General features: G+C 39.4%; 1 protein-coding gene, 1 long non-coding RNA gene and 1 pseudogene across 2 annotated transcripts; 1 reads left to right on the top strand and 2 right to left on the bottom strand.

Annotated features, from left to right (window-relative positions):
* Nucleotides 1–29,088: 29,088 nt before the first annotated feature.
* On the bottom strand, nucleotides 29,089–29,246 carry LOC111444288. Its single transcript, XR_002710675.1, has 2 exons — nucleotides 29,201–29,246; nucleotides 29,089–29,137 (listed from the first exon to the last, which is right to left on the bottom strand). It is a non-coding gene; the product is annotated as an uncharacterized LOC111444288 (long non-coding RNA).
* Nucleotides 29,247–40,158: 10,912 nt separating this feature from the next.
* On the bottom strand, nucleotides 40,159–52,904 carry LOC111443841 (annotated as a pseudogene).
* Nucleotides 52,905–56,589: 3,685 nt separating this feature from the next.
* On the top strand, nucleotides 56,590–57,717 carry LOC111443840. The gene has a single exon (XM_023081666.1). The coding sequence runs from the start codon at nucleotides 56,590–56,592 to the stop codon at nucleotides 57,715–57,717; it is 1,128 nt and encodes a 375-aa protein (XP_022937434.1).
* Nucleotides 57,718–69,792: the final 12,075 nt, after the last annotated feature.

Raw genomic sequence — 69,792 nt, 5'->3', positions numbered from 1 at the left:
TTTCTTTCCCGGGTCGTTACATTATCTACCCCTAAAAAGAACTTTCGTCCTCGAAAGTCTCAAACTCTTGTACCAACTCGGGGTATTTCTCTCTTATCTCGTCCTCACGCTCCCACGTGGCTTCCTCACTGTGGTGATTCCGCCACAATACCTTAACGAACGCAATACTCCTGTTGCGTAAGGTTTTTACCTCTCTAGCTAAGATTCTTACTGGTTTTTCCTCGTAGCTCAGATCTTCATTGAGTTGGAGTGGTTCGTAGTCTATTACGTGGATAGGATCCGTAATGTACTTCCTCAGCATCGACACATGAAATACATCATGTACTCTCTTGAGAGGGCTGGAGGTAAGGCTAACTTATACGCTACCGGACCAACTCGCTCTAGGATCTCGAATGGTCCAATGAATTTAGGACTTAACTTGCCCTTATGTCCGAATCTTAACACACCTTTCATAGGTGCCACCTTGAGGAATACTGGGTCCCCTATCTCAAACTCCAGGCTTCTACGCATTACATCGGTATAGCTTTTCTGTCTACTTTGAGCGATACGCATCCTTGCGCGAATTTTCTGGACAGCCTCATTGGTGAGTTGAACCAGCTCGGGTCCTACTAACTCTCCTCTCGCCTACTTCGTCCCAGCATAGTGGGGACCTACACCGTTTTTCGTATCGGGCCTCAAACGGTGTCATTTCAATAGTTGCTTGAAAACTATTATTATACGAGAATTCCATGAGGTGGAGTTTGGAATCCCAACTTCCCTTAAAATCTAGTACGCAAGCGCGTAACATGTCCTCTAGAAGTTGGTTTAAACGCTTGGGGTGGAAAGCGATACTAAAGTCGAGGCGGGTACTCAGCGCTTTTTAAAGTCCGCGCCAAAATGCTACCGTAAAGCGTGAATCCCGATCCGACACTATAGACACTAGGACTCCACGTAGTCTTACTATTTCTTTCACATACAGTTGTGCCCATTTGTCAAGTGTATATGTAGCTTTCCCAGGTAGGAAGTGTGCTGATTTGGTCAACCTATCGACAACTACCCAGATCATTGTATATGCTTGTGCGTTTTGGGTAATCCTACTATGAAATCCATTGCTATGTTTTCCCACTTCCACTCTGGTATGCTTAGGGGCTACAACAACCCCACTGCCTTTTGTTTAGGAACTTTCACTTGTTGATAAACTAAGCACTCGCTCACAAACTCGGCCATGTCCCTCTTCATGCTCTTCTATCAGAAATGTTGTATAAAATCTTGGTAAATTTTTGTACCTCCTGGGTGCATGGCAAATGGCGAGTTGTGAGCTTCCGTTAGTATCTCCTTCCTTAACTTCTCTGGGACACATAGGCATCCCTGATACAATAGTCCTTATCTGAGGACTTCGAGAACCTGTCTACTAGACTTTTGTCTAGCTGGCCTAGGACTTTTGTCTAGCTTGCCTAGGACTTTCTGTAGGCTTGGATCCTCTCATTGGGAGGTAACCATTCTTTGCCTAAGTGTAGGTTGCACTGTAAGTCGGTCAGCTGTGCCATGACTCTCTCAGTCGCTACACTATGTTGGCTCCCTCGAGTTTTCTTTGTACCCTTACTTCCCTTGTAATGAGGGTCAAAGAGTGGGCCACCTTTCTACTCAAAGCGTCTGCGATCACGTTTGCTTTTCTAGGGTGGTACTGGATATGATATCTACATCGTAGTTCTTCACCAATTCTAACCACCTTCTCTGTCTCATATTTGACTCTTTCTGGGTGAAGAAATATTTAAAATCCTGTGGTCGGTTAAACTTTGAATTTTCTCTCCATACAGATAGTGTCACCAAATTTCAGCGTGAACACTACAGCGGCCAACTCCAGGTCGTGGGTAGGGTAATTATCTTCGTATTCTTTTGGTTGACGGGACGCGTATGCAACAACTTTACCGTGTTGCATTAACACACATCCTAGTCCATTCTTTAACGACGTCACTATAGATTACGTACTCTTCTGAGATCTCGGGTACCGTGAGTGCCGAGACGGTTACCAATCTCTCTTTTAGGTTTTGGAAGCTTGCCTCACAAACATCATTTCATATAAATGGTACCCCTTTTCTCGTTAGTTGTGTCAAAGGCGAGGCTATTTTAGCGAAGTGCTACACGAACCTTTGATAGTATCTCGCTAGTCCTAAGAAACTCTGTACTGGTGTTACAGAAGTTGGGCGTTCCTACTTCGTGACCGCTTTGATCTTAGTAGGATCTACGAATACTCCATCCTTTGTCGCCACGTATCCTAGGAAAGAGACTTATCATAACCAAAATTCACACTCTGTGAACTTGGCATACAACTTGTTCTTTCTTAGGGTGGCTAGGACTTTTCAGAGGTGTTCCTAGTGTTCCAAGTCTATTTTCGAGTTCACTAGGATGTCATCAATGAGCACGATCACAAAAGTGTCTAGACAGTCTTTGAACACTCGGATCATTAACTCCGTTAACACAGTTGGAGCATTGGTGAGGCTAAATGACATACCACGTACTTATAGCAATCATACTTTGTCCTAAATGTTGTCTTTGGTGCGTCTTTTTCTTTACTCTTTATTCAAGGATAACCTGACCGTAGATCTATCTTAGAAAATATCGTTGCTTCTCTTAGTTGATCGAATAAGTCTTCTATTCTAGGCAGAGGGTATTTGTTCGTTATGGTTCTCTTATTTAACTCTCTATAATCGATGCACAAACACATTGATCCATCTTTCTTCTGAACAAACAACACTGGCGCAACCTAGGGGAATATGCTAGGTCGAATGAACCTTTTATCCCGTAGGTCTTGTAATTGCGCCTTGAGTTCTTTCAACTCTGCTAGCGCCATGCGATAGGGTGCTTTAGGAATAGGCCCAGTTCCCGGCTCGAGTTCGATGACTAAGTCGACCGCTCGAGAAGGGGGTATTCCAGGTAGGTCATCCAGATACACATTTGGGAACTCATTTACAATGGACACGTTTTCTAAGGTCTTTTCTTTTCCTCTTACGTCTACGACACATGCTAATATAGTCCAACCGCATTGTTGGACTAATCTCTTTGCTTTCATCATCGAGACTACCTTTGGGGTTGCCTCGGTATTTGTGCCTTTAAATTTAAAGCTAGGTCCCACCGATGGTGAGAATAATCACTTTTTTTTGTGACATTCTATAATAGCATGATTTGCAGCTAGTCAATCCATGCCTAGTATTACGTCGAAGTCGGTCATCTTTACTACTATTAAGACTACGCTTAGAGTTTGGTCGGCTACTATTGCTTGGTCATTCTTTACTCTATCCTTAGTTACTATGTCTACCCTCTTAAGGCTGCTTGCCGACCATACATGCAACAAGGGTTCTTGATATGAACCAAGAGACATCAATCATACAATATGCTTCAATGAAGATGTGAAGAAAAGGTTGTCAAAATTATCAAAAGATGTTTCAACTCATGCTACATTGAAGAAGAATAAAGTTTGATTGTTGTAAATTTTGGGTGGGTTATAATTTAGAGTAATTTAGAGTTATTGTATTTTAAGACTTTTCATTTAATTTCGGTTACATTTACATAATGGCTAATTATGGCCATAAAGTGTGAATGTTACAACTTTTGGAATGCCTTTAATAGTTTCATTTTGAAGCTATATAAAGCCATCTATGTTGTATTTGTAAGGGAGACTTGGAAGATATATTAAAAGAAGCATTTGTGCTTTTTCTTAGCCAATGGCTGAGTTTGTTTGCAATTCTATGTAGTTTAGATTGCATGTAGAATCATTCAAGCTCGACATGATCAATCTTGCTTGTGGAGTGATTCGAATCTCAAACAAGTGTTTGAGATATTTGATCAACAAGAATCATTGAAGCTAGACATGATCGATCTTGCTTCTGGAGTGATTCGAATCTCAAACAAAGTGTTCTTGGCTTGAGATATTCGATCTACAAGGTAATCCGAATCTTACCCCCTTGTAGTTGATTCCTTATCGTATCAGTTCTAATTCAAACCCTGTCTCTGATCCCTCTCGAGGTGGGCTCTCTTCAGCCTCACCTCATCCTCTATCTCTAATAGGATGTAACGACCCGAAATTTTCCACTTAATTTAAGGTCGCTACTGTATACATAACATAAATATTGAATGCGGAAGACTTCATTTAAATTCCATAAAACATAACCTTTAACTTAAAAACACAGCCATGGACTTACGTGTTTCGAAAACATCTTTAAAACGGCACAACAAAAAACCCGAAATAAAATAAATAAGCGTTTAAGTTTAAAACATCCTATTCTATCCTAAGTTTAGGAAAATAAATACCACTAGCCTATGCATGTGCTATGATCTCGAGTTGCGATGCCGTCGTCAACCGTACAGGAATGCCTTGCCTTAACCTAAAAAATGTAGTAGCACATGGCCTGAGTATTTCTGAGTATTTAAAGAAATACTAAATAAGTGACCCCACTATCGGCATGGTTATATTTGATGTTGACACGTGTCCTGTGGTTCGGCACGCGTCATATATATTGATATGTGTGAATTGTCTGTGGATCGATATGCTTCCTATATGTTATGTTATGCTATATAATATGTGAATTGTATGATAATAATTATGGTACGATGTGCTCTAGGAGATGTTTGAGATAGGATACGAGAAGGATGCACAAAACAAAATGTAACGATAGGAGTAAGATACGTTCACGAAACGTTAGGTTAGGTTACATACCGGAGTGCTATGGATAGGAGAGATTGATGAAAGAATACGGTTAGGTTATGGGTAGAAAGGGATAGGTTTGTGATAGATTGATAGAACGATGGCGTTAGGATACGTTCTGGTTATGATATGATCTGTTGTATGCTAGATTATTGTGCTTAAGTACGAAATCATGTGAATGTGAATGTATGTTATTTATGCTGCTTAGTTGATGTGATATGAATGCATGTGACGATGTGTGGCCCTTGTACGATTATGGCTTGTTGTATGGGTATTGGAATGTAACTGAATGAATTGTATGACATGAAATACGGTAAATTGCACGATACATAACCCCGCTAGGAATATGTATGATATGTAACGAAATGAGAATGAGAATGACATGTAAGCATGAAAACGTGGCGCGGGGTTATGCTCATTAAATGATGACTGTAGGACTAGTGGGACCTCATGCATATTGTGTGTTCATGCATTTGGGGGGGATACCCCTATCCCATCACGAGGGTACGGACGCGTACATCCAAATGGCAGGACAACGATCGTTATGCTCCGCATAGCGCTGCCGTGACGGTTTTAGTTTTAACGGGTCCCGGTGGGCCCCCAGAGCATGCCCACCGGCTAGGGACAGTGGCCCAGCGGTGTGCAAACTAGCTGGTGAGCCCATACTCGCACGTATGGGCTGCGTGTAGAGTATATGGTACACGTCCACGATTACCTGTTAGGATTACACCGTTGGGAAAACGAAATGAAACGAAACGAAAAAGAAATGGAACGAAGGAAACGAAACGAAACGAAAGTTAGGTCCCATCATTTCATTGCATGTGATTGTTGCATTTAACCCCAATAGTGGGGTCACTTACTGAGTATTTCTTTAAATACTCAGGCCATGTGCTACTACATTTTTCAGGTTAAGGCAATGCATTCCTGTACGGCTGACGACGGCATCGCAACTCGAGATCATGGCACATGCATAGGCTAGTGGTATTTATTTTCCTAGACTTAGGATAGAATAGGATGTTTTAAACTTAAACGCTTATTTATTTTATTTCGGGTCTTTTGTTGTGTCGTTTTAAAGATGTTTTCGAAACACGTAAGTCCATGGCTGTGTTTTTAAGTTAAAGGTTATGTTTTATGGAATTTAAATGAAGTCTTCCGCATTCAATGTTTATGTTATGTATACAGTAGCGACCTTAAATTAAGTGGAAAATTTCGGGTCGTTACATAGGAGGTCGTCCCCTTCCTCGTCTTACTCTTTCGCATGGTCTAAGCAGCATGGTTCTAGAAACCAAGATAGCATCTCTTAAGTCTAAGGCTCATTACCTATGAAATTATGCTATGCATCACATCTACTAAGTTCACATCATATTGCAAAGAAAATCACTAAGTACGCAACACATCACATCATGCTCTTAAATAAATACGTGAAATATAGCAACAATTTCAGTAACATTAACATAAAAATGCATGCGAGTTTGAAAACGTTTTTCTTTTCTTATCTTGTGCAAGGCATACCTGACAGTGACGGAGAATCGACGTTGGGACCATGGAACGTGCCCAGCCTACATTGTAGGCTAGTCTACAGAATCTAAAACCTAGAGCCCTGATACCAACTGTAACGACCCTAAATTTCCACATACTCAGAGTCGCTACTAACGTCTCATGCTCATCTATAATGCGGAAATATAACTCTTACATGAACATAATTGATAATGAAAATTTTCAAAAAAAACGTTTAAAACAACTTCTCCTCTGAAAAACACTGCCATGGTCTTACGTGTTTAAATATGAAATACTGAAATTTAGAGAAACAAAAACAAATACAAAATAATTTAAAACAATGAAATGCAAAACAACCTATTCTAACTTAAGACTAGAAATTTAAATATGAGTCTACCCTATGCACGTGCCACAGTCTCTGCTCGCGATGCCGCCGTCCTCCGTACAAGTGCGCCTCGCCTTTACCTGAAAAATGATGTGGCACACGGCCTGAGTATTTCAAAGAATACTCAGTAAGTGGCCCCACTATAGGGGGCCATGCAAATGCAAACAATGCAATCATGATTTAGGGACCTATCTCTAATCATCTTAGGCTCAGACAAATTGGATGTGTACTACTTCCCTACACACGACTCACACGTGCGAGTGTGAATCCCCAGGGCGCTCGCACACCCCCTAGACCCTCTGGTCAAGCTAATCTGTAGCGACGTCCGGAGGTCAGCGGAACCCCATAGTGTCATGCACCTCATGAACACCCTCATCTGTGTGCTTTCGCACCTGTGCGCATACGCGCTCATCATACGGTGCGCGTCCGCACTCATCATCTCTAGGGGAAGTAGCCCTATGCTTATGAACATACAATATGCATGAGGTCCCTCTAAATCCATCATAATGTCTCTTCTAACACAACCCTCTAGTCTCATCTCTTTGTTACTCTAGGTAACACATACTCGTGGATATTTATATTAATATCATTTTCACGCTCTTAGGGTTGTGTCCTATGTCGATCTAACGACATGATGCAATATGGCACTCATCATCATATAGCATGCTCAATATGGAAAACATCATCATATTAAGGTAAACGTCACGCAATCATCATACTCATCATATTGCCACAAAGTGCATCAAACATATCAAGTACGACATTCATCAAAATATATAAATACTGAGCACATCATCAGGTATCATAACCCACACATCATCATAAGTCATACATCATCATAACTCATATACCGCATCGTACGACATAGTTCTTACAACATCGTAACTCATACAATTTTTAGCCTATCCTATAGTAAGGCCACTTACTTGGTTGGCCTCGGCCGAAGTACTCCCTAAATAGCTAAACGTAAGCTCCCGTTCCGTGAGAGCTGCTTCCTACTTCGCTGGGGTTTGTTTCCTATCACACCGTTCACCACTTTCCGTTAGTATTTCACAATTAATTTACCTATAATTTAATAAATGTGAAATACGGCTCTAAAACGCCTTGGATACCTTAATCAGGGCCGAAAACAGATTCAAGATGGTCGAAACAGTGGAAACCGGGCTGAAAATAGGTGAGCCGAGCCGAACAGCCGCCGGAGCGTCACCGGAGGGAGCCCGAGCCGTTTGCACCGAGCCGAGCCAAGGACTGCCGCGCCGCTGTGTGACACATGGCAGCAGCAGAGAAAGCCAAGTCGTGCGGTAGTGTCGGGTCGAAGCGCGGGTCGCAGTCCGGTTCGGGTCGTGGTTCAGGTCGCGGGCTGTGGAAGGCTACTGGGCCAAAATTATGTTATGTATACAGTATACTTCAATGAAGATGTGAAGAAAATGTTGTCAAAATTATCAAAAGAGGTTGCAATTCATGTCACATTGAAGAGGAATGAAGTTTGATGGTTATAAATTTTGGGTGGGTTACAATTTAGAGTAATTTAGAGTTATTGTATTTTAAGACATTTTATTTACTTTAGGTTACATTTACATAATGGCTAATTGTGGTCATTAAGTATGAATGTTACAACTTTTGGAATGCCTTTAATAGTTTCGTTTTGAGGCTATATAAAGCCATGTATGTTGTATTTGTAAGGTAGACTTGGAAAATATAGTAAAAGAAGCATTTGTGCTCTTCTTTAGCCAATGGCTATTTGCAATTCTATGTAGTTTAGGTTGCATGTAGAATCATTCAAGCTCGACATGATCAATCTTGCTTGTGGAGTGATTCGAATCTCAAACAAGTGTTTGAGATATTTGATCAACAAGAATCATTCAAGCTAGACATGATCGATCTTGCTTGTGGAGTGATTCGAATCTCAATCAAGTGTTCTTGCCTTGAGACAATCGATCAACAAGGTAATCCGAATCTTATTCCCCTTGTATTGATTCCTTATCTTATCACGATCTTTCTCTGATCTGAGTCCTACCCCTAATTGAACTCTGTAAACTGTATTCTGATTCTTGAACTCAGTCTTTGTCTTCTGACTCTCCCTGAACTATAAAAGATTAATACGAACTCCTTATTCATTCTAAACTAAGACTGAACGAAAGAAGAATGAGAGTGAACTACCTAACTTGTACCTGAACTCTTTTACTCGAGCTACTTACTCATGAACCTATTCCTGATTGAATGAGGTAAAGCGATTCCATTGCCTTTTTTTTTACTCTATTACCAGAAGTGATTGTGAACAGTCAGTCTCAACTCAACTCAAGATTAATAAGAGTGTAAGTCAATCCTCAACTGACGATTCATTCTCTCTCTTCTCCTTTCTTTCACTGATCTTGATTCTAGAGCTACTTGACTTACTCATTCAGCTTTTCCTCTCTGACCTTCAGTTCTTTCGAGTTCGTTATTCTTGAATAGTAAACTCCTGGACTATTTATTAGTTCTACTTCTGAACCTTACTTAACTCCCCTCTCTCTCCTTAACCTCGGCTTCGCCCCTTTCTTATTCATTATCCTCTATTCCTAAACTATTCTTTCACAAGGTAATGCAAAACATAAGTCAATCCTCAACTGAGGATTAATGAGAGTTCACTATCAAGAAAGACGAAAGAGTCATTCTTTAACTGATCTTTCTCCTTCACCTTTACACCTCGGTAAAGCAATTCCATTTCATTCACCTGTCGGTTGAACAATTCTATTTCCTTTTCCTTGGCTGAGCTACTGCTACTGAACCGGGCTCCTCTTTCTTGCTTGCTTTCACTCTTTTTCTGACTCTCTGGTAAAGCTGCTAATTAATTAATAGACTTTCCTGTAAGGGTTGAACTAACTATTTTCGAGTCTCTTCTCTGTTCTTTCCTGAACAAGATGGAAGTAGGTAAATGGGTCAAGCTATTTTACGGTCTCATTGCTTCGCTCCTCCCCTTGTCTCGTTGCTTTGCTCGCTCCTCTTTCTTTTTATTCTTGACCTCGGTAAATGTGTGTTTGTTTGGTTCTTGTTCACCTCTCGCTACTTACTCATTCAACTTTTCCTATTTCTTTCTTCATTTTATCCAGATCCTACTTATTCTTCTATCCTACTTGACTTGTCCCTGGATTCCCCTATTTCTTCATTCGAGTTAACTCCTTCCCCTTTTCCTATTTCTTTCTTCATTCTCTTTCTTGAACTCTGTAAAATCAAGTGTTTCAAGTCAAACAGTCGGCGTCAGCAAAGAAGTAGAACTCTTCCTTGGGACAAAAAGCCCATACTTCTTAGTCTATTTTGGGGCGTGAAAGTGAAGTAAGAAAGACTAAAGGTAAGAGCCCACTTAGAGTTAATTCGTTTCAGTATTTATTGACTATTGAATTAACTCGAGACGTAAGCCTGAGAATTTGGTCAAGGACTTCATTCCTCTCTGTCGAGACTTAGAGTTATATACCAGTGTGTCTGTGACTTCTTTTCTTTCTATTCTAGTGTACATAGTAGGGTTCAGTTAGCGCTAAGATCCTGACTAATTGAATTAGCAGTTAAAGAGTCAATCTTATATATCTTTACGATGTCATAGTCCTTCTATTCTAATATGAGGGACAACCAAGAGCAAATTGTACGCGCATAAGCCTGATTCATGTTGATCTGATGTGGCAAAGTAGTCAGGTACAACAAGTTCCTCATTTAGTTTTGGCGAATATCATTGAGCTTTTACAGTTCTTTCTGTAAGGCGTCCAATGGTCTGTCTCTGGCATCCTTTATCCTTGACGTAATCCAATGTATGTATATTTGTCATCTTTTGGCACCCCTTAAAGAGGTTCTTATTGCCTGAGTAAGTTCGAAATTCGGCTGTTCGTTCTTTCTTGCTTGATATCTAATAGCTTATAACCAATGAACCTTAACTCTGGTAACCCTGCTCTTGATTCTGCACAGCTTATTCTTTAGGTATTTCTTGCTGTTTCGTGTTTTCTTCAGCCATTAGACTTCTTCTCCTAAATTCAAGATTGATTCTATCTCCTCATTTGTAAGTTTGCTGTACGACTCTAAATTCTAAATAATATGGATCCAAACCTCTCTCCTGCCTTAAAAAAGAAAAAGGGCATGTGGGATGGGGATGGATCAAAACAGCTGTCATTCGCCGAAGCCAAATCCGCCAAATGGTAAAAGAAAAAGATTCTTCCATGTTCACTGGAAAAAAGAGAACGACACGCATCTCTTCGTTTGTAAACAAGCTCTTTTGACATAACCTTTTTGATTGGGGGGATAACCTGCCTCGCCAATCGGTTTCTGATTCAATCGGATTACTTAACGGAATAATTATAACGTCCTTTCTGCTCTCAACCCCGGCTTTAACCATAGAAGATGCCTTTCTTGCCCCATCTCTACGATTTGCATATTTTGTTCTATTGCCGCTCTGTTCTGCTGAATTGCGCTATTTCTTTCATCTGTTCTTAGGCAGTCTGGAGGCATGCCATCGACCGTAGCCAAATGCCGCGCAATTTTTTGGGATGTTCAATATATCAAGAGTTCAAGAAAGGGGTTCTATCCTGTGTTTCCGCTGTGGCTTTGGTAGGAAGAGCCATAACATTTAGAATGCTCGCACCTTCTTCACTTCAGCCATTTGGATGCGGTAAACATAAGAGTTGTATTCAATGTCTTTAACGATGATGTCCTTGATAAAAGAATGTGTGTTTTCCGAGATTTAACTAAACGAATGAAAATAGGAGCCAATATCCAGTTCGCAGGTTTGAAGAGGATGTAAAAGTGCTTTCTGTAACCTACCCATGATAGGCGAAATGAACATGTTCTTTTCACGTCTTTTTGCCTTTGTTTCCACAGTTGTGACATGGTTGGATCCGTGGTCTGAAAAATCTCAAGTTAAAATATTCTCAACAATGGATAGTTTTGCCTCTTCAAGATGATCAGCGCAGCCTTTCGGAAGACCAAGTTTAATGGGTTCTCAGGCTTTCGGAAGACCAAGTTTAATGGGTTCTCAGTTCCTTCTCTGCTCAATCCATTAGGAAGAGAACAAGATAACCTGGTTATAAAGGGAAAGATGATCAAAACCTTCTTTTGTTAAAGGGTTCGAAAGAGAATGTTTGATATCTTCCTCCTTGATCTTATTTATAAATAAGGAACTGGGAATAGCACGAAGAGCTGGAGAAGCCCCGTAAATAGTGTGACCCTCACTCCTAGAACTAGAATATCAGAATATAAGGAAACCCTACTATAAGACGCTTTTCATTTTCTTCAAAATCAAAAGCCTGAATCCATTTTTTTCACTCACTTCGAAGGGCGAAGTTCTTTCTTCTTCCTTAGGAAGATGAAGAAAGTCTAGTTCTCTTGCAGCTTTCTCTTCCAGAAGAGCTTGCGCATTCAGTGACAAGTTTTCCTTTCCCCATCTCTCCGAAGCCTGTGAACTCTAAGTGTCAATTTTAGAAAAAAGAAATACGGTATAATCACCTTAGCATTCTCTACCCAGTATAAACCTGCCAAGGGACCAGAGAGGTATAACCAAAGCCTTCCACATCTCTTTCTTCATTACGTCTTTCGGGAAATAGAAAAATGGAATCTATTCATCGTAGAAGCAAAACCCTCCTCAGCAGAATATGATATGATAAGGAATCAATACAAGAGGAATAAGATTCGGATTACCTTGTTGATCGATTGTCTCAAGGCAAGAACACTTGATTGAGATTCGAATCACTCCACAAGCAAGATCGATCATGTCTAGCTTGAATGATTCTTGTTGATCAAATATCTCAAACACTTGTTTGAGATTCGAATCACTCCACAAGCAAGATTGATCATGTTGAGCTTGAATGATTCTACATGCAACCTAAACTACATAGAATTGCAAATAGCCATTGGCTAAAGAAGAGCACAAATGCTTCTTTTACTATATTTTCCAAGTCTGCTTACAAATATTACATATATGGCTTTATATAGCCTCAAAATGAAACTATTAAAGGCATTACGTAACATTCATACTTAATGACCATAATTAGTCATTATGTAAATGTAACCTAAAGTAAATAAAATGTCTTAAAATACAATAACTCTAAATTACTCTAAATTGTAACCCACCCAAAATTTACAACAATCAAACTTTATTCTTCTTCAAGGTAGAATGAATTGAAACATCTTTTGATAATTTTGACAACCTTTTCTTCACATCTTCATTGAAGTATATTGTATGGTTGATGTCTCTTGGTTCATATCAGAATATCTTAAGGATAACAGGTAAAGATTCACTTTCTCAACCAACCCATGTCTCTATTGTTCTCTCTTTCTCATTTTATGAAAGGCACTTTGATAGTCCTTAAGTATTATTATAATTATTATAGTCTATGTTCACGGTTTTATACCATTCTACCATCTAGTGCTATGTGTAGGCAAAAGATTTGAAAGACTAGCTAAATATTATCACAAGACTCGGAAAGTGTCGTATCCATGACAGGTCTCAATATCTGGGGTATTAAACTACTATCTTTTACAAAAGGATCTTTCCACATGAGTAAAAGAGGAATGAATTACCTTCTGCCAGTTGTTTTCATGAGGGCTTGGCTCCTTCTTGGCCCTATCATACGGATCAAATATTTTATTGATATGATCTTCGTCCATGCTTATACATCATCCTTGTAAAAGAAATGATTTCATTAAAAGTTTTCTATCGTCCTGATAGCTGACTAATTCGTATTTCTGTGCACTGTGAAGGCTTTACACCTCAAAAAGATAGGAAAACTGGCAATATTCCATCCATGGGGAGATTGAAGCGAAGGTCAATTTTGTAAGTTGGTCTTCTGTGTTCACAGAGACAATTACAGATGAGCCCCATGATGTCACAAATACAAAGATTGGGAATCCACACAGCAACAAGTCTTACCCCCCGCACTGAAGCAACGGCAAGACGATAAAGATCTGTATCTTCCCTCATTAGAAAGTTTTTTCTATTGCTTATCGCGCTTTGTGAAACTAAACGAATAACAAATAACATCAAGTTGCCAGTAACGTAGACCTTCTACATGAGCTCTTCCCTCCTTCTTGCAGGGAAAGATCTGTCTTACAAAATCCTCTAATTAATTTTCCCGTATAAGAGGTTGAGAGACGAAAGCAGTTTCTTTTCTTGTTCAATATTTGTAAGTGGCTTATTCTGGCTTAAAAAAATCAGTCCCTTTTACTAATCCTGAGCCGAAAATGAAGGGATTATAGGGTAGACTTTCTGGACATATGTTGTGTTGGAAGAATACAGTTTGAATCACCTAGAATCTCCTGAACCTTTTCACAGGTGGGGAGCAATCCTCATAAATTCTTCCACACATATGATTACCTGTAAAATACTATATATTAACCTTCTTCAATCAAGTCTAAAATGGCTCAGATTTCACTTTTTTATGTTTTGGGTCTACCAACAACCAAAAAACCTTAACCCTAGGGCTTTTTACGGGAAATATACGAAAAGTGGGCTAGGGTCTTTAGAAAAATTAATCCAATTTGTCCACAGGGAAAGAAGGAATTCCTCTTATCTGAATTACCCAAAAAACACAGGAGCAATTCAGTCTGGCGTAGTCAAATCTTTCTAAATTCTTGAGAAAACTCAATAGTTTATCTGCCGAAGGTGAAGCATAGAATACCCCTCATTTGATCAGTCAGAAAAAGGGCTAGAATTCATTAAGTAAGGTAGTAAGGAAATGAACTATGTTTTAAGGATAATCTCTCATCGCTTTCTATCTAAACGACTTGACTTTTTTAAGCATTTCTTTCATATGCCAGCTGTGTACCTCTTCTCTCTCACTCAAAGGAGCATCCATGACCTCAATGAGATTCTCGGTGATGTTTTCGTAGTAGGTCTCTTTGGCCTGTGTCGATAACGTTCAGTCCGTCGTAGTTTTTCTTTTTCGATACCCATCCCTTAAAGAAAGGTGCTTGTAGGAACCCCCTCGGAAGCGAAAGAAAGATGCCCTGTTCCACTTTTGTTAGAATTAGATTGCTGTATTTCTTCCGGTCGTATTTTGCGTTCTTTCTCATGGGAAAATTGTAACATCTTCTTGATTTGATTATACAGCTTCACGCGCGTGATCGTATGCGGTGGGTTTGTATCCATCAACAACCCTGACGAGGACGACGCCACAACCCCACTCATCCCAACGACATCCTTCTACCCACTTCCACCAGACGATGACAAATCACGTACTCAAAATAGTCATTGTTCATCAGCTATAGTGTCTACGCAGTCTAGACTTCATAACAAACCTGTCCTTAGTCAAAATCAAAGTGTAATGTAACGCTTTGGGGCAAAGATGTGTCACCACCTATCCCAAAACCCCCTGAATCTGTGGGGAAAACTGCCTGTTTTCATAGCTGGACTCTATCCCCAATGGATGTAATGGCGATGCGTCTTATTTGATTCTTAGGGAGAGCGCTATGAGTGAAGATAAAAAGTCCGAAGATAACAAAACAAAGAGAAATTCTGGAAAAAAAGAAAATAGATATGTTGGGGGATCTTCTAAAGAAAACTACGCAGAGTACGTTATCAAATTGCGCTCTTTAGTATTTATCGCAGTAATTATATTGAGTGAGCTTACACAGTCTTCCTTATTATTACCTTATTATTATATAGTTTAGATAGTATATTAGGACAGATTCTTTGACCTATTCTCTAGGGGAAATTACTATTTTTCTTTGCAAGCTTTGTCCGTGGACGTTGCAACTAGTTATACTTGAATGAGAAATGATATCCGATAATGGGATTTCTTGGCTGCTCTATAAGGTTAACTATTTATTAGTAGATGAGAGAGAAATTCGAGGAGTTCACTAGTCAGACTAAAAAAGATATTAGTGGTGTTCGCTAAAAAGAATTGAAAAAAGAACACATGAGGTCAAATTCATTACGGATAAAATCAACTAAATTATTCATTCTAAAGAGTGGGAAAAGCAAATAAAAACTTTAGTCGACGCAAGAAAGAGAATTCATTAAAGAGGAAGAAAAAGACTTTTTTAATAAGCAAGGAATTTGAAAGAAGTTTAAGAGGTTTGTGCGCAAAAATGAAGATAGGTGAAATAGGAGAATTAAGGATGCTGTACTAAGAGTGAGATCGTGTGAATAATACCTCTCGTTAAGAAAATAGAATTCTTCCAAAAAGACGCACCTGTAGATGTTTTATCTATGGTTAATTACTTCGGTATAGATGTAGAAGAGAAAAAACTTGCTTGAATCTATCTAGAGCAGATAAATAAAAAGACTTGACAGGATAGTCATTAAGTAAGGTTCTCTTGGCAAATATGTAATTGACATTTGAACTCCTGAATGGAAAATGCTCACTATAGCTCATGAAATAGCACATTTTGATTACATATCAATCTCATAGAGATAGATAGTAAGATATAAGGGCTTTAATGAAGGTTTAGTTAGCGGAAGCTTTAACAGAAATCCTGAAATAGAGGATGACTTTCTCTGGCTTGGAAATTGGACCTGAAAAACTGATTCCAAAATCTCTCAAATGTGCTGCTTAAAGTTAGCCACCCTGTTAGCTATGTATCTCAAATTCGGAATGTTCCTTAAAAATCTCTTTCCAAGCATCTGCAACTTACTTGATATTTGCTCCCGCCCCTATAAAAAAAAAAGACAAAAGCGGGCTTTTCCGTGATCTCTCAGGAGTTCCTAATTCGGATTTAATGCATCCCTATAATAGTATTTAGAAAGATTCAATATATCCGATAAATGATACATACGGTCATTTACTTTTAGTTGTTCGCCTATCATAAGATATATGGAAATAAACTTGTCAGACATCAGTATATTTTCTGTAAGCCTCTTTGCCTCATTTTCCATTTTTATGGTAGTTTTTCTATTTCTTCCCTATCTTTACCGGGAAATTTATATACTTGAGCCAGACGAAGTGAATAAATACAATACCATCGACAGCATCGAGAACATCCCTATGTTCCAAATCGAATGTATAATGAATGAGCCAACTCATGGTCTATCGTGATAGTCTTTTCTTTATAGGAACCGCATGCCTTTTAGTGACTTAGATAATTCTAACTTCTATAATATAGCCTTATTCGCTTTCCTTCTTTCTTAATCCGTGTAACCAACCACTCATCAAGATCTTCTTCTTAGATTTATATATAAGCTTTAGCTAAACCATAAACATCAATTGGATCATCCTTCGGAAATCACGCTATTTATTTCTCTAATACCTCTAAATAAACTCAAAAAAGAAACTAAATAAAGAAAAGAAGTCCATTCTGTTATTCTTCTCCTCCCTCTTTTATTCACTCATTCCAGTTCACGACAGTAATTGCGCCCGGTATCAATGAAGCCATGTTTAAGGGGAAGGGGGCATCCCTACCACGAGCATACACACACGGGCTAGAAGCCTTTCGCTACTCTCAGGAATAGGAATATCAATGCCGTATTTATTGAGTTCTTCCAATAAAGCCATAAGGGAGACTACGTTATCATTTAGTATATTTATGTGGAGAGGTGATTTTGCAGATTCATGAATGGGAGGAGCTTCTGGCTTTTGTATATGTATCCTTATTTCTTCGATGGCATCCGATGTTCTTATCAGGAGATCACCCAAGTCCTGAAGTTCTCTAAAGAGCAATAGGGTTTCTTCCAGGGAGACTAAAGCTTCCTTCACTTTCTCATTTTATTCATCTTCCTATATGCCTAGTATAAGTGCGAGATAGATAGACACAATAAATAAGAAATAGTAGTGACGTGAACATAACATAAGCACCCCCAAAAATAGGAAGAGGATAGATAAAATAATTAATGGTCTTGGCAGTCGAATGAATAAAGAGGAGAAGAAAAAAGAAAGAAGAAGAAATGAGAGTGAAGACGAAAGACGAAAGAGGAATTCTTTAACTGATCTTGATCCTGAACCTTAGCAGCAGTTGAAAGAAAATCTTTTGTATCCTATATAGGGGTAAAACATTAAAAGAGCTTTTTCCCTAATAGCGGGAGCTTCAATAAATTCTTTTCTATCCACATATAACTGTAAAAGTTCGTGAGAGGTTTTTCACTAATAGTTGGAGCTTCAAGAAAATAAATTCTATCTCCATATAACTGTAAAACATTAAAAGACCTTTTTCCCTGATAGCGGGAGCTGAAAACAAAGATTTTCTATCCCCCCCCTCCCTCCCGTATTTTGAGGGATAAAACAGTCCATTTGACCTTATTTCCCTCGGTGTAAACACTCAAAAAACTAGAAAAAAAGCTATCCTCCCCCGTATTTTTAGGGATAAAAGTCTATCTTTACCCTATTTTGAGGGATAAAAGAGAGGTATTTTGGGGCGAGGTAATTAAGAAGTAGAAGGAAAGACTATCGAAGAATCAATGATCGTTCACTGGAAGTCAATCGTCAAGATTCGTTCTTGATCTTGATCTTCTCCGAAACTCTCTCTTCATTCTACTTAACTACTACCCCTCTCCCTACCGATCGAGCTGTTTGACCCCTCTCCCTATTTTTGCTTTCATTTATGAGGGCTAGGTAAGCTGGATGATCCTGTCTGTCTTCCCCTCTCCCTGATTGAACTCGGTAAAGCATATTCTGTAGCTCTTTTCTCCTTCACCTTCTGGAACTGTAAGAAAAAAAGGTCAAGCTCATTCATTCACTCGCGTATGAAATCCTTCTTTCACTCTTTTCCTCTCCTGTAACCACTCCTTATTCATTCTCACCTATTCATTGTTGGTCTCAGAATTCCATTGCCTGATTCATTATTTTCTTTCCAACGGAATCCAACAGAAAGAGTCCGGGACTTCCTTAAGGAACCACATCTTTCCTACCCAGTTCATCCGATTCATTCGGCCCAGCTTCTTTTTCTTCTTCTTTTCATATTGGGTTTCGGACTCAGCCACTGACTTCTCTTCCATTTTCTCAAAAGGCAGGGTCTGACAGCGAGGACTAAATAAGACCCCAACCAACCAAAACCAAATTCGAGCAAGGCCCCCTTATTCAATTCATTGTTTCTTTCATCATAAGACCGATCCTAATTCGATTGTGGCTGCTCAGCTCAAAAGGTCAGCCATTCATTCTTCTGCTTTGTGTGTCAGAAATAGGTGTGAGGAAACTACGTTCCCTTTCTTTGTTGCAATCAGACTGTTCGGATTTTTTTTCCTTCTTTCGAACCCCATAGAATTTTGTGTTCTTTCTTCTTTCTATTTATTCATCGTTCATTCTAATCAGTGCGATGGGCATTTATGGGCATTTTGGCTTGATCATTTTGTTCTAGGATTCTCTTCATCTCAATCTGTATTTGACTTTCTTTCATTGTTGTTTACTGGAGCAGAAGTAAAGAGAAGAATTTCTCGGGAATCCTACTTCAAACAAGACTAGATTTTAGCTTTTTGAAGTAGACCGACAATCAGAGCCCCTTCGCCCATAAATCAATGGGGTATACCTTTTTCGGGGGGCGGCGGTCAACCAGCCACATGCATTAAACTATGCGTCTCACTAAGACTTTCTGACCATCTCGTACTCAGACGTTTTTCTTCCCTTAAAGAGTCGACAGCGCGCCATAGATTGCGATTCTTCCTTTGTTTGATCTTCAGGGTAAGAGTGAGTCTTTGACAGATTTCGACCCCAACCTTTGAACAGGATCTGCTACTGCTGGTAGATAAAGGGCTTTCCCTTTTGTGGGCAGTGTGGGAGGCAACTTTCCAATAGGACGAGTGTCTAAAGCCCGGGTTATCTCTCTGAATCAGCTTATTCACTAGACTGTTAAGCCATCGAGTCCTCTAGCGTTGATCGACCCCTTTCAAGAACATTCATCCAAGACACTAACCGATAATTCTAAGGAGGAACACATTCCATAAGGAAGATCAGAGGAAGGCATACATACATAGTTGGCTAGTTATTTGTCTTTACCATTCCTGCTGCTACTGAAGGTGCTCGAAATTCATGGATTCTCTGGTAGAGGGGAGTCGAGGTTGAATTCTTTGGTGGGCTGGCTTAAAAGAAAGAAAAGGTTTGAGCTTGAGTCTTTGTTTACAGTGAAGGCATAGGCAAAGAGGGAAATTAGTCAAATGGAGGGGAAGGGTTTCTCTTTGATAAAGGTGTAGGAGTGAAAGAAGGGACAAGTGATTGATTGAGTGAAGGATCAAGACTAGAATGAATCTTTCGTGGAGTCTTAGTTTGAAGTGAAAGAAGGTTTGGTCAGTAGGTCAGGCAAGGCAATGGGTTCAACCAAGAGGTTCATTTGTTTACCCTGTGAAAGAATCATCCTCCAGTTTCCCGAGTTTACTATTCAATTCCATCCTCAGTTTACCTAGTGAAAGAAGAAATAGGAAAAGGAGAATGAGCTGATCCCCCAGTTTCCCTTCTAGACTGTGAAAGAATATCGGTTCATGTTCCAGAGAAAGAATCCATCCATAGAGAGTGAAGGAGCTTACCGTGAAAGAAGGGACAGGTGCAGGAGTAAGTAGCGAGACTGTCAAGGCCAAGGCAAAGGAGATTAGCATCCAGCCGCTTCACCAAGTTCAATAAAGGAATATCAATTCCAGAGAATGCTGCTTTAGAGTGTTTGAAGGAAAAGAAGGGTGTCGGTTCAGTCTTGACTTACAAATTACCGAGTTTAATAAGGTCAGGTCATAGAGGTTCTTGTTTCTTCTTCTTTTCTTACTGTGAAAGAAGGTCAGGTCATATCGGAAAAGAAAAGGTTCCGGAGAAAGAATATGCTTTACCTTGTTCAATCAGGGAGAGTCCATTCAATACGAAGTTGCTTTACCTCCGAGTAAGTGACAGAATCACATCCTCCCGTTTATCTCGTTCAATCAGAGTCCAATCCAGGGTTACTCTCAGAGCTTCTCTTTATCTCACTGTAAACTCTTCTCTTTCTTTCATTCTCTAATTCATTCATTCACTCTCATTAATGTTGAGTCTTGCTTTCGTCTTTCCTTTATTAACATTACCTCAGTCAATCAAAGATCTATTCTATTCATTCTATTTACCTCCTCGTAAACAAAGAAGGTGAATGAGCGAAGCAACTCGACCATAAAGAATAGGTTGATGAGCTTGAGCTTCTCTTTCTTGTTCTTAGTGCTTGCTTTACCGATCGAATAAATAGGTGGGTGGGAGTTCTGTCTGAATCTTCTTCTCGAACATCCTTTTATTTTCTTAGTTTACAGTTCAAGAAAGAAAAGAGACTGTAAAGTCCAGTGTTTGAAGGGAGAGGTTCATGAGCTTGACCTGATGATTGATCCTCCTATTTACCTCGTTTAAGAATAAGGAGGAAAGAGAGTAAATTCATTAGTGGCTTTACCGAGTTCCATCAGTCAAAGACAAAGCTGAATAAGTAGGGGGGAGAGGTTAATGAGTTTACCGTTCAAGAAAAGAGAAGAGACACTAAAATAGTTCAACTCGAGTAAAAGAGTGAAGTAGGATCAGTCTAATCAGTCTTCTCTTGCTTCATCAGTCTTTCCTTCCGGTTCAGGTTTGTTTGTTTTCTCTTTCGTCTTTCCTTCCTGTTCAGTCTCATTAATGTTTATCTTTCTTCTTTCTTTCCTTCCTGTTCAGTCTGATTCATCTCTTTTCTTTTACCGACTGTAAAGGACAGATAGTCAAAGGATCCAATGACTTCGAAAGAATTGAACGAGGAACCATATGAGGTTCAAATCTCGTGTACGGTTCTGTAGGTAGAGTGGCAGTAAGGATGTGATATGAACCAAGAGACATCATTCATACAATATACTTCAATGAAGATGTGAAGAAAATGATGTCAAAATTATCAAAAGAGGTTGCAATTCATGTCACATTGAAGAGGAATGAAGTTTGATGGTTATAAATTTTGGGTGGGTTACAATTTAGAGTAATTTAGAGTTATTGTATTTTAAGACATTTTATTTACTTTATAGGTTACATTTACATAATGGCTAATTATGGTCATTAAGTATGAATGTTACAACTTTTGGAATGCTTTCATTTTGAGGCTATATAAAGCCATGTATGTTGTATTTGTAAGGAAGACTTGGAAAATATAGTAAAAAAAGCATTTGTGCTTTTCTTTAGCCAATGGCTAAGTTTCTTTGCAATTCTATGTAGTTTAGGTTGCATGTAGAATCATTCAAGCTCGACATGATCAACCTTGCTTGTGGAGTGATTCGAATCTCAAACAAGTGTTTGAGATATTTGATCAACAAGAATCATTGAAGCTAGACATGATCGATCTTGCTTCTGGAGTGATTCGAATCTCAAACAAAGTGTTCTTGGCTTGAGATATTCGATCTACAAGGTAATCCGAATCTTACTCCCCTTGTAGTGATTCCTTATCGTATCATTTGGTATCAGAGCTTCAGGCTCAAGATCGGATATATGTTTCCTTTGCGTTTCTTTTCAATTTGTTTTTTTCTTTTTAGTTTTTAATCGACCCAAAGTTCAAAATTCAATCTTTGCTATATTTACAATTTTGAGAGGTGAGAATGAGAGCTTCATTTGTGTAAACAGAGTGGCCTAAAAAAAAAAAATCCTTGAGTGTTGTATACACATGAGAGATTGTTGTGAGGGCCTTTGTATTTTCATATCTTATGTTTTGCAGCAAAGTTTCACAAATAGATTCGAGGACGAATCCTCTTGAAGAAGTGGAGAATGATATGAACCAAGAGACATCATTCATACAATATACTTCAATGAAGATGTGAAGAAAATGATATCAAAATTATCAAAAGAGGTTGCAATTCATGTCACATTGAAGAGGAATGAAGTTTGATGGTTATAAATTTTGGGTGGGTTACAATTTAGAGTAATTTAGAGTTATTGTATTTTAAGACATTTTATTTACTTTATAGGTTACATTTACATAATGGCTAATTATGGTCATTAAGTATGAATGTTACAACTTTTGGAATGCTTTCATTTTGAGGCTATATAAAGCCATGTATGTTGTATTTGTAAGGAAGACTTGGAAAATATAGTAAAAAAGCATTTGTGCTTTTCTTTAGCCAATGGCTAAGTTTCTTTGCAATTCTATGTAGTTTAGGTTGCATGTAGAATCATTCAAGCTCGACATGATCAACCTTGCTTGTGGAGTGATTCGAATCTCAAACAAGTGTTTGAGATATTTGATCAACAAGAATCATTGAAGCTAGACATGATCGATCTTGCTTCTGGAGTGATTCGAATCTCAAACAAAGTGTTCTTGGCTTGAGATATTCGATCTACAAGGTAATCCGAATCTTACTCCCCTTGTAGTGATTCCTTATCGTATCAGGATGACTTATCTGTCAACAAATCCACTATCTGTTTTACGTCAAGCAATACGTGGAGTAACTCTCGATATAGCAGTAAAGTAAAGGCAAGACGTGTAAGCAGATCATCAAGTTCCCATTTTAATAGGATCTACACAAGGAAAAGCACTTGCCATTCGTTGGTTATTAGGGGTATCTCTAAAACGTCCAGGTCGAAATATGGCTTTCAAATTCAGTTCCAAATTAGTGGATGCTGCCAAAGGGAGTGGCGATGCCATACGTAAAAAGGAAGAGACTCATAGAATGGCAGAGGCAAATAGAGCTTTTGCACATTTTCATTAATCCCCATGAATAGGATCTATATAGACACATAGGCCCATGGATCCATACATCTCGATCGGAAAAGAAGAAATAAATAGAAAAGGAACCAGAATTGATCGATATATTTCTCGAAACAAATGAAAAGGAAAGGAAAGACAAAACATAAATCATGGATCAACTAAGCCAAGCCCTCTCCTCTCGGGGACTTGCTTAAGAATAAGAAAGAGGAATCTCATGTAAATACCATGGAATAAGGTTTGATCCTATTCATGGGGATTCCGTAAATATTCTATTCCAAAAAGAGAAAGTTCGAAACAATTGGGATTTGGAGATTGGATGCAGTTACTAATTCATGATCTGGCATGTACAGAATGAAAACCTCATTCTCGATTCTACAAGTTGATGAAAGTCTTTCATTTGCTTCTCTTCGATGGAAGTTTGATTTTCCCAGAATGTATCCTTTTGGCCTCAGTCTTCTTCTGATGATCGATTCAACCTCTGATCAGAGATACCTTGGTTAAACCTTGTTACAAATGGAAATACAATATAATAAGGAATAGTGATATATATCTCTCCCCCCTTGACCACTTACGATATTTCTTGATTGAAACTTGATTGCTGAATTAGAGTGAACGACTCTCTTTCAAGCTCTTGTTCTAGTCTTTTTTGTTGAGTAAAAGTAACTGCAGGACGAAACCAATAGTGTTTGGGTTTGGTTGGTTTGTTTGTTTCAAGACTCAGGAGAAAAGCTTAAGCAAGACAAGACAAGATGCGTGTGTGAACTCACTCTTTTCCCTATTCACTGACTCTTTCCCCTTCTAAGTAACTTGATTGAATTAGTAGTATTCTTTGCTACTTGCTTTAGCTAGCTTTAACTGTAAAAGGATTCATTCCTTCCTTAAAGCTTAGTATTCGGTATTCTTTCTTCTCGGTCTGGTTGGTCTGGCTGCTTCGCACCTTAGCTTTGGTTTTGTCTGTCTCCTTAATGACCAACTTCCTTCACCGTCTTTCCCTAGTTTCTTCATAGCTGTAGAACTTAACTAACAACTCTCTCTCTGGTCTCTTTTGAATCACTTGTCGGTAAAAGAAAGGATTGATAGAGAATGTAAGCGTAAACTCTGACTGAATGATTAGACTCAACAAACAACTCTTTCCTTGTCCCTTCCCTTTATCTCTTCTTGAACTGTAAGAGAAGAAGAAGAAGAGGGGCAAGCTACGACTCTATATTAGTGGTCCCTCACGAGCTACTTCATTCAGAAAGCTCTTACCTAACCTACTTCACTCATTCAATCTGAAAGCAAGCTCTACTATTCCTCCATTGTTAAAACCTTAATACTCTGTCGTCTATTCTATTACCTTAGGAGTATATGGTTACCTTGTATAGTATGTATTGTATCTTGTTTGTTACTAGAAGAGTATATTGTTACCTGTTGAGTATGTATCTTGTTTGTTACCTTGATAGTATATTAAACAAGGAAAGACTGACTAAAGATTCATTATCTAATTCCTTAAACCTAAAAAACAAGTAAAGAAAAGACTATCGAAAGCCAAAGAATTTACTGTCTTACTTACTCTTTGAATAAAAGGAAAGAGGGTTACAAGTTAGCTATCTATCTATCCTTTCTTCTCTTGATCATGAATTAACCTGTATATGAAATACTTGCCCTATGCTTTCTTTATAGTCTTTATTCAAGAAGGGAGACTAAAGCTTCATTCACCTTTTCCCTGACTCTGTAAATGTAATAGGTGTTAGTTTACGAACTGAACTACTTATTCATTCAATCCTCAAGCAAGACAAGAAGAAAGAAGGAGGCAGGCAGACTAAAGACCCATTAATGCATTCCCCTTATTCTTATACTCAATAGGTATAAAATAGAAAGAATAGTTTAGGGGCGAAGGGAAGTAGGTAAACTATTGATACTGATACTGTAAGGAAAGACTCTACTCTCAATTCATTCTTTCTCTTCCCCTGAACCTGTCGGTAAAGCAGCTTCGTTCGCTCTTAAACCCTCCGGGTCTCACAATTCCATTCCCTTCCCTGGACCTTTCTTTAACTGATCTCTCTCCCTTGAACTCGGGTTTCACTCTGTAACATAGGCTGGATGAGAAGAACCTTCCCCTCTCCCTTCACTGTAAGTAAAAGAGCGATACTCCTTATGAATGAGACAGAACTACTTCACTCGGATATTCAATCCTTGTCCCCTTGTCTCACTGCTTGGTTCTTGACTTGAACAGTAAGCAAAGACTCCTTATTCCTTCTCCCTCCTTATTTATTCTCGCATATTCATTCAATCCTTCTTTCACTCCGTCCCCTATCCTATCTTATCCTATACTGCTGTAGACTAGTAAGTAAATCAAAGAAGAAGAAACCGACAAAGAGCTACTTCACACGAATATTCCCTTTTTGACAATGTTTGAAAGAAAAGAGACTCAATGATATGAACCAAGATACATCAATCATACAATATACTTCAATGAAGATGCGAAGAAAAGGTTGTCAAAATTATCAAAAAGATGTTTCAATTCATGCTACATTGAAGAAGAATGAAGTTTGATTGTTGTAAATTTTGGGTGGGTTACAATTTAGAGTAATTTAGAGTTATTGTATTTTAAGACTTGTTATTTAATTTCGGTTACATTTAAATAATGGCTAATTATGGCCATAAAGTAGGAATGTTACAACTTTTGGAATACCTTTAGTAGTTTCATTTTTTAGGCTATATAAAGCGATGTATGTTGTATGTGTAAGGAAGACTTGGAAAATATAGTAAAAAAAGCATTTGTGCTTTTCTTTAGCCAATGGCTAAGTTTCTTTGCAATTCTATGTAGTTTAGGTTGCATGTAGAATCATTCAAGCTCGACATGATCAACCTTGCTTGTGGAGTGATTCGAATCTCAAACAAGTGTTTGAGATATTTGATCAACAAGAATTATTGAAGCTAGACATGATCGATCTTGCTTCTGGAGTGATTCGAATCTCAAACAAAGTGTTCTTGGCTTGAGATATTCGATCTACAAGGTAATCCGAATCTTACTCCCCTTGTAGTGATTCCTTATCGTATCATTTGCTTCAATCCTTGTCCCCTTGTCTCACTGCTTGGTTCTTGACTTGAACAGTAAGCAAAGACTCCTTATTCCTTCTCCCTCCTTATTTATTCTCGCATATTCATTCAATCCTTCTTTCACTCCGTCCCCTATCCTATCTTATCCTATACTGCTGTAGACTAGTAAGTAAATCAAAGAAGAAGAAACCGACAAAGAGCTACTTCACACGAATATTCCCTTTTTGACAATGTTTGAAAGAAAAGAGACTCAATGATATGAACCAAGATACATCAATCATACAATATACTTCAATGAAGATGCGAAGAAAAGGTTGTCAAAATTATCAAAAAGATGTTTCAATTCATGCTACATTGAAGAAGAATGAAGTTTGATTGTTGTAAATTTTGGGTGGGTTACAATTTAGAGTAATTTAGAGTTATTGTATTTTAAGACTTGTTATTTAATTTCGGTTACATTTACATAATGGCTAATTATGGCCATAAAGTAGGAATGTTACAACTTTTGGAATACCTTTAGTAGTTTCATTTTTTAGGCTATATAAAGCCATGTATGTTGTATTTGTAAGGAAGACTTAGAAGATATATCAAAAGAAGCATTTGTGCTTTTCTTTAGCCAATGGCTAAGTTTCTTTGCAACTCTATGTAGTTTAGATTGCATGTAGAATCATTCAAGCTCGACATGATCAACCTTGCTTGTGGAGTGATTCGAATCTCAAACAAGTGTTTGAGATATTTGATCAACAAGAATCATTGAAGCTAGACATGATCGATCTTGCTTCTGGAGTGATTCGAATCTCAAACAAAGTGTTCTTGGCTTGAGATATTCGATCTACAAGGTAATCCGAATCTTACTCCCCTTGTAGTGATTCCTTATCGTATCATTTGCTTCAATCCTTGTCCCCTTGTCTCACTGCTTGGTTCTTGACTTGAACAGTAAGCAAAGACTCCTTATTCCTTCTCCCTCCTTATTTATTCTCGCATATTCATTCAATCCTTCTTTCACTCCGTCCCCTATCCTATCTTATCCTATACTGCTGTAGACTAGTAAGTAAATCAAAGAAGAAGAAACCGACAAAGAGCTACTTCACACGAATATTCCCTTTTTGACAATGTTTGAAAGAAAAGAGACTCAACATTAATGAATGAGACAGAACCTCTATTGCTGGGCTACTTCACCGGCGGAACCTCTCTTCCTTCGCTACTGAACCTGAAGTCAAGATTGACTGACCTTTTATTGCCTTATTTCGCTTCTTCTTTGTTTAACAGTACGGAAGTATGGAATGAATCTGAGCTCTGATCTTTCTTTCTACTTATTCACTTCACCTTTTATTGATGTAACTCTTGATCCTGAACGGACCCCTTTACTGTATGTCGAGCTACTTACTCATGAACGCAACCCCTACAACTATCAGTCTGCGTAACTACTCACTCTCCCTACTATCATTCTATCCTCTATTTATTGTTGAACGAGGTCAAGCTATTTGAGGAAAGCAAGAGAAGATTAATTCTCCCTTACTTCTTAGTCGAGTAAATGAAAGAAGGAGCCTCTTCGTTCTCAATCACTTGTGGGTAAAGCAACTGAGCGACTGAACCTGCCCCTTTGACTGACTCAACTTCTATTTCTTCTTTTATAGTGTTTGAAAGAAGAAAGCTAACCCCTTATTCCTCTACTCTGTTTCTGGATGATCCTGAGCCTATGTATTCTTTTGTTGTCTCGTAAATTCATTCAATCCTAAGCCTCTACACTACAACCCGGTCTCATTGGTTCTTTCGACTGAAGAGGACATATGGTCGATTGAGAATCTATTCTTTCACAGTAAACTAAGAAAGCTGAAACTCAAGATTAATTAGACTGTAACTATAAGACTCAACTCAAGAAGAATTAGACGGAAAAGAAAGATCTGCTCCTAAACCTTACCTTCTCTTTCTCCTTTAAAACAGTCAAAACGAAATAACTACTTTATCACCTTCCCCGTACGATTTATTGCTCTGCTCCTGAACCTTAACTCACTCTTTCTGGCTTTCTTTCACAGTAAACGAAATAACTACTTTATCACCTTCACTCTTGGACAAGGTCAAGCTATTTTACGGTCTCTGTTTCTAGTTGTTCGTTATATTCTTTGCAGAGGGTAAATTCAGGGAGATGTTGAGACTTTTTCTTTCTGTTGACTTTACGGGGATTTGTTTGAGGCTTATGTAATGAGACTGATTTGACTCTTTCACCTTGTATGTATGTAAATAGGTTGAGCGTAAGGTCAAGCTGATTCACCTATTCATTCTATTGATAAAGCAAGCTGCAGCTAATTCATGGCCTCTTTCACTTCCAACAACTCTGTCTTCTGAGTCTCCTGGCCTTTACTTAACTGATACTAAACTCCTCATTCCCATTATCTTGAATGAGGTAAGTGGTATAGTATTTAGTCTTTCCCCTACCGCTCTCTCTGTCTGTCAGCTTGGCTCCTTGAACTGATTGAAGTGATTTTATTACATTGCCTGTATACCATGTACTTCTACCCCTGATGTCACTCTGGGTAAGTAAATGCGAGTATTCCCCTTCCCCTCTATCTGTAAGCTTGGCTGCTTCACCTATTAATTCTTTTCTTTCTTCTTCACCTCTGTCTCAGTTTAAGTTCCGTAACTTGTCTGTCTAACTCACTTTTCTTTTCACAAGTCAAGACTAAAGAGAAAGCTAGCTACTGCTACTAAACTTCACACTTACAACTCTTACACTGACTACTGCCTCTACTGGAAGAACTGACTACTGCCTACTCATTAAGCCCTATTCATTCCCTGGCGAGAACAACCTATGTAAGTTAGTTACTACTTGATTGACCTTCCTTCAATCCTCTAAGTAACCTTACTTAACTTGACAAGAGAAGAAGAAGATTAGTTTAATTACGGAAAGGTAAAGTCCTCTCCTCTAAGTAACCGAAGAGAAAGCAAGACAAGAACAACAATATTCTCTTATTCATTACAGGAGGGTCAAGCTCCTTTCCCTGTCGGTAAAGCTGCTTCACTCCTTCACCTCCCCTGTGGGTAAAGGGGCTTCGCTCATGAACTTCTAGAGCACAACAACAACAAGATTAATTACGGGTCGGTAATGCTACTAACTTGACGAGACAAGAAGAACAAGAAGAAAGATTAATTATATACGGGAAGGAAGGTAAAGTCACACCTGACGAAGAACAATTTTATTAGAAGCAAGAAGGGGTAAAGCTACTCACCTGACATTACGGAAGGGTCAAGCTTACCTGACGAGACAGGAAGAACAAGAAACAATATTATGACATTACAAGAGGAGGGTCAAGGTCAAGGTCATTCGCCTCTGGAGCAAGAGAACAAGAAGATTATTCCATTACGGGAAAGAGGGTAAAGGTCAAGCTCATTCACTTCTCTTCTGGAGCACAAAAGGAAGAAGATTCTATTACGGGAAAGAAGGTCAAGTCCTCTCTTCTAAGTCACCAAGCAAGCCAAGAGCATGAATTACATGCGTCGAAGGGGTTTTCAAGCTAACCTAACGTCTTAAGAAAGCAAGCATCAGGCAAGCAAGAACAAGATATGAATTAAAGGCTGGAAGGGGTAAAGTTAACCTAACATCTTCGAGCAAGCCAACAAACACCAACTACAATTGTAAGGTCAAGTACCCTCTGGTCTAGAGCAAGAACTAGATTTACAAGAAGGGTCGGTCAGGCTTACCTAACGTCTCAAGAAAGACAAAGAAGAAGAAAAGATTCATTACATACAAAAAGCGAAGTCACCTAATAGAGCAAGCAACCAAGACAGACAAGAAGATGAATTACAGACGGAAAGGTAAACTCATGAACCTACAAGAGCATTCATTACATACTAAGAAGGGGTTTTCAAGCTAACCTTTCTTTACAATCTACTGAATAGTGTTTAGTAGAATCAATCAAACTTACCTGCTCTGGCTTAACTACTCACAAACTGACCTGCTCTGGCTGGCTTAACCTGTTTGATACGATAAGGAATCAACTACAAGGGGGTAAGATTCGGATTACCTTGTAGATCGAATATCTCAAGCCAAGAACACTTTGTTTGAGATTCGAATCACTCCAGAAGCAAGATCGATCATGTCTAGCTTCAATGATTCTTGTTGATCAAATATCTCAAACACTTGTTTGAGATTCGAATCACTCCACAAGCAAGATTGATCATGTCAAGCTTGAATGATTCTACATGCAACCTAAACTACATAGAATTGCAAAGAAACTTAGCCATTGGCTAAAGAAAAGCACAAATGCTTCTTTTGATATATCTTCTAAGTCTTACTTACAAATACAACAAACATGGCTTTATATAGCCTCAAAATGAAAATTACAAAAGTTGTAACATTCACACTTTATGGCCATAATTAGCCATTATGTAAATGTAACCGAAATTAAATAAAAAGTCTTAAAATACAATAACTCTAAATTATAACCCACCCAAAATTTACAACAATCAAACTTTATTCTTCTTCAATGTAGCATGAATTGAAACATCTTTTGATAATTTTGACAACCTTTTCTTCACATCTTCATTGAAGCATATTGTATGATTGATGTCTCTTGGTTCATATCATTCTCCACTTCTTCAAGAGGATTCGTCCTCGAATCTATTTGTGAAACTTTGCTGCAAAAAATAAGGTATGGAAATACAAAGGACCTCACAACACTCTCTCACGTGTATACACTCAAGGAATTTTAGGCCACTCTGTTTGCACTCATTTACACAAATGAAGCTCTCATTCTCACCTCTCAAAATTTTAAATAGAGCAAAGATTGAATTTTGAACTTTGGGTCGATTAAAAACTAAAAAGATGAAAATAAATAAAAATTAAATTGAGAAGAAACGCAAAGGAAACATATATCCGATCTTGAGCCTGAAGCTCTGATACCAAATGATAAGATAAGGAATCAATACAAGGGGAATAAGATTCGGATTACCTTGTTGATCGAATATCTCAAGCCAAGAACACTTTGTTTGAGATTCGAATCACTCCAGAAGCAAGATCGATCATGTCTAGCTTCAATGATTCTTGTTGATCAAATATCTCAAACACTTGTTTGAGATTCGAATCACTCCACAAGCAAGATTGATCATGTCAAGCTTGAATGATTCTACATGCAACCTAAACTACATAGAATTGCAAACAAACTCAGCCATTGGCTAAGAAAAAGCACAAATGCTTCTTTTAATATATTTTCCAAGTCTCTCTTACAAATACAACATACATGGCTTTATATAGCCTCAAAATGAAAGCATTCCAAAAGTTGTAACATTCATACTTAATGACCATAATTAGCCATTATGTAAATGTAACCTATAAAGTAAATAAAATGTCTTAAAATACAATAACTCTAAATTACTCTAAATTGTAACCCACCCAAAATTTATAACCATCAAACTTCATTCCTCTTCAATGTGACATGAATTGCAACCTCTTTTGATAATTTTGACATCATTTTCTTCACATCTTCATTGAAGTATATTGTATGAATGATGTCTCTTGGTTCATATCATTCTCCACTTCTTCAAGAGGATTCGTCCTCGAATCTATTTGTGAAACTTTGCTGCAAAACATAAGATATGAAAATACAAAGGCCCTCACAACAATCTCCCATGTGCATACAACACTCAAGGATTTTTTTTTTAGGCCACTCTGTTTACACAAATGAAGCTCTCATTCTCACCTCTCAAAATTGTAAATATAGCAAAGATTGAATTTTGAACTTTGGGTCGATTAAAAACTAAAAAGAAAAAAACAAATTGAAAAGAAACGCAAAGGAAACATATATCCGATCTTGAGCCTAAAGCTCTGATACCAAATGATACGATAAGGAATCAACTACAAGGGGGTAAGATTCGGATTACCTTGTAGATCGAATATCTCAAGCCAAGAACACTTTGTTTGAGATTCGAATCACTCCAGAAGCAAGATCGATCATGTCTAGCTTCAATGATTCTTGTTGATCAAATATCTCAAACACTTGTTTGAGATTCGAATCACTCCACAAGCAAGATTGATCATGTCGAGCTTGAATGATTCTACATGCAATCTAAACTACATAGAATTGCAAACAAACTCAGCCATTGGCTAAGAAAAAGCACAAATGCTTCTTTTAATATATTTTCCAAGTCTCTCTTACAAATACAACATACATGGCTTTATATAGCCTCAAAATGAAAGCATTCCAAAAGTTGTAACATTCATACTTAATGACCATAATTAGCCATTATGTAAATGTAACCTATAAAGTAAATAAAATGTCTTAAAATACAATAACTCTAAATTACTCTAAATTGTAACCCACCCAAAATTTATAACCATCAAACTTCATTCCTCTTCAATGTGACATGAATTGCAACCTCTTTTGATAATTTTGACATCATTTTCTTCACATCTTCATTGAAGTATATTGTATGAATGATGTCTCTTGGTTCATATCACTGTTCCTTACCATTAACCTTGTCCTGAGTTTACAGTCAAAGAGAGAAGGGGGAGAGTCAAGCGTAATTAGAGAATGAATTGATTGAAGAATGAAAGAGTCAAGCCTTCCCTTACGAAAAAGAGATAACTACCTAACTAACTGCTGCCCCCTCCCTAGTAATACGATATGTATTCCCTTCCCAACCGACTCAAGTAAAGAAAAAGAAGAGAGTTTCCGGGCTAGGCTGGCTTTCACTGCTTGCTTTTACTCCTTCCCCGCTATTGCCTGAACTACTGATTAATGATCCGTCACAGTCAGTCTCAACTCCTTTCCTTATTATAGAGAGTTTACGGGTGGGTTAGGTCGTACTATTAGATACTACTGATTGATGCTTTCTTGCTTGTTGTGTTGTAGGGAACTTGCCTGCTTCTTGCCTGAGAGAGAACAGTCAGGACAGAGTCAGTAAAGAAGCCGCCTTATCCTTAAGTTAAAGATTGTATTGTAATTTAGATAACCTCCTTCCCTCCTCCCTAACTAAGAGAGATAACTCGAAATAACTATAAAGATAACTAACAGAGAGATAATTAACTGCTGCCGGCCCCCCTTCCTTGTCCGATATTGATTCTTGAGGTTGAACTAAGTAAGTCGCTAGAATGAAGAACCTACCTGCGTAAGAAGAGCAATCAGTCCTTTACTAGTCAATGAGATTAAGGGAAGCGACTGACTGAACCTGTCGGTAAAGCGGCTTAGCTTCTCTCTTTCACTTAGTCTTCAACAAGGTAATTCGCAGCTTCGCTCCTTCCCGGAAGCCTTACTAACGAAGAAGAAAGCGAAACCAGCCTTTTGTGAGACTATCCTATCCTTAGTGAAAGACTCAAAGTCAAGAAAGTTTAGAGTTAAAGTTTACCTTGTCGTAAAGAAAAGCGGAATCAACCTCTGACCCAGACTAGGAGGAAGGCAAGACTCCCAAAGTCAAAGGCAAAGAGAACCAACCTCTGCCCCGTAACCACTAGAAGTGAGTGTTTTCTTTCGCGTATGAACCTATCTATCGTTCTCATAATGGAATTGCCAGCCGCCCTTATCCTCGTCTCTCTTCTTCTCCGCTCTCTCTCCAACTCTGTCTGTTTCATGTCTTCTTCCCTCTCCCAACCAGCTGCCTCGCCCCTCTCTCTGATCTTCTTGTCTGGTTGCTTCTTCCCTCGTATCCACCAACTATTACTTTGTCTCTCCTTTACTGGAGGTAAGATATTTGTTTATTTTCCTTGCCCTATGCTCTTCTTTCTTTTCTTTACTTTACCTTTCGAGTGTTTGTGAAAGTCAAGCCTAAAGATTCATTCTCATTCACTGAATCACTATACTTCTTTGATTTCCATTAGCAAGTCTTTGATCAAGTCAAGACTCGGCAAATGAAAGAGCAAGATCAATTCAAGACTAAAGTAGGCTAGTAGTCTTACCGCTTCTCCCGGTAACCTGTCCAACTCTTCTTTCACGGAAGGAAAGACTGAACCTCACTCAAGCTAGCTAGCTATACTAAACCAGAACCTGAAAGAAAGCATTCCCTACTCTAGACTTACCCTAGAACCTGAAAGCATTCCCTACTCACTCTATACTGACACTTCCAACTCCCTCTCTACTTTCACTTAGAACTCTATACTTATTACACACTTCCTCCTCCCTACTCTCTACTTTCACTTAGAACTCGATACTCCCTATCTACTTTGACCTACTCTCTACTTTCACTTAGAACTCTGTACTTACTGATTAAGCGATCCTACTCATTAAGCTCTACTACCTACAAGCGATATTCCTTGACGAGGCGAACCTATGTTACCTTCAATCCTCTAACTGAGGAGAGAAGAAGATTGATTACGGGAAGGTCATGCTACTATAACCTTAATAACCTCTATAGAAAGCAAGAGCGGAAGATCCCCATTACTACAATAATGTCAGTCAAGCTCACTCATTAACTTGCCAAGGAAGCTGCAAGAGAAGAAGATTTATTACATTCGGGAAGGTCATGCTACTAACTTCTAGAGACAACAGGAACAACAAGATAATTATATATATTACAGGAAGGAGGGTCAGGTTGAGCTAACCTCTCTCTGGTCTAGAACAAAAGAGTATGGGAAGGAAGCTCAAGTAAGACCTGACGAAGAGAAGAACTGAATTTACATTACAGAAGGGGAAGGGAAATTCTTGTTTCGGCTTTCCTGACTGTGATTGATCATTAATCTTTCTTCTTCAATCAAGTCATTCTCTGATTCTGATGAACCTATACATACTCAGAAGTCTCATTCAAATAGCTTTACCGAGTGAAAGAGTAAAAGAAGGGACAGGAGAAAGAGCAATTAAAGAATCTATAGGAAAAGGAAGAAGACGACGAGAACGAAGGAAGAGGATTTCATTCAAGAATAAATGGGTTCAGGGTCAGGTCTCATCCAGCTGCCTTACCAAGGTCAAGAATAAAGAGGAAGGAAATAGAGTCGAAGGGTCAAGCTGACCTGACGAGACAAGAAGAACTACATACAATATATTATTACATTACAGGAAGGAAGCTCAAGTCCTCTCTTATAAGTCACCTCTGGAGCAAGCAACAAGCCAACAACATTCATTCCACATGGAGGAGGTCAAGCTAATAACCTAACGTCTCGAGAAAGCAGCAGGCAAGCAAGCAACAACAACATATTCAATTCATTACAGGCACGGGAAGGGGTCGTCGTCAAGTTAACCTGCCGTGATGAGCAAGACAACTACATTTACATTAAAAGGTCAAGCTCTAGCTAGTCTAGAACAAGAACTGAATTGACATTACATACAGGAAGCTCAAGCTGACGTGACGAACACAAGAACTACAATATTATTACAGAAGGGTAAAGCTTACCCCTACCCTAGTGACGAGAAAGACAAACAACAAGAGAAGATATTCATTACATACAGAAAGAGAAGCTGCTCACTCACTCACTTATAGCTATAGAGCAAGCAAGCAAGCAAGAAGAGCAAGCAACCAACCAAGACAGACAAGAAGATTCATTACATCCGGCGGAAAGGTAAAGCTAATCTGACGTCAAGAAGAACTAATGATACATTACAAAAGCAAGAAGGTCAAGCTCAAGCCAAGCTACTAACTTGACAAGAACAAGATTTAGATTACGGAAGGTTCAAGCTTTAGCTATTCTAGAACAACAACAATAACAACAATTACATTACGAAAACGGAAGGTTCTCAACATCTAGCTAGTCATGAGCAGGACAAAGAAGACAACTTAATTTACATTACGGAAGTTTCTCATTCTCAAGCTCTAGCAACTAGTCATAAGCAAGACAAACAACAAGATTTTACATTACAGAAGGTTCTCAAGCTCTAGCTATTCTAGAAGAACAACATTTTACATTACAGAAGGGTCAAGCTCTAGCTATTCGAGAAGAAAAACAAGAACATTTACATTACAGAAAGGTCAAGTTACTAACTTCTAGAAGACAACCAACAAGAAGAACAACATTTACAAGCAAGAAGCTCAAGCTAACCTAACGTGACGAACAACCACATTCAATTCATTACATACTCCTGAAAGGGGAAGCTAAACTCTAATCTATAGAAAGAAAGAGAAAGAACAAGACCAAGAAAACTAACACTAACATGAATTACAAGCAAACTAGGTAAAGCTCAACCTTATTACAAATAGAAATACAATAAAGAATATTGATATCTCTCCCCCCTTGACCACCTATTTCTTGATTGAAACAAGACTAAATGGATGAATTAGAGTTTTCACTGTCAGACTAAAGCCAAAGAGTTTACAGTGAATAACTAGTCAAAGTAACTGCCTAAGAGTAACGAACCTATAGTGTTTCAAGACGAAAGAGAAAGGCTTAAGCCAAGATGCATTCACTCTTCTTTCTTTCTTTCCCCTATCCCGTAACCTGATTGACTTTGTATTCTTTGCTTTAACTGTTCAAAGTATTCATTCCTTAAAGCTAGCTTGGGCTTGGTATTTGTTATTCTTTCTTCTCTGTCTAGCTGCTTGCACCTTAGCTTTGGTTTTGTTGTTACTTCCTTCACCGTCCTCTGTGTAACCTATTGATTCATAGATATAGGACTTAACTAACTACTCTGCTTATGGGTCTCTTTTCAATCACTTGTCGGGGTAAAAGGCAAAGAAAAGGATTTCTGCTTTCAAGACTAAAGAGTACGTAAACTCTGACTGAATGATTAGACTGAAGAACTCTTTCCTTTGTCCCTTCTTGAACTGTAAGAGAAGAAGAGGGTCAAGCTACTACTCTCTATTAGTGGATCCCCTCTACACCAAGGCTTTAGCTATGACGAGAACAAGAGAAAGCTGTCTTCTGGTTGGTTGGTTTGTTTCTGTATTTCTATTCTTCTTCAATCCGGAGGCTCTACAGTGAGCTCTCATTGGTTCTTTCAACTGACACTGAAGAGAGGAAGTGAAGCTAAGCTGATTTGATTCATTCTACTATCCTTGAACAAGTAAAGACTCTCTACTCCTTGATTGATTCATTCTCCTTAACTACTTTACCTGACCCGGAACCACTAGAAGAAGTGTCTTCGTTCTGAGTCGTTCACTACTACACCTATCTTTATTGAGAAGAAGGTAAAGAAAGACTACTTGATCTGCTGCTCCTCCTGACCCTCTCCTTTGTAGCTCTTCTTCTCCCCTTTCTAACTACAACAAACAGGGATTGAACTAACTCCCTCACGCACGGACGGGTATTACCCTCGCTACTTCACCTCATGAAATCCAAAAGTTCTATCTATTCCATTGCTGGAAGCTTAATAAGACTCTTTCTATGATATTACCCGAGAGTATATATATTGTTACCTCCTTTCTATTAACCTGAGTGAGAGTATATTGTTGTTACCTTTCTAGTACCTGCTGAGAGTATATTGTTGTTACCCTTCTATCTAGTATATTGAACACCAAAGGAAAGACTGACTAAAGCTTTACCTTAAACCTAAAGAACAAGTAAAGACTAAAGCAAGAGAAGAAGATTTATTACGGGAAGGGTCAAGCTACTAACTTGCTGAGACAACTGGAACAACAAGATAATTATATTACAGGAAGTAGGTTCAAGCAAATCTCTGGTATAGAACAAGAGTATGAATTACGGGAAGGGTTGGTCAAGCTAATCTGACTCTCGAGTAACAACATTTACATGGTAAAGTCCTCTTCTGGAAGAACAAGATATTTACATTACGGAAGGGTAAAGTCCTCTGACGTCTCGAAACAGGATATTTAAATTACGTCCGGGTAAAGCTCTAGCTGGTCATGAGGAACAGCAGGCAGTTATATTAGAGAAGGATAAACGTACCTGACGTCAAAAGAGAAACAACATTTACTTACATTACAGGCAAGAAGGTAAAGTAATCTGACAGCATGAGGAACAAGATTGACATTACGGCAAGGTAAAGCTCTAGCTAGTCATGAGCAAGACAACAATTGACATTACGGCAGGGTAAAGCTCTAACTAGTCTAGAACAACAACAAAGAAGATTGACATTACAGGAAAGGAAGGTCATGTTACTAACTTCTAAAAGCCAACAACAATGACAACATTTACAGGAAAGAAGGTCAAGCTAACCTCAGGTCTAGAACAACTACATTCATTCCAAGCAAGACGGGTAAAGGTAATCTCTATTACAGATAGAAATACAATAGAATAAGGAATGGTGAGTGATATATATCTATCCTACTTACTCTATTTCTCAATATTTTTGTTTGATTGAAAGAAAGACTAAATGTTGCTTAATTCGAGTTCACTGTCAGACTAAAGCCAGAGAGTTTATGTTGAATCAATAGTCAAAGTAACTGCATAATAAGAGGAACTTGTTTCAAGACGAAAGAGAAAGGCTTAAACAAGACAAGATGGGTTCACTCTTTCTTTCCCCTGTTCCGTAACCTGATTTAATTTCTCTTCTTTGCTTTAGCTGTAAAAGGATTCCTTAAGGAAAGCTTGGTATTCGGTATTCTTTCTTCTCTGTCTGTAACCTTGGTTGGCTACTTAGCTTTAGTTTTGTCTCCTTAACTACATCGTTCACCGTCTTTCCGGCCGTACGTAACCTATTTTAGCTCTAGGAAGTGTGCAGTTAGTGTTCTTTGATGGGAATATATCTGTAACAGTGTGCAGTTAGTGTTCCTTATTCGAAGGAAGTGATTGTTCACCGATATTCGCTGAGCTACTGAAGGAAACCCTTCCCCTGAACCTATCCTTTATGGTCTCTTCTCTGTTCTTTCCATTCACCTGTTGGTTGGTTGAACAATTCCATTCTCTTCTTTCACTCAGTCTTGAACCTTTACAGTCGGGAAAAGAAAAGAGATTAAGCGAAGCGACTTCCTTCACCTGACCTGGAATAAAGAAGGGAGGAAGTCTTTCAAGCCGAAACTAGAAGGGAGAGGAGAGATTAAGCGAAGCGACTGACTGAACCTGCCCTGATATGCCCTAAGCTACTTCCTGAAAGACTCCTTATATTGTATTCCCATCTGTTATTGAAGGAGGTAAACAGGAGGATTTGAAGGTCAAGCTATTCCATTACCTGAACTGTAAACACTAAAGATGAATGAGAGTGAACTACTGAACGAGGGAAAGACTATTCTTTCTTTATTTCTTTCCTGAACTGTAAACAAGGGAAATAGGCTTGATTGGATGAGAAGTGACTGAACCTCTACAACTCGGTCTCTGATCTTTCTCCTTATTCCTATTCAACAACCCTCTCGTAAACTCGGGAAAGCTATTCCATTGCCTTCGCCTGTCCTTTACTTAACTACTTCTTCTCCTCAATTCTAGATGAATGAGAGACTGAAGCAAGACAAGACTCATTAGACTGAACCTACTGAACTAGGTAAAGCATATGAAGTTGAAGTAGCTCTTTTCTTTCACAAGGGGGGAAAGCAATAGGTGGTTAAAGTCAAGCTTATGAATGAGAGTTGACTCCGGAACAGGAAGAAGAAATTTGGGACAGTTCTCGAAAGTCTTTCATTGAAAGACTCAACAAGATGCATTCTTGTCCCTATTTATTCATTCACAGTAAACAAGGGGGGAAAGTGAAGTCGCTCCTTCTTCCCTCTCCTCTTTGAGTCGGTAAAGCAGCTGTCTGAGAATTAGGTCAAGCTATTCCATTGCCTTCACTCCATAACAGTAAGAAAAGAGATGAATGATCTTTCACTCCTCTCCCTATCCTATCGGTCTCATGGCTTCTTCGCTCAATCACCTGTTGGTCTCACTCGCTCCTGAACCTCGGCTTCTATTCCCTGCCTGACCCGAACTGTAAAGTGGTTTCGCTCCTTCACCTCCCCTGTCGGTTTCACAGCTTTGCTCCTGAACCAAATTGAAGGAGGTCTCAAAGAAAAAGAGAAGAAAGACTTCTTATTCATTCAATCCTTGAAACATAGTAAACAAAGTGGCTTCCGTCCTCTTTATTCCAAGACTTGATAACTATACTAAGTAAGCAGTGTTCAGTTATTGCATTAAGGAAGGAAAGACTCTACTCAAGATTCATTCTACTTTTATTCGGTAAAGCATATGAAATTCATTCTCTTTGTCTTTTACCTTTTTTCACTCTGTAAAGCATATTCAGTTGAAGTAGCTGCTGTTTTCCTTTCTAAGATTTGCTGTGAATCCACCAGTTAAGTATTTATGCATTACGATAGGAACTTCCAATTCTCGAGCAAATATAGCCCTTCCTTTGTCTTCATCATTTCTTCTCATCCGCAGTAGCATTGTAGACATTCCTAAACAGCTCTTACCATAATTCATTCTTTGGAGATAATCCCAATTTAGGTTTATTAATAGTACATCCCAATAGAAGAGGGCAACCATACTTGTTCAACTTATCTCTTTGAACCTAGATACCATGAGGCAGTTTGAATATAAGCAGTAGGGATTGGCAAATACTCCAGACGTAGAGCACGCAGAGCCTTGAATCCAATTAACCACAATGGAAGTCAGTTAGTAACAGAACCTTTCTTTCTTCAAAAGGGTCTAGTAGGGGCAGCTAGATAAGCAATATATTGATTTTCTTCTCTAGCGGGAACATCCATAGCATTGTCCTTTCTAAGGTAAGGATCAATCAAGACTGGTAAGCCCATCGGTCAGTTGTCCATGTACCAGTATAAGATTTAGCAGCAGCTAGAGCGGCCCCTGCTTCCTCGGGTGGAACTCCCGGTTGAGAAGTTACTCGTAATGCTGCCAAGATCTCACTATCTTTAGTTTGAGTCTAATAAGTCAATTTAGAATCTTTAACACCAGCTTTGAATCCAACACTTGCTTTAGTCTCTGTTTGTCATTCATTCATCATTCTCGCAACAACAAGGGATAGTAAGGAAAAGAAGAATGAGACTGAAGATGAAATGAAAGATTCCCTCCTCTCTCCTTTACAGTGGTTAAATAATTCAGGGACAGGAAAGAAAGATAAGCTACTGAACCGTAAGGAAAGATGAATTAGAGTTGACTCCTATACCTCGTAAACAAATGAAAGGATGTTCCCTGCGCTACTGAACCGGAAGGGAAGGAAAGAAGAAAGCAAGAAAGACTATCGATGAATGAGAGTGAACCTCCTATAAACTATTAGCTTCTATTCTATACGGAACCGGAACCAGATTTCACTCCTCCCCTGAACCGAAACTCTTGAACAATTAATTCCATTGCCTGCCACAGGTTGAACTCTTGAACAATTCCCTGACCGTAAGGAACGAGGTAAACGAAATAAGTACTGAGCGAACCAGATTGAACAGTAAGATAAAGAAGCAAGCGACTGAACCGGAACAGGAAGTCAGAAATTCAGGGACAGGAAAGACGACGACGAAAGATTAGCTGCTTTACAGGAGAGCTCCGGAACCTATTCTTTCAGGTCAAGCTCATTCGCCTTTGGGACAATTCCATGGCCTCTCCCTATTTTGAGGGCTATTTTCCCGGTATTTAGGGCTGTTTTCCTTTCTTTCCCTTATTTCTGGAGGTAACATACGCTGGATGGATGAGAATCAGGTCAAGCTCCGGAACAGGAGAGTTCAGACTCAAGCTCCTACTAATTGAACAAGGAAGGTAAACTGGAGAGAGGGTCAAGCTCATTCACCTATCGGTCTGTCTCATTCATTGTTGTGCTCCTTCACCTATTTATTCTGGAACTGTAAAGAAGGTCAAGGCGAAACAAGAATGAGAGTTTACAGGAAGGAAGGAAAGACTCAAGATTCTAGATCGTTCATGTCCCTTCACTCTTTCACTCGGTCAAGCAGCTGAGGATTGAATTGACTCTCTCTCCCTGATTGAACTATAAAAGAGAAATACTCAAGATTATCCTGAACCTATCTATTTCTTCTTTATTAACTGATCTTGATCCTCTCTCTACTTACTCTCCTATTAATTCTCCTTCAGCTTTTCTTTTCCTCTACTCTATGACACCTGACCTTCTTTCTGTAGGTCAAGCTATTACCTTCCCCTGCCCCTCTATCTCCCTGAACTACGCTACTTCACCACCTATTGATTCTTGAATAGTAAACTCAGTAAAGCGGTGATTAGCTCCTCTTCTCCTTTGTTACATGGTTGTTTGTATTGAATGATTAAACTTCTATCTTCAATACCTTTTTCTTCTTCTACAGTCGAGTAAAGAAAAGAGAAAGAACTCCGGACCCTTCCCTGATTGAACAAGGGAAAGCTAAATTCATGAAATCCTTCACCTGACGAGAATGAAAGAAGAATTAGATATTCCCTTTATATTTACAGTCGAGTAAAGAAAAGAAGAAAGTCAAGATTGAGTAAGATGCGCAGAATCAGATATTCCTTTTTCCCCTGATGTTACTCCTTTCCCTGTCGGTAAAGTAGCTTCGCTCCTGCCCCTCCCCTTAAGGTTTCACAGCAGAGCTCGTTCACCTCCCCTGTCAGTTTCACAGCATCACTCCTCTCCCTCTTGGTCGAGCTGTTTCACTCCTCTCCCTTTGGTCGAGTTGTTGAACTCCTTTACTTGAACTTCTATTCCTTTTTCCTAATTGAACAAACAAGGTCAAGCATATTCTATGAATTCTCCTTCACTCCTCTTCATTTGAGTCGAGTTGCTTTGCTCATTCGCCTCTACAACAACGAGGTCTCATTGCTGCTTTGCTCATTTTCCTATTCCTATTTATTCATAGTAAAGGAGGTCAAGCTATTTTACGGTCTCTTATCTCTTCTTTCCTTAACTACTGAACCTATTTATTCCACCTCGCTCATAAAGTAAACAAACAAGGGAAAGAAAGCATATTCAATCCTTCTTTTTCACACTTTGACTGTAAGAAAGATGAATGAGAGTTGACTCCTTCACCTATCGGTTGAACAATTCCATTTCCTGAACTTGTCCCTTCTTGAGCTCTTTCACAAGGTAAAGCCATTTGATTGAAGAACCTTTACAAGAGAGTAAATTCATGTATGATAAAGAAGGAACCTGAACCGAGAGCTACTTAACTTGAACCTATTTACCCCGTCAAATCAGGGAGAGGCGAATCATTAGCTGCCAAGACTGAAGCAAGACAAGAAAGATTAATTCTCAAAGAAGAAGAAACCGATATGCCCTTTATTTCAGGAGGTAAAGCTAGATAGAAGAAGAACCTGAACCGTAACCCCTTTTACTTACTGTGTTTAGAGAGTAAATTCCTTGCAGCTCAATCACGTATCCTTCCTTTACTGTGAAAGAAAGAAGGGAGACGAAACAACAATTAGCCTGAACTACTGAACGAGCGAGGTAAATAGATAGGCTGTATGGATGAGAAAGTGTTGAAAGACTCCTTCTCTTGCTTTGCTGAATCACCTGTCGGTTAAACAATTCCATTTCCTTCACCTATCGATCTCGCTTTTTCACCCCTCTCCAACTATCAGCTTTTCTAAGGAAGAGAACAGCGGTTGCAACAACCTACTCCACTTACGACACAACGGATTGTATTCCCCGGAGGCGCATCGTATGAAAAAGATCAATACTCAGGATTCATTCTCTCTCCTTCACCAGATTGAACTGTAAGAAAAGAATCCAGATTAATGATTGTTTACGAACTTAACTACTGAAGAACTAAACTCCGTAACCTTTTAATCTATTACCTGACCGGAATGACAGTATTCCCTTCCCAGATAGAACTGTAAACTAAGATGAAAGAGTTGTAGAACTTCACTCAATCACTTGTCCCCTCTTTCACTCGTGTAAAGACCATAAAGAAATAAATGCTATCCTTCCCTGATTTTTAGGGCTAAAATCGACTGATGAGGTATAATTCTAAAGGAAAGAGACCTCAAACCTGAACCTGATTTCACTCGGTAAACTACTGAACCAGATAGATTGAACTCTTGAACTAATCTTTCTCCTTCACCCCGATATTACCTGACTGCCTGCCCGGATGGAACTCCTTCCCCTATTTCTGGAGGTAAGTCAAGCTATTTTCAGAACCTTTCTTTACAGTTCAAGACTAAAGGGAGAATCTAACTTAACTGCTCCGGAATCGATATGACCTTGCCTTCACTTTACAGTCGAGTAGTAAACTCATAAGCTACTTCATCTTCACCTGACGAGAATGTAAGAAAAGAGGAAGAAGAAACCTTTTCCTCGGCTGAGCTACTTCACCTATTTATTTTGGAACTGGAAATACGGACTCAACTCAATGAGACTGAACCTATACTTTATTTTCTTTCCCTTCAAAGACTGTAAACGAAGAAAGATGATAAGCGCCTACAATGCTGGAATTTGCAAAGCTAGAGGTCCTTCTAGAATCCTTGCAAAACGCTCACAGAGAAAGCTAACTTAACGGATTGATTCCAACCAAGAGCTGGTTAGAAGATGAATGACTCTTAGATCGAACTTGGAATCTATGATGGTCACTCTTAGATACCAAGACAATTCACTCCAGAATTAGCTTGATCAAAACTAATTCAATGAATCGGTTTAAACATCAAACCTAAAGCAAGATTTGAAAAAGAATAACACCAAAAGGGTATCAAGAAAACACAAAGGTTTTTTCTGTATTCAACTAAAAATCTCCCAAACATGAGTATTACATGCCTTTAAATAGGTCTAAAAGGTAACCCTAACATAATATGGTTCAGCCACCAATCACTAATAAATGCTATTAAATACAAATTGAAGAATATAAGACAATTCATACAAACTATTAATAAATGCTATTAAATATAAAAGGAAGCAAATAAAGCATTAATAATTTCCTTAATTGGTAATTCAACTACCAAAGGCAAGTCTTCTAATTATTTTCCAATATCAGCCACTCCATTATCTTCTTGATTTGATATGCGAATGTTATAAAGATTTTTGGGCACAAAAGTCCTTGTTTCAACCGGTACACTAGCTAGCTTTTGAAGATGCAATGTATAGGCCTCTTGAATCTTCTTAACCTTGCTTCTTGTAATCGGTCCTTCGGGTACATGCACGTGATCAGTTGTTGGATTCATATCATCCCCCCTTTCTTTAAAAGGATTTGTCCTCAAATCAAATTCATCGTTCTTTCCGGACAAGAACTGAATTTTTATTTTTCTCACTTTTTTTTTTCTCACCTTTACCTTAGTTTCTTCTCTCCACTGTTGTTCTTCAGATTCTGTTCTTTTTTTCTCTAATTTCAATTGGTCACAATGTACTTCATATGGAGACAATGGAAGTAAAGTAAATTTCTTCCCACACAAAGTAAAAGTATACTTGTTCATGAAACCATCAAATGTTACCTTTCTATCATATTGCCAAGGTCGGCCGATAAAGATGTCCCCCGCATGCATTGGTACGACATCATAAAGAACTTCATCTTTATATCTTCCAAGAGTAAAAGAAATAAGAGCTTGGGAATTCACCTTAAATTCTTCTTTGTTTGTTAACCAATGAAGTTTGTATGGTTTTGGATGTGGATGGACAGAAAGTTGAAGTCTTTTTACAAGGAAACTGCTTACCACATTTGTGCAACTTCCACTATCATCAATCAGCAAGCTGCATGGGTTTGCTTTGATCAAACATCTTGTGTGGAACAAGTTTTCCCTTTGATATTCAAATTTCTCTCCCTTGATTTGAACATTGAGTACCTTTCTTGTGATCAAAGATATGGAATTACCTTCTTCAACATACTCATCATCATATGCGGCGATTTCTTCCACAAGCTGTGAATCATGATCCTCACATTCATCATCTGAATCAAGTATACCATTCCGTATCACCATAACTTTTTCATTAACACACTCTTTGCTCATGTGTCCAAATCCTTTGCACTTCCAACATTGAATAGAACTAGACTTCTCTTTTACCGTCTTTGAAGCTTCATTCATTTTACCATTGAAACTCTCAGCCTCCACTCTTTTAGCAGTCACAAACTTTCCTTTTGGTGACATCGAATCATTTTTATTCATAAAACTATCCTTGTTCCAAGTATTAGAATTTGAAAAGATGCTAGTTCGTGATGTGTACCTTTTTGAATGCTCTTTTTCTTCCTTCAATTGGTCTTCAATTTTGAGAGCATAATGATACATATCTTCCAGATATGGTGGTGGATTTCTGTCAACAAGATGAGCAATTTCTCGATTCAAACCTCCAAGGAATCTAGACATGGTATCTTCTTCTTCTTCTCTAACCTTTGCTCTTTTCATCATAGTTTCCATCTCTTGATAATATTCCGCCACACTTTTTGTTCCTTGCTTCAAACCTTGCAATTTAGTTTTCAAATTTCTTTCATAATGTTTTGGAGCATACCTTTTTCTCATGACTTCTTTAAGTTCTTCCCATGTCTCTATTGGATTCTCCTCTTTTCTTCTTCTCTCGGATTTGAGATGTTGGTACCAATCACTAGCATGATTGGTAAATTCGGCAATAGCAAGTCTCATCTTCTTATTTTCACTATAGGTGTTGCAATCAACCACATGCTCTATCTTTCTTTCCCACTGCAAGTATGCCTCAGAATCTGCCGTTCCACAAAAGGGCGGGATTTTGAGTTTAACTCCCCCATCTCTATCTTCATGTACTCTTTCCATCCTTCTAGGTTGCATAATAGTTGCATGGTTATTTCTTCCTCTCCATCTACCATCAACTTGTCTTTCTTGTACTACTATACCTTCATCTTCTTGTAATGTTCGTTCTTGTCTTTGTTGTTGCGCCCTTCTTTCTTGTCTATCTTCCATCATCATTTTCATCATACCTTGAATTGCTTGAAGAATGGTTGTATTAAGATCTGGAACTGGTGGTACTGCTTCTCCATTATGTGACATTGTTATCAAGGGACCTCACCACACTTCTCACAAAAATTTCACTCAGGGACACTCGTGTTTAACACTCAAAGGTAGGCTTTTGGTACTAGGTCAAGAATGTAAAGGCTGACTTTTTTTTTTTTTTTTTGATAATCTGAGAGAGAAACAAGATTGATACAAAAAAAAATAATAGTAAAGATATTTCACCTCTAGAGCGGCCAAAGAACGTCGACCAAATGCTCTGATACCAAATGATAAGCGCCTACAATGCTGGAATTTGCAAAACTAGAGGTCCTTCTAGAATCCTTGCAAAACGCTCACAGAGAAAGCTAACTTAACGGATTGATTCCAATCAAGAGCTGGTTAGAAGATGAATGACTCTTAGATCGAACTTGGAATCTATGATGGTCACTCTTAGATACCAAGACAATTCACTCCAGAATTAGCTTGATCAAAACTAATTCAATGAATCGGTTTAAACATCAAACCTAAAGCAAGATTTGAAAAAGAATAACACCAAAAGGGTATCAAGAAAACACAAAGGTTTTTTCTGTATTCAACTAAAAATCTCCCAAACATGAGTATTACATGCCTTTAAATAGGTCTAAAAGGTAACCCTAACATAATATGGTTCAGCCACCAATCACTAATAAATGCTATTAAATACAAATTGAAGAATATAAGACAATTCATACAAACTATTAATAAATGCTATTAAATATAAAAGGAAGCAAATAAAGCATTAATAATTTCCTTAATTGGTAATTCAACTACCAAAGGCAAGTCTTCTAATTATTTTCCAATATCAGCCACTCCATTATCTTCTTGATTTGATATGCGAATGTTATAAAGATTTTTGGGCACAAAAGTCCTTGTTTCAACCGGTACACTAGCTAGCTTTTGAAGATGCAATGTATAGGCCTCTTGAATCTTCTTAACCTTGCTTCTTGTAATCGGTCCTTCGGGTACATGCACGTGATCAGTTGTTGGATTCATATCAAAAGACGATGGACGAAACCTTCACTCTTGAACAAATAGGTTAAAGCATCTTCCCTTCACTCCTTTTCCTATGGATTCTTGAACGGTAAACAAACTAAGACTCAACTCAACAAACAAGATTAATTTTCCTTCACTCAATCACTTGTCCCTTCTTTCACTCTTGAAAAAGGCTGGGTGGTATTACCTCACTCCCTTCTGTTATGGTTCTTTATTCTTTCACGAATAGTAAACAAGGGCCGCTAATGAATTGGCTCTCTCTTCCCGGATTTCATTCACTGTTAAAGAAGAAGAAAGAGGAATTATCCTGTCCTTTCTTTCACGATTCATGATCGTTCACTCAATCACTTGTCCCTTCTTGCTTTGACTCGGGTTTCACTATTCAAACACTCTATCTTCATCTTCGCTCCTTCACCTCCTCTGTCGGTTTCACAGCTTCGCTCCTTTTCCTATTTATTCTTGAACTATAAAAGAGCAATAATCCTGATTTCTTCATTATCCTGAACTACTTTTCGTATCCTTTATTCGCTGAGATTACCTAGTCTAGTCAACTCTTTCTCTAGGCTGAGGGTTCGTTCCGGCTTATAAACGAATAAGTGTCCGAGGGGGAGGCAATGTAATTGGGAGACCAATGGAATATGATATGAACCAAAAGACATCAACCCTACAATATCCTTCAATGGAGATGTGAAGAAATGATTGTCAAAATTATCAAAAAGATGTTTCAATTCATGCCACATTGAAGAAGAATGAAGTTTGATTGTTATAAATTTTGGGTGGGTTATAATTTAGAGTAATTTAGAGTTATTGTATTTCATTAATGTAGTTTAAGACTTTTAATTTACTTTAGGTTACAATTACATAATGGTTAATTATTGCCATTAAGTATGAATGTTACAACTCTTGGAATGCCTTTAGTAGTTTCATTTTGAGGCTATATAAAGCCATGTATGTTGTATTTGTAAGTAGACTTGGAAGATATATTAAAAGAAGCATTTGTGCTTTTTCTTAGCCAATGGCTGAGTTTGTTTGCAATTCTATGTAGTTTAGATTGCATGTAGAATCATTCAAGCTCGACATGATCAATCTTGCTTGTGGAGTGATTCGAATCTCAAACAAGTGTTTGAGATATTTGATCAACAAGAATCATTGAAGCTAGACATGATCGATCTTGCTTCTGGAGTGATTCGAATCTCAAACAAAGTGTTCTTGGCTTGAGATATTCGATCTACAAGGTAATCCGAATCTTACTCCCCTTGTAGTGATTCCTTATCTTATCATTTGGTATCAGAGCTTCAGGCTCAAGATCGGATATATGTTTCCTCCTTTGCGTTTCTTCTCAATTTGATTTTTATTTATTTTCATCTTTTTAGTTTTTAATCGACCCAAAGTTCAAAATTCAATCTTTGCTCTATTTAAAATTTCGAGAGGTGAGAATGAGAGCTTCATTTGTGTAAATGAGTGCAAACAGAGTGGCCTAAAATTCCTTGAGTGTATACACGTGAGAGAGTGTTGTGAGGTCCTTTGTATTTCCATAACTTATTTTTTGCAGCAAAGTTTCACAAATAGATTCGAGGACGAATCCTCTTGAAGAAGTGGAGAATGATATGAACCAAGAGACATCAATCATACAATATGCTTCAATGAAGATGTGAAGAAAAGGTTGTCAAAATTATCAAAAGATGTTTCAATTCATGCTACATTGAAGAAGAATAAAGTTTGATTGTTGTAAATTTTGGGTGGGTTATAATTTAGAGTTATTGTGTTTTAAGACTTTTTATTTACTTTAGGTTACATTTACATAATGGTTAATTATGGCCATTAAGTATGAATGTTACAACTCTTGGAATGCCTTTAATAGTTTCATTTTGAGGCTATATAAAGCCATGTATGTTGTATTTGTAAGTAGACTTGGAAGATATATCAAAAGAAGCATTTGTGCTTTTCTTTAGCCAATGGCTAAGTTTCTTTGCAACTCTATGTAGTTTAGATTGCATGTAGAATCATTCAAGCTCGACATGATCAATCTTGCTTGTGGAGTGATTCGAATCTCAAACAAGTGTTTGAGATATTTGATCAACAAGAATCATTGAAGCTAGACATGATCGATCTTGCTTCTGGAGTGATTCGAATCTCAAACAAAGTGTTCTTGGCTTGAGATATTCGATCTACAAGGTAATCCGAATCTTACTCCCCTTGTAGTGATTCCTTATCGTATCAGAATAGGTTTACCTCTAGGGGGAGAGACTTTCTTGATTCTGACTGAGGGTTGGTTGGCTCAAGGTTTTAATAAGAGCTGAGAAGGGTCTGACCTACCTTATGACCTCACCTCAATCGAAGTCTAGACTTTATCTTAGGCTTAAAGAAGTTTTTTGGCACTCAAATCATCTAATTATCTCCGACTGCTTAATCTGTTCTGTGTAAATTGTAGCTGACCATACGGATGGGGATTTGATTCTAGCTCTTTGTTGGAATCCCGGAGTAATCAGAATAAAGCAAGATACTTGCTAAGAAATTCCAGTATTTCATTGGTTATAGGGAGGGAGGAAGTGAGCCCCCTTCTAATATGGCTAGGGGCCGGCGTAAGAAAGAAAAAAAGAGATAGTTTTGAGGCAAGGAAAAAGTCAGACTTTTCAAATATAACCTTATCTGTCCAACCTGATATATATATGGTGGAATCCAATGAATTTTGCCTTCATTAGATCGCCTGTCTCAGTTAAGAAGAGTCATGAAGAGGTCGATCAATTCCTTTTTCAAATTCTGCGGCAGCTGCCCGAGCCCTTCCTGCATGCCATAAATGACCTAGAAATGGGGGGAATCCTAGAACAAAATGAGAGGTAACTAACCAACTTCTAGGAGAGAGATAATTGACTGCATTAATTTCGGTAGCTACACGCCACCCCCGTAATTTAAAGAACCTAAAGGAGCATGGGTCATATATTCTGCGTAAGGTCTTGCCAAGATTGTATATCTTTGCCTACTCAAGTCCAAACGATTAGGACCCCTTATTGGTTCTAACCAAGGAGCACGCAGATCCAAAAAGCACATAGTCTCTTTCTTTCTTTCTACCTCTCCCCTCAAAATGCCTTTTCTCTATGGTCGGAGAACGCATTAAATATTTACCTAAACCAGTAGTAGAGTAGGTCCTTGATCCAATGTTAGCTACAAGAGGTCTCTAACTAGAAACGTAAACAGTTGGTTGAGCTTCAGAAGCTTCGGGTCCAGTCGGCCCCTAAAACTCACTCACTCGGATAAGCAGTATTATTGAACCAGACAAAAGAACAAGCAATAAAACCAAAACGGGATAAAGCACCTAAACTATCGTAAGATTCTCCAGACCATACAAGTGCGCGACGAGCCAAACGGTTTAGTTAAGATCTGCTAAATTCCACCAAGTATACAAATGTAACCTAACTAACCATACATGCCCCCCAACTATATCTTCCAAATCGTCTACACTAAGAATCCATCCTTCTCTCTCCCCCAGAGATTTGAGTAAATACCTAAATATCACACTTGGGCTAAGGTTCAAGTTGGTAATTGATCTTAGATCTCCTCCCCACGGAGCCTAGGTATCATATACGCCCTCCAAATCAGGAGCTTTGAATACTATAATCAACCTATACCTAATTTAGTGAATACCCAAGTAGTCATTTGCTTTCTATCTTTCCACATATAACGGAAGAATGGAAAAGATCAAGGGTATCGGGTCCCAGAAGTGCATGATAAATACCGTCAAAACCCAATACTGCAGAGGAAATTCAGTGAAGTACTCCAGACACAAAGTACGGAAAGGTGTCTATAACTTACTTACCCACCAGTGCCTACGCCCCAACTTAGAGTAGTAGCTAGGAGGGCGGGGAAGGAAAATGGATCTTTGTTCATAGATGGGCAGCCACTTCGAATAGATTCATTGCTCCGGCCCAGAACAGAATACGATTAATCCGGCATGGGCTACATGAGCCCGCCCCCAGTAGTTTACCGTATAAATGGATAAGTCGTTTATTCCCACCGAAACCAGGGGATTCTTTCTTGGTTATGACCAGCTAAAGATAAAGTTCCAAAAGAGAAAGTTCCATTAAAGAGCGTTTCCACGGGGTAGAACCTCCTCAGGTAATATAAGTAAGGTGTGTTTTCATGAGGCTAATCTTGCTTGAGCCGCCATCAAAGTACGAATCCCTTCGGTTAAGAGAAGATTTTGGGTGTATATAGATAGAAAGTCTCAAATTCAGGATCTTCCCACGGATTTCCTGAGAAACAAAGTCATAGGCACGTAGGTTCAGGGCCAGACCAACTACTACTCCAAGAGCAAGCACTCATCCATAAAGCAGTTACTGTTACAAATAAGAGAAAGAAATGTAATAACCCCTTTTTTTATTAGAAAACCTCAAAGATTTGGTACCAAAAGCGGTTAGCAGTGACCATTGAATAAGTTTCTTCAGCTTGAGTTGGGTTACCCGGAAGGAATCTATTTTCACCATCCATCACCATCTTCAAATAAGGGATTTTATACAGTAGCACCATGACACATAGCCACGCCCAATACACCTGCAACATCATATGAAAGGGGTTCAATGTCCAATTATGAAATCCTTGTAAAAGATGAATAGAAATATAGCAGCTACACAAAAACTAGGGGCAAAGAACCAACCAGAAGACTAGACTGCCCTAGTGGAGATAAATCAGGAATACAGAAAGAAAAACAGCAATTGGTCCCGGCGATTGCATGATCATTATAAGGTCTCAATTGAAGAGATCAAGCAAGTCCAAATTGAAATTGCCGTGTAAGATTCAAGACCTATTAGTCCGAAGAAAGCAAAGTCCATAGACCACCTAATGGACACCAAGGAGTCAAATCTATCTCCTTGTGCTTCAGGACCCCATAGTAAGACGAAAGAGTGTGCTAAACTATTAGCAGGAGTGTTAACAGTGGCGGTTAAGAAGTTGCATCCTTCCAAATAGGAACTTGGCAATCCCTGGGTATACCATTAAGTAAGTTACAAAGGTTGTACCTGTACTGTAAACCAACCTCCTACGACACAATAGGCACAAGGAAAGAGGAATAGCCCGGACCAACCTACAAGACCGAACCGGTCCCTCCGTAACCAATCATCCATAATCTCTAAGAAAGAATTTGTCATTTACCAACGGCTATAGTCATAGTGATCCTCCTATTCAACAACTTGAACCATTTTGAAGACCTCATAGCATTTTCCGGGCCTCGAGTCTATCATTGCGGTATGATTGATACTGTCCCTTCTTTGCTAAGGGGTTTCAAATATCTAAATCATTTATGGTCCATAACCTGACCTACTAGTTAGTAGTATTATTCACTCAATACTGTAAATGAAAGTCTCGTTCTCTTTTCTTCTATTCTTCGTCACATTGTTGGACCACCAAAGAATATCAATATGGAAAATCTTTGGCACATAGATAGAAATGGATCTTATCCTCTATTATCTTATCTTCTATTTTGGAATCAAAGAAAGAGATTTTGAAAGGGCTCATAGTGACTTGGAATAACCGTTTCTCTGTGGCGAAAGGGAAATAGTCATTTTTGCCTATAGAACGTCTACAACCAAGAGGATGATTGAATCGTAAATCTCGCCGTATTCCTGTGTGTGTACCAAATCAATATGAAAATGAAAGAGAAAAGATCCACTGTTCTAATTTCATTCTTATCGGATTTGAACCGATGACTTACGCCTTACTTACCATGGCCTTACTCTACCACTTAGTGAAAAAGGCCTATTTCTTTGATTCAATTTCTGACTAAATAAGCCACTAGCCACAATGAGTTGCGTCTCTATAATTATTAGAAATGAGAAGAATGTACATAAATGGGTCTTATCCACTGGCTGATTTAGGAAGGAAAAAGAGGATTGATTACTCTACTGAGTCTAGGTAAAATGGTTTGTTTATTGGATTTGATCCTAATTAAATGGATGAGCCCCACCTTAATTCATTTGATGAAGACATGTACACCCTTGAATATAGATCCTGTAACGACCCGGGAAAGAAAGAATAAAAAAATATATTTATAATAATAATAAATAAATAAAGGAAAACGAGAAAACGAAAAAGAAAAAAAAAACTCAGTCGCCAGAAAACCCGCGAGTTTTTCGGCGACCGCCGAGTTTCGCGGAACCCACGCGAAACGACGGCCACAGCATGCCCACCCTCAGCCCACGACACCGTGCAAAGTTTCAGAGCAGATGCAAAGGGAGAAAAGAGAGAAAATTTCGAGAGAGAGAGAGAGATTTCGGACAAACATCGGGGAGTGTCCAGTTTCTCCGACGAGCCCTCAAACCACCCTCAAACCGACACCAAACGACCTATTACCACCATAAGAGGGATCCCTAACGAAAGCACAATAACTCAGGGTGCGTTTTGTGTTATTTCGTAAGCATCGTCGTCGGTAACCGAGGCCGAAAAATTAGGTTTCTTAATCGATTCCTAGATCTGTGGCTTTTAGGAGCTTTTAGGCCGCAAAACTCCCATAAAGGAAAGAAGGACGATGAACAAAAAGGAAAAGGGAAGGAAGAGGACTGAAATCGGCAACAGAAACGCCGCGGGAAGGAGAGAGAAAGCTCGCCAGAAAATCGGCAGAAGTCGGGTAAGGAAGACGAGATCCACGGATCCGGGTCAACCCGAACCCAGAACCCAGGAGAGCCAGCCCGTTCCTCCCTTGGCCTCTGCCTTCGGCCCAGCCCAACTACAGTGGCCCAAACCTCAAACCAGCCCAGAAGCTACGGTTCAGTTGAACCAACCCAGACCAGACCCATGGTCCAATTGAGCCGGCCTGCAAACCAAACTCCTGCGGCCCAGCCCAGTAAGCCGAGGCCCAACGATTAGTCTTGGCCCAGTAGCCTTCCACAGCCCACGACCCGAACCACGACCCGAACCGGGCTGCGACCCGCGCTTCGACCCGACACTGCCGCCCGACGTGGCTTTCTCTGCTACTGCCACGTGTCACACAGCGGCGCAGGCTATCCCTCGGCTCGGCTCGGCACAAACGGCTCGGGCTCCCTCCGGTGACGCTCCGGCGGCTCCTCTAGCGGCTGTTCGGCTCGGCTCACCTGTTTTCAGCCCGGTTTCCACTATTCCGACCTTCCCGAATCTGTTTTTGGCCCCAATTAAGGTATCCGAGGCCGTTTCAGAGCCGTATTTCACATTTATTAAATTATAGGTAAATTAATTGTGAAATACTAACGGAAAGTGGTGGACGGTGTGATAGGAAACAAACCCCGGGGACGTAGGGAGCAGCTCTCACGGAACGGGAGCTTACGTTTAGCGATTTAGGGAGTACTTCGGCCAAGGCCAACCAAGTAAGTGGCCTTACTATAGGATAGGCTAAATAAATTGTATGATGCTTGATGTTATGTGCCAGTATATACATATTTTGTTGAGTAACGCTTGATATGTTTGACGCACGTTGTGGCATTATGATGAGCATGATGATTGCATGATTTTTACCTTAATATGATGATGTTTTCCATATTGAGCATGCTAGATGATGATGAGTGCCATATTGCATCATGTCGTTAGATCGACGTAGGACACAACCCTATGAGCATGAAAATGATAGTAATATAAATATCCACGAGTATGCGTTACCTAGAGTAACAAAGAGATGAGACTAGAGGGTTGTGTCAGAAGAGACATTACGATGGATTTAGAGGGACCTCATGCATTTTGTATGTTCATAAGCATAGGGCTACTTCCCCTAGAGATGATGGTTGCGGACGCGCAGCTTACGATGAGCGCGAATGCGCACAGGTGCGAAAGCACACAGATGAGGTGCATGACACTATGGGGTTCCGCTAACCTCCGGACGTCACTACAGATTAGCTTGACCAGAGGGTCCAAGGGGTGTGCGAGCGCCCTGGGGACTCACATTCGCACGTGTGAGTCGTGTGTAGGGAAGTACTACACATCCAATTTGTCCGAGACTGGAGGGCACCCCTAAGATGATTAGAGATAGGTCCCTATTCATGATTGCACGTGTTTTCATTAGCATGGCCCCTATAGTGGGGTCACTTACTGAGTATTTCTTCGGTCGTGTGCCATATTGTTTTTTTTTTTTTTCAGGTAAAGGCAAGGCGCCCATGTACGGTTGACGGTGGCATCGTGATCAGAGACTGTGGCGCGTGCATAAGATAGTTGCATATTTAGTTCCTAGTCTTGGTTAGGATAGGGCGTTTGCATTTCATTCATTTATATTAATTAATTTGTAATCGTTTTATTTTATCTTTTTGAACTCCAGCACAATGTTTGAAACACGTAAGTCCGGCAGTGTTTTCCAATGTTTTAATGTATTCTGAAGTTTAAATTTTTTCCGCTAATAAAGATGAGCATGCTTAGATTTTTATTCTGCATTAGAGATGAGCATAAGACGTTAGTGGCGACTCTAGATATGTGGAAATTTAGGGTCGTTACAGTTGGTATCAGAGCTCTATGTTTTAGATTCTGTAGACTAGCCTACGATGTAGGCTTGGCACGCTCCACGGTCCCAACGTCGATGCCCCGTCACCGTCAGGTACGCCTTGCATAAGATAAGAAAAGAGAAACGTTTTAAAACTCGTATGCATTTTTTTTTATGTTGACATTACTGATATGGTTGTGATATTCCACGTATTTATTTAAAAGTATGATGTCATGTGTTGCATGCTGAGTAATTTTGTTAGTAGCATGATATGATGCTTAGCATGATGAATGTTTACTTCTTTGGCGTTACAATGTATTGTATAGTGTGCGTATTGATTTATATATATGCATAGTATTAAGACCTTAGACTTAAGCAACCTTATATTGGTTTATAGAACCATGCCCAGAGGACGAGGAAGAGGAAGAGGAAGAGGAAGAGGAAGAGGAAGACGAGGATGGGGGCGACCCCGTCGTAGAGAAGTAGGACGAGGTGTGGCAGTAGGGGGCCCACCTCAAGAAAGATCAGAGACTGGGCCGGTAACAGTTACGCCGCCCCCAGTCTTACCGCCAGTTGAGCTACCTCCTCAAGCTCCACTACAAGCTGAGCCTCCACCACCAGTAGAACCTCCACCCCAGCCTACCCTACCACTCCAAGTCTCACCTGAAGCTGCACCCCTAATGGGTGGAGTAGATGCTAATACTAGGTTGATGTGTGACTCGATCCAAGCCCTAATTCAAACCTTGGTAACCAATCAACAAGCCAGTCTACAACAGGCCCAGGAACAAGCCCAAGCACACGCACAGGCACAGGCCACTGCTCAGGCCAATGCCCTAGTAAACCCTCCACAACCTGTTAGATGTTCAAACTGGATAAGGGATTTCAAGAGATACGACCCTCGACCATTCACTGGTTCCCTAGTAGACCCCATAGAAGCCCAAATGTGGATTGTAGTGGTGGAAACCACCTTTGAGACTATGGAGTGCCCAGAGAACCAAAAGGTCGCCTGTGCAACCTTCGTCCTACAAAAGGACGCAGAGATATGGTGGAGAGATAACAAGACCCTTCTTAACCGAGAAGGGGGACCAATGAACTGGAAACGATTTAAGGAGGCCTTCCTTAAAGAATATTATCCTAAGTCAGAGCGACTCAAAAAGCAGCAGGAGTTCGCCCACCTGGTACAGGGCGGACTCACAGTGGAGAAGTACAACCGAGAGTTTAATAGACTCAAGAGATTCGCACCGTCCATGGTGGACACTGAGGAAAAGATGACAGAAAAATGTGTATTGGGTTTGGTACCAAGAATCCGCCGCATGTTGGAGGCGTTCAACCCAAAGACCTATGAGGAAGCCTTGAGAACTTCAAAGGCTTTAGAGAAACCAAAGGATGAGAAACAGCGTGAAGAGCCAGTTATAATTGGGCAGAAGCGTCCTCATGAATCAGGAGGCTCTGACCGTCCACCACCAGCACATAGGCACCGTTCCAATAACAGACCCGCTCCTAGATGGGATGAGCGACGCCCTCCCTGACGTACTGACAGGAACCCCAGGAATCAAGATGGGGCCAGAGGGAGGAGAGAGGAAGGGTGCACTATCTGTGGAAGACTACACGGTGGGAGGTGCATGGCTTGCAGCCGAGCGTGTTATAGATGTGGTCAAGAGGGGCACATCGCCGTGAACTGCACGGTCGGAAATGCTGCAGCACAAGCAAACCCGCCCAGAGTAGTAGAGCAAACGGATCAACCAGCACCACTGCGAGCTCAAGCTAGGGCCTACGCGTCAACCAGCAGGGACAATGGGAGGTCCGACGCCTTGGTGACAGGTACACTATCCATTTTAGGTCATTTCGCTTTTACCTTATTTGATTCTGGTTCCACGCATTCCTTTATTTCCATGCCTTTTGTTGTACAAGCAGGGTTCGAATTAGAACCCTTATTGCATGAAATGTTTGTAAGCACCCCTGCGGGGGTAGACTTAGTATTTAGGGATAGAGTAAAGGATGGCCAAGTAATCATAGGGAACCAAACTTTAAGTATTGACCTGATGGTGGTAAACATGACAGGTTTCGACGTCATACTAGGCATGGATTGGTTAGCTGAAAATTGAGCTAGTATAGACTGTCGCAAAAAGGAAGTAAAATTTTCACCACCGACAGGACCTACCTTTAAATTTAAAGGCACAAATACCAGGATTACCCCCAAGGTAGTCTCGATGATGAAAGCAAAGAGGTTAGTCCAACGAGGTGGATGGGCTATATTAGCATGTGCTGTAGACGTAAGAGGAAAGGAAAAGACCTTAGTAAACGTGCCAATAGTAAACGAGTTCCCGGATGTATTTCTGAATGACTTACCTGGAATACCCCCTTCCCGAGCGGTCGACTTTGTCATCGAACTCGAGCCGGGAACTGGGCCTATTTCCAAAGCACCGTATCGCATGGCGCCAGCAGAGTTGAAAGAACTTAAGGCGCAATTGCAAGACTTACTAGATAAAGGATTCATTCGACCTAGCGTGTCCCCTTGGGGTGCGCCAGTGTTGTTTGTTAAGAAGAAAGATGGATCGATGCGTCTGTGCATCGATTACAGAGAGCTAAACAAGAGAACCGTAAAAAACAAATATCCTCTACCTAGAATAGAAGACTTGTTTGATCAACTCAGAGAGGCAACAGTGTTCTCTAAGATAGATCTTCGGTCCGGTTACCACCAAATTAGGATTAATGAAAAAGACGTACCAAAAAAAGCGTTTAGGACAAGGTACGGTCACTACGAGTTTGTAGTGATGTCATTTGGCCTCACTAATGCCCCAGCTGTGTTTATGGAGTTAATGAACCGGGTATTCAAAGAATGCCTAGACATGTTCGTGATTGTGTTCATTGACGACATCCTCATATACTCGAGAACCGACCTAGAGCACGAGGAACACCTCCGAAAAGTCCTAACCACCCTAAGAGAGCACAAGTTGTACGTCAAGTTCTCCAAATGCGAATTTTGGTTACGACAAGTCTCTTTCCTAGGACACGTGGTGTCAAAGGACGGAATATCTGTAGATCCCACCAAGGTCGAAGCGATCACAAAGTGGGAACGCCCAACTACAGTAATGGAAGTAAGGAGTTTCCTAGGATTGGCGGGATATTATCGAAGGTTCGTGCAGGACTTTGCTAAAATATCCTCGCCTTTAACAAAGTTAACAAAAAAAGGGGTGCCATTTAGATGGGATGATGCTTGCTAAAATATCCTCGCCTTTAACAAAGTTAACAAAAAAAGGGGTGCCATTTAGATGGGATGATGCTTGTGAGGCAAGCCTCGCCTTTAACAAAGTTAACAAAAAAAGGGGTGCCATTTAGATGGGATGATGCTTGTGAGGCAAGCTTCCAGAACCTAAAAGAGAGATTGGTAACCGCCCCGGTACTCATAGTACCCGAGAGCTCCGAAGGATATGTGATCTATAGTGATGCCTCCATGAAAGGACTGGGATGTGCGTTAATGCAACACGGCAAGGTTGTCGCATACGCATCTCGTCAACTTAAAGAATATGAAAAGAACTACGCTACCCATGACCTAGAGTTGGCCGCTGTAGTGTTCGCGCTGAAAATCTGGCGACATTCCCTGTATGGCGAAAAAACCCAAATTTTTACCGACCACAAAAGTTTGAAATACTTCTTCACCCAGAAAGAGTTAAACATGAGGCAGAGAAGGTGGTTAGAATTGGTGAAGGATTATGACGTAGATATCCAGTACCACCCTGGGAAAGCAAATCTGGTTGCAGATGCCTTGAGTAGGAAGACGGTCCACTCGTCGGCCCTCATTACGAGGGAAGTAAGGGTACAAAGAGAGTTCGAGCGAGCCAACATAGCTGTAGCGACCAAGGGAGTCATAGCATAGCTGGCCCGACTCACGGTAAAACCTACGCTTAGGCAGAGAATTATTACCTCCCAACGAGAGGATCCTAACCTACAGAAAGCCCTAGGACAGCTAGACGAAAGTCCAGTAGATGGATTCTCGAAGTCATCAGATGAAGGACTATTGTATCAGGGGCGCTTATGTGTTCCAACAAAAGAAAATTTAAGGAAGGAGATACTGATGGAAGCTCACAACTCGCCTTTTGCCATGCATCCAGGAGGTACTAAGATGTACCAAGATTTAAAACAACACTTTTGGTGGAAGAGCATGAAGAGAGATGTGGCCGGGTTTGTGAGCAAGTGCTTAGTTTGTCAACAAGTGAAAGCTCCAAGACAAAAGGCGGCGGGGTTGTTGCAGCCCCTAAGCATATCGGAGTGAAAGTGGGAAAACATAGCGATGGACTTCATAGTAGGTTTACCCAAAACGCCCAAAGGCTATACAGTGATCTGGGTAGCTGTCGATAGGTTGACCAAGTCGGCACACTTTCTACCTGGGAAGGTTACATATACAGTTGACAATTGGGCACAACTGTATGTGAAAGAAATAGCAAGACTACATGGAGTCCCAGTGTCTATAGTGTCGGATCGGGATCCACGCTTTACGTTAGCGTTTTGGCGCGGACTTCAAAAAGCACTGGGTACCCGCCTCGACTTTAGTACCGCCTTTCACCCCCAAACAGATGGACAAACGGAGCGTTTAAACAAAATTCTAGAGGACATGCTACGCGCTTGCGTACTAGATTTTAAGGAAAGTTGGGATTCCAAGCTCCACCTGATGGAATTCTCGTATAACAATAGTTTCCAAGCAACTATTGGAATGACACCGTTTAAGGCCCTGTACGGGAAACGGTGTAGGTCCCCACTATGTTGGGATGAGGTAGGAGAGAGAGAATTAGTAGGACTCGAGTTGGTTCGACTCACCAATGAGGCTGTCCAGAAAATTCGAGCGAGGATGCGTACCGCTCAAAGTAGACAGAAAAGCTACGCCAATGTAAGGTGATATGATAAGGGAATCACTACAAGGGGAGTAAGATTCGGATTACCTTGTAGATCGAATATCTCAAGCCAAGAACACTTTGTTTGAGATTCGAATCACTCCAGAAGCAAGATCGATCATGTCTAGCTTCAATGATTCTTATTGATCAAATATCTCAAGACAAGAACACTTGATTGAGATTCGTATCACTCCACAAGCAAGATTGATCATGTCGAGCTTGAATGATTCTACATGCAACCTAAACTACATAGAGTTGCAAATAAACTTAGCCATTGGCTAAAGAAAGCACAAATGCTCCTTTTATATATATATTTTCCAAGTCTCTCTTACAAATACAACATACATGGCTTTATATAGCCTCAAAACGAAACTATTAAAGGCATTCCAAAAGTTGTAACATTCATACTTAATGACCATAATTAGTCATTATGTAAATGTAACCTAAAGTAAATAAAATGTCTTAAAAATACAATTACTCTAAATTATTCTAAATTGTAACCCACCCAAAATTTATAACCATCAAACTTCATTCCTCTTCAATGTGACATGAATTGCAACCTCTTTTGATAATTTTGACAACATTTTCTTCACATCTTCATTGAAGTATATTGTATGAATGATGTCTCTTGGTTCATATCATTCTCCACTTCTTCAAGAGGATTCGTCCTCGAATCTATTTGTGAAACTTTGCTGCAAAACATAAGATATGGAAATACAAAGGCCCTCACAACAATCTCTCATGTGTATACACTCAAGGATTTTTTAGGCCACTCTGTTTGCACTCATTTACACAAATGAAGCTCTCATTCTCACCTCTCAAAATTTTAAATAGAGCAAAGATTGAATTTTGAACTTTGGGTCGATTAAAAACTAAAAAGATGAAAATAAATAAAAATCAAATTGAGAAGAAACGCAAAGGAAACATATATCCGATCTTGAGCCTGAAGCTCTGATACCAAATGATAAGATAAGGAATCAATACAAGGGGAGTAAGATTCGGATTACCTTGTAGATCGAATATCTCAAGCCAAGAACACTTTGTTTGAGATTCGAATCACTCCAGAAGCAAGATCGATCATGTCTAGCTTCAATGATTCTTATTGATCAAATATCTCAAGACAAGAACACTTGATTGAGATTCGAATCACTCCACAAGCAAGATTGATCATGTCGAGCTTGAATGATTCTACATGCAACCTAAACTACATAGAGTTGCAAATAAACTTAGCCATTGGCTAAAGAAAGCACAAATGCTCCTTTTGTATATATATTTTCCAAGTCTCTCTTACAAATACAACATACATGGCTTTATATAGCCTCAAAACGAAACTATTAAAGGCATTCCAAAAGTTGTAACATTCATACTTAATGACCATAATTAGTCATTATGTAAATGTAACCGAAATTAAATAAAAAGTCTTAAAACACAATAACTCTAAATTATAACCCACCCAAAATTTACAACAATCAAACTTTATTCTTCTTCAATGTAGCATGAATTGAAACATCTTTTGATAATTTTGACAACATTTTCTTCACATCTTCATTGAAGTATATTGTATGAATGATGTCTCTTGGTTCATATCATTCTCCACTTCTTCAAGAGGATTCGTCCTCGAATCTATTTGTGAAACTTTGCTGCAAAACATAAGATATGGAAATACAAAGGACCTCACAACACTCTCTCACGTGTATACACTCAAGGAATTTTAGGCCACTCTGTTTGCACTCATTTACACAAATGAAGCTCTCATTCTCACCTCTCAAAATTTTAAATAGAGCAAAGATTGAATTTTGAACTTTGGGTCGATTAAAAACTAAAAAGATGAAAATAAATAAAAATCAAATTGAAAAAAAAAATGCAACGGAAACATATATCCGATCTTGAGCCTGAAGCTCTGATACCAAATGATATGATAAGGGAATCACTACAAGGGGAGTAAGATTCGGATTACCTTGTAGATCGAATATCTCAAGCCAAGAACACTTTGTTTGAGATTCGAATCACTCCAGAAGCAAGATCGATCATGTCTAGCTTCAATGATTCTTATTGATCAAATATCTCAAGACAAGAACACTTGATTGAGATTCGAATCACTCCACAAGCAAGATTGATCATGTCGAGCTTGAATGATTCTACATGCAACCTAAACTACATAGAGTTGCAAATAAACTTAGCCATTGGCTAAAGAAAGCACAAATGCTCCTTTTATATATATATTTTCCAAGTCTCTCTTACAAATACAACATACATGGCTTTATATAGCCTCAAAACGAAACTATTAAAGGCATTCCAAAAGTTGTAACATTCATACTTAATGACCATAATTAGTCATTATGTAAATGTAACCTAAAGTAAATAAAATGTCTTAAAAATACAATTACTCTAAATTATTCTAAATTGTAACCCACCCAAAATTTCACTCCACAAGCAAGATTGATCATGTCGAGCTTGAATGATTCTACATGCAATCTAAACTACATAGAATTGCAAACAAACTCAGCCATTGGCTAAGAAAAAGCACAAATGCTTCTTTTACTATATTTTCCAAGTCTCCCTTACAAATACAACATACATGGCTTTATATAGCCTCAAAATGAAAGCATTCCAAAAGTTGTAACATTCATACTTAATGACCATAATTAGCCATTATGTAAATGTAACCTATAAAGTAAATAAAATGTCTTAAAATACAATAACTCTAAATTACTCTAAATTGTAACCCACCCAAAATTTATAACCATCAAACTTCATTCCTCTTCAATGTGACATGAATTGCAACCTCTTTTGATAATTTTGACATCATTTTCTTCACATCTTCATTGAAGTATATTGTATGAATGATGTCTCTTGGTTCATATCATAAGGCGTAAAAGCCTGGAGTTTGAGGTCGGGGACCCAGTATTCCTCAAGGTGGCACCTATGAAAGGTGGGTTAAGATTCGGACATAAGAGCAAGTTAAGTCCTAAATTCATTGGACCATTCGAGATCCTAGAGCGAGTTGGTCCGGTAGCGTATAAGTTAGCCTTACCTCCAGCCCTCTCAGGAGTACATGATGTATTTCACGTGTCGATGCTGAGGAAGTACATTACGGATCCTATCCACGTAATAGACTATGAACCACTTCAACTCAATGAAGATCTGAGCTACGAGGAAAAACCAGTAAGAATCTTAGCTAGAGAAGTAAAAACCTTACGCAACAGGAGTATTGCATTCGTTAAGGTACTGTGGCGGAATCACCACAGTGAGGAAGCCACGTGGGAGCGTGAGGATGAGATAAGAGAGAAATACCCCGAGTTGGTACAAGAGTTTGAGACTTTCGAGGACGAAAGTTCTTTTTAGGGGTAGATAATGTAACGACCCGGGAAAGAAAGAAAATAAAAATATATATTTATAATAATAATAAATAAATAAAGGAAAACGGGAAAACGAAAAAAAAAAATGAGTCGCCGGAAAACCCGCGAGTTTTCCGGCGACCGCCGAGTTTCGCGGAACCCACGCGAAACGACGGCCACAGCATGCCCACCCTCAGCCCACGACACCGTGCAAAGTTTCAGAACAGCTGCAAAGGGAGAAAAGAGAGAAAATTTTGAGAGAGAGAGAGAGAGAGATTTCGGACAAACGTCGGCGAGTGTCCAGTTTCTCCGACAAGCCCTCAAACCACCCTCAAACCGACACCAAACGACCTGTTACCACCATAAGAGGGATCCCTAACGAAAGCACAATAACTCAGGGTGCGTTTTGTGTTATTTCGTAAGCGTCGTCGTCGGTAACCGAGGTCGGAAAATTAGGTTTCTTAATCGATTCTTAGATCTGTGGCTTTTAGGAGCTTTTAGGCCGCAAAACTCCCAGAAAGGAAAGAAGGACGACGAACAAAGAGGAAAAGGGAAGGAAGAGGACCGAAATCAGCAACAGAAACGCCGCGGGAAGGAGAGAGAAAGCTCGCCAGAAAATCAGCAGAAGTCGGGTAAGGAAGACGAGATCCACGGATCCGGGTCAACCCGAACCCAGAACCCGGGAGAGCCAGTCCGTTCCTCCCTTGGCCTCTGCCTTCGACCCAGCCCAACTACAGCAGCCCAAACCTCAAACCGGCCCAGAAGCTACGGTTCAGTTGAACTAACCCAGACCAGACCCACGGTCCAATTGAGCCGGCCTGCAAACCAAACTCCTGCGGCCCAGCCCAGTAAGCCAAGGCCCAACGATTAATCTTGGCACAGTAGCCTTCCACAGCCCACGACCCGAACCGGGCTGCGACCCGCGCTTCGACCCGACACTGCCGCCCGACGTAGCTTTCTCTGCTACTGCCACGTGTCACACAGCAGTGCAGGCTGTCCCTCGGCTCGGCTCGGCACAAACGGCTCGGGTTCCCTCCGGTGACGCTCCGGGGCTCCTCCAGCGGCTCCAGCGGCTGTTCGGCTCGGCTCACCTGTTTTCAGCCCGGTTTCCACTGTTTCGACCTTCCCGAATCTATTTTCGGCCCCAATTAAGGTATCCGAGGCCGTTTCAGAGCCGTATTTCACATTTATTAAATTATAGGTAAATTAATTGTGAAATACTAACGGAAAGTGGTGGACGGTGTGATAGGAAACAAACCCCGGGGACGTAGGGAGCAGCTCTCACGGAACGGGAGCTTACGTTTAGCGATTTAGGGAGTACTTCGGCCAAGGCCAACCAAGTAAGTGGCCTTACTATAGGATAGGCTAAATAAATTGTATGATGCTTGATGTTATGTGCCAGTATATACATATTTTGTTGAGTAACGCTTGATATGTTTGACGCACGTTGTGGCATTATGATGAGCATGATGATTGCATGATTTTTACCTTAATATGATGATGTTTTCCATATTGAGCATGCTAGATGATGATGAGTGCCATATTGCATCATGTCGTTAGATCGACGTAGGACACAACCCTATGAGCATGAAAATGATAGTAATATAAATATCCACGAGTATGCGTTACCTAGAGTAACAAAGAGATGAGACCAGAGGGTTGTGTCAGAAGAGACATTACGATGGATTTAGAGGGACCTCATGCATTTTGTATGTTCATAAGCATAGGGCTACTTCCCCTAGAGATGATGGTTGCGGACGCGCAGCTTACGATGAGCGCGAATGCGCACAGGTGCGAAAGCACACAGATGAGGTGCATGACACTATGGGGTTCCGCTAACCTCCGGACGTCACTACAGATTAGCTTGACCAGAGGGTCCAAGGGGTGTGCGAGCGCCCTAGGGACTCACATTCGCACGTGTGAGTCGTGTGTAGGGAAGTACTACACATCCAATTTGTCCGAGACTGGAGGGCACCCCTAAGATGATTAGAGATAGGTCCCTATTCATGATTGCATGTGTTTTCATTAGCATGGCCCCTATAGTGGGGTCACTTACTGAGTATTTCTTCGGTCGTGTGCCATATTGTTTTTTTTTTTTCAGGTAAAGGCAAGGCGCCCATGTACGGTTGACGGTGGCATCGTGATCAGAGACTGTGGCGCGTGCATAAGATAGTTGCATATTTAGTTCCTAGTCTTGGTTAGGATAGGGCGTTTGCATTTCATTCATTTATATTAATTAATTTGTAATCGTTTTATTTTATCTTTTTGAACTCCAGCACAATGTTTGAAACACGTAAGTCCGGCAGTGTTTTCCAATGTTTTAATGTATTCTGAAGTTTAAATTTTTTCCGCTAATAAAGATGAGCATGCTTAGATTTTTATCCTGCATTAGAGATGAGCATAAGACGTTAGTGGCGACTCTAGATATGTGAAAATTTAGGGTCGTTACAGATCCATTCACCGAATCATTGATAAAGCAGCAATTCGACTTGGCGAGAAAAAGAATTCTAACAAGAACTTGTGGATCCCTATCCCTCTGTTCCCCAGATTTCCTACCTTCCCTTTTTTTTCCTTGAATGAATTTCTTGGCTTAGTGTGAGAACGAAATATACACCTACCTAACCTAATCTTACCAATGAGATTAAGTATGAGAGAGTTTCATCCCGTTCGTTTATAGCATATGGCAAACCAATAACTTCCCGAAAGGTACTAGCCTTCGTATGATTTAAATCAAAGAATTGATATATAGAATTCTCTGGAATAATGCAAGACAGAAAACTCCTTCGAATTGTATCATATTAGTCGATTCTATTTATATTGAGAATTTCTAAAAACTATTCTTACTCTTTCTTCTCATAGATAGTATGATGGCAGTCGGGCAAGTATGCCCCCATCGTCTAGTGGTTCAGGACATCTCTCAGAGGCAGCGGGGATTCGCCTTCCCCTGTCTGTGGGTAGGGTACTTCGAAAGGAAGTGGATCATGGATTATGAATAAGCTTGGAATGTATTCTTCCTCGGTCGATGCGAGAGCAGTTAATAGGGACGGACTGTAAATTCGTTGGCAATATGTCTACGCTGGCTGGTTCAAATCAAGCTCGGCCCAATACACTAATTCACGTATCCCACCATAAAATGAGATAACCCATTTGTCCTTGGAAATGCTTGATATGAAAGAATGAATAAAAAACACTCTTAATCCATGCTCCTCTCACTAAAGTCAATGTCTCTGCGCATATCAATCTATTCCTCGCGTCTCTGTCTAGTAAAGCCAATTCTTCGAATCACAAATCTACATAGAAAGGTTTGAAGGAAATGAAATCACCAACATATGTTGTACTCTTTCTTTCCCCGGGATTGTAGTTCAATTGGTCAGAGCACCGCCCTGTCAAGGCAGAAGCTGCGAGTTTGAGCCCCGTCAGTAAACTCGCCCCGTCAGTCCCGATGGATCCAAATCAAATAAAACAAAATACATCAATTCATCTCTTTCTTTCCTGCCTGTGAAAGAGAGAACAAATAACATAACAGAATTTGATTCCAAACGGGATCGCTCTTTTGCATCAAAAACTAATATGGAAATTTCCATTTCTTCAATGAGTAGTGATGGGAGAAAGCCATATGTGCCATATGTTAATTACCGCACAATTATGGGTAGCATCATATTCCAGAAAAGAAAGAATACCGTACTGGGTCTAGTTGATTACACCACATTTAATGGAATCGAGTACTATACGTTTCCGGGAAGCACATACAGAAAGGGAATTTAGTTGGACAATACACAAAAAGGAAGGAGTTTCGAACCTGCCTACTTTTCCTTGAATGAATTTCGCTACTATTCTTTGCTTTGAGTTTGTTTATAAACAGAGGGTAAAGAAAGGTAGTCTGATGATGAGTCTGAACCACATAATTGCATTGAACAAGAAAGAGGGCAGTAGATTATAGAAAAGAAATAATGCAACAAAGACGAAAGAAACTAAAAGTACAGAAATTCTTTCTTGCATCTTAGGCATTTTGTTTGAATTCGGTATGGATAAAAGATCTTCCTATCAAAACGGAAACAAAGAGATTATTGAAGTCATCTCTATTCTAGCATTTATATTGCTACTGCACTGTTCGTTCATTATAGTTCCTACCGCTTACTTAATAATAGACGTAAAGAGAGTCAAAGTGATTAATTTGAATTAATCTTAACTTTCTTTATTCTTATCAATGATTGAAGATAAGCAAAATGACAAGGATTCCCATTTCGCGTCTTAAATGAAATTGGCGAACTAGAATTATCAGTATTCTACGAGAGAAGTCTTCTATGAGATCCGAGAGTATGTTAGTAAAGAAATATATTAATCCTTCTACCATACTCTTATTGTTATTGAAGTGTATCAAATTGTACTCTATAAAACTAGAGGTTGAATATAGATGAAACTACAATATTTATCTTTCTATTAGAGATATCATCTCAATTACATATATGTCTAGTTAGTTAATACAATATCCATCGTGGCCCAATTCTATATTCTTTGCTTCATACATTCACCTTGGTTCCAATGAATCAAAAATGAAGCAATCGAAAGGCCCCCACGCCGCCCACTAATCCTTCCTTCTTCTAGCATGATAAAGAAGTCATTGATTGAGCAATTGAAAGATAATCCAGGGGTTCGGTTCCGTAGGCACTTTTTCTCTTCGGATTTATAAAAGAATTAGTCAATCCTATTGATATGAACCAAGAGACATCATTCATACAATATACTTCAACGAAGATGTGAAGAAAATGATGTCAAAATTATCAAAAGAGGTTGCAATTCATGTCACATTGAAGAGGAATGAAGTTTGATGGTTATAAATTTTGGGTGGGTTACAATTTAGAGTAATTTAGAGTTATTGTATTTTAAGACATTTTATTTACTTTATAGGTTACATTTACATAATGGCTAATTATGGTCATTAAGTATGAATGTTACAACTTTTGGAATGCTTTCATTTTGAGGCTATATAAAGCCATGTATGTTGTATTTGTAAGGGAAGACTTGGAAAATATAGTAAAAAAAGCATTTGTGCTTTTCTTTAGCCAATGGCTAAGTTTCTTTGCAATTCTATGTAGTTTAGGTTGCATGTAGAATCATTCAAGCTCGACATGATCAACCTTGCTTGTGGAGTGATTCGAATCTCAAACAAGTGTTTGAGATATTTGATCAACAAGAATCATTGAAGCTAGACATGATCGATCTTGCTTCTGGAGTGATTCGAATCTCAAACAAAGTGTTCTTGGCTTGAGATATTCGATCTACAAGGTAATCCGAATCTTACTCCCCTTGTAGTGATTCCTTATCGTATCATTTGGTATCAGAGCTTCAGGCTCAAGATCGGATATATGTTTCCTTT

This window comes from Cucurbita moschata, unplaced genomic scaffold (genome assembly GCF_002738365.1).
Source record: "Cucurbita moschata cultivar Rifu unplaced genomic scaffold, Cmos_1.0 Cmo_Scf00006, whole genome shotgun sequence".
Classification (NCBI taxonomy): Eukaryota; Viridiplantae; Streptophyta; class Magnoliopsida; order Cucurbitales; family Cucurbitaceae; genus Cucurbita; species Cucurbita moschata.
Note: the sequence above shows the minus strand (reverse complement) of the source record. Positions and strands in the feature narration are given on the sequence as shown.

Excerpts from the sequence above, each read along its gene's own strand:
- LOC111443840 (XM_023081666.1), top strand. The coding sequence starts at position 56,590 with ATGCCCAGAGGACGAGGAAGAGGAAGAGGAAGAGGAAGAGGAAGAGGA.